The sequence below is a fragment of the Cibotium barometz genome, chromosome 39, assembly GCF_041138505.1.
Source record: "Cibotium barometz isolate CiBa-2024 chromosome 39, ASM4113850v1, whole genome shotgun sequence".
NCBI classification, from domain to species: domain Eukaryota; kingdom Viridiplantae; phylum Streptophyta; class Polypodiopsida; order Cyatheales; family Cibotiaceae; genus Cibotium; species Cibotium barometz.
The window spans coordinates 34,664,053-34,736,141 of NC_141084.1; the positions used below are offsets into that span (position 1 = coordinate 34,664,053).

Consider the following 72,089-nt stretch of genomic DNA (forward strand, 5'->3'; position numbering starts at 1 on the left):
TGACTATCTTGAATTTTGGAGGATTATGATCAGTAATACTATGATTTCATTGAAAGATTGTTTTAAAGACAGCTGAATCTGTTAAAATGGCAATTTCATATTGGATGTGTGAGTGGTATGACTACCTTGAATTTTGCTTGAAACGCTGGCTAGAGGGCTAGGAAACTCTTTTCCTCGGTACTTGGGCAAAATAGAACCAAACTTTTATAAAGGAATCCCACCAATACAGTGGTTGGTGGGCGGTTGGCTAACCCATGGGCCGGTTGGCTGGATTGGGTGATTTCTGCGATACAAATAGTTACAATTAAGTTACATTAGTTACAATAAGTCCTAGGAAGACCCTTGTTCTGTAGGAGGGAATCAACCTCGCTCAAGGAGGAAAAAAGCGGTGATTCTATGGGCCAAGTGTAAGTCTCTTCCTTGATCTGACCATGTGACTTTTGGGTTCGGTCAGATCAGTTTGGTTAGTTAAGACTGTGACTCGTTAGATCAATTCTCCCGTTAGATGATTTTTCTGGTGGAATCGCCCGTGCCTTCTGGGCGAGGGAGGTTTTTCTGGGTTCGGTTTTGGAGGAATCGCTGGGCTAGTCTCTTGTCCGGATATCCGCGGGCGAGGCCTTGAGTGTGGATCCTTGCCCTGCATGAGAGACTGACGCTGCTTCTGCTGCCAGTGCCTTCGGAGGGGGCATCGCGGAGGGGGTGGGAGTCTCACACCTCTTTGTCAATGGAGTCAACCATATCAAAATCACCTTTAAAGTTTGCTAAGGGCATATTTTGGTCAAAGAAATACCCTATCCATTATTCTTTTCTTGTTTGTTTGTGTATGTATACATGAGTTTGTTACATTGCAGATGGAGGTTGATCAGACGACACTTGCTATTAAAATAGACTTGTTGCTAGTGTATTTAGTAGGATTTGAAAGGACCCACATCATTGAACCCCTACTTTTGGTAAGACCCTAAATTCATAACTAGATGTTGCGATGTATTATTTATTTGAGTTGGCTTACCAATTCTTTGGCACATGCCATATCCTATACAAAATGTGTTTTGAGTCCTCCATTGGAGTAGGCCATCATAATTATGTTGTCAACTAGTGAACTCATCTTCGTTGTAGACGAGTAGTTTGATGTTGTATATTTTACACAAGCTTATTTTATTGGGCTTCCCTTTGAAGCTCCTTCCTTTGCTTAACCCTCTCTTGGGCCTCATGTATTCCTATGAGTTGTTCTTGAGTTAAGGTTGTGATAAGTGCCAACATTGTGCCAAGCCACTGAAGAAGGACACGATGTAACTGCATCCTCTCAAAGTCAACCAGCCTTTTGAAAAATGGGGCTTAGATTTCATTGGCCCTATTAGTCTTGCTGCACATGGCATACAAGCATGCTTCATTATTGTTATCATAGATTATGTAATCAAATGGGATGAAGCAAGGGCTTCATGAAAAGCAAACGCATTGGCGACTGCTAAGTTTCTCTATGAGAACATCATTATCTTCTTTGGATGTCCATTTGAGCTAGTGAGTGATCAAGGTGAGCATTTTATCAACGATGTTATAAAAAATCTCACTATAGCACATTCATGATTGCACACCGTAAGTCAACGTCATATTACCCACAAGAAAATGGCCAAGTAGAGAGCACTAACAAGGTTCTTATTTTGATATTGACAAGGACTGTTGAGACAACGCGCTGACTAGGAGTCTAAGCTCACTAGCTTTATGGGCCTATCGCACATCATATAAAGTTATAATTGATTGCATACCATTTAAGATGGTGCATAGACTTAAGGTAGTAATGCCTTGGGAGTTTATGATCCCTAGCTTAAGGGTAGCTGTGAATGAAAATCTTGATGGTAATAAATTGGTTGACCGGTTGTTTGTTTTAGCACAAATTACAGAGGAAAGACAAATTACAGTGCAAAAAATGCTGAGAGAAAAGGACTAAAGAAAGAAGTGGTTTGACCAAAATCTCAAGGGCAAGGAGATCAAGGTAGAAGATCTTGTACTTATGTATGGGGTCCATAGAGTGAAAAGAAAAGGCTCAAATATATTGGAAAGAGACCATTTAGGGTTTGTGAAGTTACTCCACAAGGTACTACTATACGTGTTGAGACTCTTGATAGAGTTGAAACTGTTGGTTTCGTTAATGGTAATAAGTTTAAAAAATACTATGGACCTCTTATCAAAGAATCCTTACGTGCTTCTCATGACAAGAAAGCCGCCATAGAAAGGGCTACTCAAAAGAAGATGGGTGTAAGCATGTTAACGTTTACTAAATAGCATGTCCATGGACATTGCTTGCTAGCATATGCTATTTGCCTTTCTATTTATTTAACAAGGTGCCTTTTGAAAAAGAGTTTTTTTTAACGAGACCTTTTTTAATACAATTTAAAAAAGAACCCTCAATAGTTACTCCCACGTCTTCCCTCCCACTCTCCCTCTCTGTAACAAACACCTGCAAGAAAGTCCTCTCTCTCTCTCTCTCTCTCTCCCCCAAACGTGGACATTACAAGCAAGATTATAGGGCTGATTGTTGAGGACAACAGAGGTGCATTCTCAGTAGTGAGATGGAAGAAGTAGTGGTGGAAGGGCTGATACAAACAAATGTTTTGGTGGACACACACACTCAGAACGCCCTATCTCATTCTTTCTCTCACTCTCACTCACTCACTCTCTCTCTCTCTCTCTCTCTCTCTCTCCCAAACGTGGACATTAGAGGCAAGATTATAGGATTGATTGTTGAGGACAACAGAGGTGCATTCCTTGTAGTGATGGAAGAAGATTATAGGATTGATTGTTGAGGACAACAGAGGTGCATTCCTTGTAGTGATGGAAGAAGGTAAATTTTTGTATTATGATTGCAATGTTCATGGAAGAAGATGGTAAATGCTACATTTTTGTATTGTTACCAAGTCACTTGACTGGATTGTAAAGCTCACTTTCACTAATTGTAGGATCTCAAAGACATGAAGATTCAATCAATCATACCCTTTAGGAGAAACAAATTGAATCACGTGCCATCATCAGGGAGTACGAGGCCAAAAAGAAGAGAGAACACCGAGAACGAAGCAAGCGCAAGGGCGAGACTAACTTGATGGAGATTGATGAATCAATAAAGCAACGAATCATCTCTTTGAGACATTAAAGTTCTTCAATTACAGGACCCAAAGCATGGAAAAGAAACTACGGTGTGAAATCTTCAATCGAATTCTACAACACCTTATAGTGCTAAGATTATGAGATCAAACATCTAGAGAGGAGCTACAAGTGCAAGCAGCTCTAGTAGCCAATGTGTGCATGACATTGGCGATTGTTAAGCAACCAACAAACAAATAAGAGTTGTTCTTATAAAGAAAAGTACTTTGACCATGCTGATGAACTCAACTGAAGACATGCCCATTCCTAAGGTGTCAAGGGTTTTGCAGGTTTCCAAGCCATCCTTGTACAAGGCAAGGTCTCGTGTCCAAGCCACTTCAGATGATGGTAATGGCTTATTCTCATTGGCGGCATGTTAGAAGAATCAACGTGGCAGTACCATAACTGAAGAATTGAAAGAACTAGTTTACTCATTTTGGGAATTTGAGTCACGTATTTCTCCCAATAAGAAGGATGTTTGTAGAAAAAGATTAGGAAAGAAAAGTTACATCAAACACCCAGTCCATCTACTCAATGAGCCTCAGGTATATTATGTTTAAATGTTCTAGTTTCAAGCGTTAACCAACTTACTAATTCATTTTATGGGCAAATTATTTGCCTAATTAGCATATTTATCATCTGCTGATGGTTAGCCTAAATGATACTAACTAACTGGCATAAAAAGTTCATATATGCTAGGTAGCATATTTCTCATGTTAGTTAGCATATCTATCATGTTAAGTAGTATATCTATCATGCTAAGTAATATATCTATCATGCTAAATAGTATATCTTTCATGCTATATGCAATGTATCCAAAGACTTTCAGATGAGACAAATCAGGTTTTCTGCCAGTAAACCTCTCCTCTGGATTTACATCATGTATGGCTGCAGTTGGAGTCCTGTTCATGATGTAAACTGCTGTAGAAACAGCCTCAGCCCAATAGCTATGCGGCATATTCTTCTCTCCCATCAATGCTCTTGCAATCTCAGCAATGTGCCTATTTTTCCGCTCAGCAACTCCATTTTGCTGCGGAGTGTATCTGCATGTAAACTGTCTCCGAATACCATTCTTCTTCAAAAATTCAGAGAACTCATTGGAGAAGTACTTTCCCCCTCCATCTGGCCTTAGGCACTTTACATATTTCTCTGTTTGCTTTTCAACCATAACTCTAAAATTCTGAAAATGAGTGAACACCTCACCCTTCTCCTTCATGAAGTATACCCACACTTTCCTTGTGTGGTCATCAATAAATGTCACATAATACCTACAGCCTCCCATAGACATGGTCTTCGTAGGACCCTATACATTTGAATGCACAACATCTAGTGTATTTCTGCTCACATTTCTGTCACGTGGAAATACATGCTTTGTTTGCTTTCCAAATTGGCATGCTTCACATATTTTCTGCATACCTTCAACTTTAAACTTTGGCAGCCCTGTCACAATTCCTTTAGTCTGCATAGACTTCATTCTCTACACATTCACATGTCCAATTCTTTTATGCCAGATGTCTGTGTCTGCAACAATTCCTGAACCATTTGCAGACATCGCAGCACTCACTTCAGGCATGTTTACATTCAATGTAAACATTTTGCCCACTCTATTGCCTTTTACAACCAACCTGCACTTGTCTTTAAAGTCTTCAAAATAATAACCATCAGGGTTAAACCGAACCTACAAACCCTGCTCAATCATCTGGCCAACTGAAACCAGATTCTTTGTTATGTTCGGAACATGAAGTACATCTACAAGGTACTTCACTTTGCCATCCTGTATGGACAATGGCACATCTCCAACATGGGCAATTGGATGAGCACTATTATCCCTTGTTTCCACAAAACCTGGTCTTTCAAGGTTTTTCATCTCCTTGATCCACTCCCCATGACTTGTCATGTGGTTCAAAGCACCTGAATCAACGTACCATACATCATCTTTATGTGCTGCTTGAACATTTTCAGACATGGCATTAACGACATGCTGCATAACAAACAACCTTTCATTATTCTCATTGTTTCTGCTCGAGGATGCATAGTTGTTTTGCTGCAATTTCCCATTTTGCATGTCAGCCTGCTTCTTATGACAATCTGCTTGCACATGTCCAGGCTTACCACAATAAAAGCATCCACGTGTATTATTATACTGCCTTTGCCAATTTCCACAACCTCTTTGACTCCCCTTGCCCTTTGAATTGGTCTCTTCCACCTGCGTGTTGTTGTTGTTGTTGTGAATTCTGGGACTGTTGTTGTTGCTGCTGTTGGCCATAATTCTGATTACCTGTTCAGCCACCTCCTTGGCCGTGTCCACGGCCTCCTCTACCTCGTCCTCTTCCTGAACTTGTGTAGAAGGCCTGTTGCTCTGAACTGTTTTTGTTTTGTGAAGGCTGTTGGTCTTCACCCAAGCTCTTCTCTTCTATAATCAACATAGACACCAAATCTGTGAAATTGGGAATGTTTTCCCGATCTGAAATAGACGTCTTGAACGCCTTGTATTGTGGCCCGAGACCACGTAGACAGACTTCCACCTTATCATCATCATCTACTGAAATGCCAATAGATGCAAGGGATTCCACAATACCCTTGATCTTCAATGCATAGTCATTCACAGACATACTCTTTTTCTCCACAGTATGAAGTTCATTCTTCAACTGTATCTTTTGTGCCTTGGTATTACCAAGGTGTCCCACACCTCCTTGGGGGACTTGGCATCCTATATGTGCCCAATCATGATGTCCTGTATACTAATAGAGAGCCAATACATAACTTTTCTGGCTCCTTGGTTCCAATCCTTGAACTCACATCTGCAGAGCAGTCGGATTGATCTCCGGTATCTCCGGTGCCTCTTTGTGCTCACCTTCTATGTAGTCCGAGTAACCCTTTCCCATCAGGAAATTTGTCAACTTGAACCTCCAAGCATGGAAGTTGTTCTTATCAAGCTTCTCAGTAACAATCTAGTTTATGCCATCATTTGACATCTTGCCAGACATACAAATTTACCAGAAACAGCACTCTGGTTTGTCCTGCACAAACTGCTGTATTTTCTGTAGAAGTGGTACTATACTACACTCAAATGTCACAACCAGTGACCTCAATGTGCATACATACACCCAATGGCAACTGTTGACCTCCTTGCAGCACACACAATGTCTACACAACCAATCTGTCTTCCTGCAGTTCTTAAAACAGAGTTTTGCATAGAATCGATGACTTACCTGCAGTGCTCGAAATCGCCTGCTTTTGAAAAAACGGAGGTCCTAACGCACCCAAAACATGGTTTTCGCTCGAAAAATATTGTCCGATAGGACAGTATAGTTGCCCTATAGCTTTACTCCTGCGAAGAAATCTCCTCAATCAGAGATCGTTTGTTTGCCGATGCCTCCCGTAGAGCTCCCGAGACAAGGGTGTTGTCGCCAACACAAATAGGGAAGAGTAGATGAAGCTCTTACCCTCATACGGCTTCTTGTGCTTCTCTTGCTTGTACCTCAGCCCTCTGAAAATCTTCTTCTACTTCACACAACACTCAACACACCATATACAAAGATGAGAGTACACCCAATATGAAAAGGTACTTAACCAAATACATACTAGGGTTCTCTATAGTGTGAACCCAACTAAATGAGTTGGCGCTATAACTATGCCAGTCTCTAGAATGGCTATCACACAGCATGTCATCCCATTGGCTGCATATCACCCATGATCTCACCAACCATGCCAGTGGTGTAAGTGTGGGGCCTATCCCCCAGGTGGGTCATCAGTGTCCACCGCCTCACTAGATGAGCTCGATATCTCAACAGGTAGGAAAATGGTGGTCAACCATTTTATTATCCCCTCTGTCATACATTTTTTGAGCTGCTGGTGTGGAGACCTCTAGATGAAGACCTAAGCAAATTCATTAAGCTTTACAGGAACTTTCTATTAGGGAGACCCTTGGCTAAAGAAAATACCCAAGGTCAAATGGGACTGGTGTTGTATTGGAACAGGGAAAGGGGGCCTAGGCATCCTTGATGTTACAAATCTGGCAGACAGGATGGCTGCCAAGTGGATCATGAGACACTTCATTAACCCATCAAAAGAGAGGGCTTGGTTGATAAGTAGAAACATTAATCAGCTTAAACTAAAAGCCCATCCCAAATAGAAGAACTTATCGCCACTCACAATTATGGTGAGTAATTACCCCTTCAAACCTGTTGACAACCCCTTAGTCAAAGCCCCTCTGGAATGCTCTGAAAGGGGGACATAATCCTCTCATCTAAACCCAGCAACACTTGGGGACTTAATGGCAAAGATTCAATATGGTGGCCTATGCTACCTATGCCCCCAGTGGATGAGATCAAAGCTGAACTTACTCTTAGGTTGCATAATCAGGGTATCTAGTGGGACCTATGGGACAAAGAGGACAACACATGGATTTCCAGGGCATAGTTGATCAGAGTGTATAATGTCTTAAATGTTGAACTAGAACTAATTGGTGATAGGATCAAGATTTGGTGTCCTAGTGACTACTGGCTTTTTTCCATTAGAGACCTGCCCCACCCTAAAGCTTTCCAATGGTGTTCTCAGCCCTACGTCATGCCCATCCCATCCAAGATCAGGACTCCCCCTGTCCACTGTAAACTTAATAAGAGGTGGGGGTTTTTGTGGGATAGAAACTACTGGTACCTACTATTTGACAAGTTGTGGAACAATTATGTAGGACCTGAGAAAGCTTGCCTAGCTTGGCTACTTATGCACAGAGTCATTTGGACCCAACAGAAAGCAATTGTTAAGACTCACCCTAACCCTCCTCGAAACACATCCAATAAGAGATTACCTAGTGAACCGCAACTGTCGTGAGGATCTTTCCAATGGGTGAGCTCATAACCCTTGAGGTCTCTAAGCTCTACAACTCCTTGAGAAGCAATTCCACCGCACCTCCCGTGAATGTTGTCACATCGCTGTGCGTTGCACTATGGGTACTCGTCCCTCCTCTCACCTCACTTCACTCACACACACTCACTAGCATGCATTAGGGAGAGAGATTAGCAAGAGCAAGACTCAATTGCACAATGGGAGAGTATAATATTGTATTATGAGAGATATTCACTTATATACATGGCCATTAAGTGTTCACACTCACTTAAACTGTGACCGACCGGGCACTTTAGGCTCATTAGAGTCCTATTGCTATTACAATGACTACTCTCATAATATATCCATGAAGTACATCACTTAGGACTTCATCCTAACTTGCTACACACACTCTTGAAGCGGGAATCACCATAAATACTCCATGACACCATTACTGGCACCCGTCCAAGTTGTAGCTTTGGACACTATTGCTTCATATCTTGAATGTATGACCCTTGAATTGGGTTAACATCCCCCCCTTCCTAATGGCGATCACGTCCCCCCTTCCTAATGGCGATCCTTGATGTAAGATATTGGTAGTAGCTCTTGTTAATCCTAGAATTGGGTTAACATCCCCCCCTTCCTAATGGCGATCACGTCCTTGTGATCGCGTTGAAGACCTTTGCGTGGGGAGAATGAACAAGCTTTGTCGATGGCTTTGATGTTGAGTGACGTTCAATGGTCTTTGTTTCGAAATACATCATTTCCACATCAAATCACATCCAATCGTATCATCCACACATCAATCCACGTCATCCATACATCCATCCACATCGATCCACATCATCCATACATCCATCCACATTATCCACACATCCATCCACATCTTCCATACATCCATCCACATCGATCCACACGTCAATCCACATCATCCAAACATCTATCCACATCATTCATACATCCATCCACATCAATCCATATGTCAATCCACATCATCCAAACATCCATCCACATCATCCACATCATTCACTCATCATACATACACCAATCCATATCATTCATACATCCATCCACATTAATCCATATTATCCGTGATTCTAGAATTTTCTAGATCAGTTTGGTCAATTTTTGACCATTTTTAGGTCAGTTTAGCTCACTTTTTGGATCTAGTTGAAGCAGGAGAGAGGAGAGATAAAAATATCTCATTATGTGTGAATTTAAAACTCAACCATACATGTGAAATAGGCGCCTCCTTCATGAGGGATACTGAGGTGTCAAAAATGCATCATTTCTCTAAATATCTCTTCTTTTTTAACTAATATCCTTGTCCTTAATCAACTCTTCATCTTATGTGAGTATTTACTCATTTTTGGGGGGATTTTCTTTATTTCTTCTATTTATCTCCTTCCTACATTTGGATTATTCTAATTGGCCCCTCAAAATCTTAATATAAAATTTTTTGAAAATCTGGACCCTCAGGATAAGGCCTTTTAAATAGATTATAATTTATTTCTAAAGCACCTTCTGAAAATCTTTTTGAACTTCTGTTTTGGGGGAATTTATTTTAATAAGAACAAATATTTTTTCATCCAAAAATATCTAAAAATTGAATAATCTCTCTCTAGAATATTTTCTCTCTCTAGGCCAAAACAGGGTAAAACAGGATCTTTCTTTTATTTCAGAGAGGGGAATAACTATGAGATCAGAAGGGGAGGTTCTTACACCTACACACCTCAAAAGCCAGAGACAGGAATCTTACACTACTGTATGTGAGACACATGATAGAGGGGTTGTGCTTGTTGTCATCTATATAGATGACCTGATCATTATGGGGGACCATGATACAGAGATCTTTAATGTAAAGATCTTGCTTAGACAAAAGTTTGAGATGAAGGATCTGGGGGAGCTCAGATATTTCTTGGGCATTGAGGTGATTAGGTCACCACATGGTATTAGATTACTGCAGAGACAGTATGGCTTGGACATGTTGTCCAAGTATGGTATGACAGGCTGTAAGCCTATCTCAGTGCCATTGGATCAGAATGGCAAGTTGAGTGCGAATTCAGGAGAGATTTTGGAGGATCCTACTATGTATAGGCACATAGTAGGAAGCTTGATCTACATGATGATCACTAGGCCAGATTTGAGCTATGCTGTTGGGTTGGTGAGTTAGTTTATGCAGGTTCCTCGGAAGCCGCATTTGGATGCATTGAGACACATACTGAGGTATGTGAGGTCTACTTTGCATTGTGGACTATTTTATGAAACTGGGACAGAGATATGTGTACATGGGTACACAGATGCTGATTGGGCTGGTAGTATCTCAGATAGAAGATCTACTAGTGGCTTCATGTTTTCTTTGGGGAGTGCTGCTGTGACTTGGAGCAGCAAGAAGCAGCCTACGGTTGCTCTATCTAGTACAGAGGCCCAGTACTACAGAGGTGCTGCTATGGCAGCATGTGAGGTAGCTTGGTTGAGAAAGCTTACAGATTTGGGTCTATTAGTGCATAGACAAGTTGTCATTTTCTATGACAACATTAGCACTATAAAGTTGGCCAGGAACCCAGTTTTTCATGCTCGCACGAAGCATATAGAGGTCCACTACCATTTTGTCAGAGAGAAGGTTTTGGCAGGAGACGTTGACCTTGTTTATGTCAGCACACAGGATCAGGTCGCTAACATCTTCACCAAAGCATTGGGTACAGAGAAGCTCCGTAGATTCAGGGTTAAGAAAAGCTAGTTTAGTGAATGAAGAGGTTAGTGGTTTATTGGGAATTCCTTACGCGGTGGGGGTGGGCCTTTTTTTGCAAATGATTGTATTTTTATATTTGTGTGGGCCTTTTTTTTTGGCTCAGTTTGTTTTTGGCAATCATCAGCAAGGTTACATGTGATTTTTGTTAGTGGGGACACTAAGAGATGTTAATAATGGGAGAGAAGAGAGGGAAGGATCCGAAAGAACGTAGACTTAATCATCAGAACGAGATGGTGATTCTTAGTTCCTCATTTGATTCATTGAAGTGACATTCATCATTTGAAGAAATTGGCCTTTGATGATGTCCCTTTGTGTGGCAGGATTCTTGTCAAATGTTGTTGAGTAGGAAATGTTCATGTCTTCTTCTGCCCATGTGCTTTTTATGTTTTTATGTATATTTAAGTGCTCTTATGAAGTAGAGATACATGGAGTACAAGACTTGAGTCATAGAGACTCTTATTGAACTGCTATGTGTTGAAGTAGCCACTTGTTGACGAGGATTGAAAGAATTATGTCCACTTGCGAGGCTTATATAGATACCTTCACTAAGGATTGAAGATCATTGATTTGTGAAGATGGTAACGTCATTTGGAGAGGTTTGTAATTTGAAGGAAAATTCCAGGTGATGGGTTGTACCATCAACCAGCCTTTCGCCCACCATGGCCCCCTCATCCAAAGATGTACCTGGAAGTTCGCAATGGTGAGGCTTTGGTGCAAATGTTTTCCTATGCATGAGTATGGATATGTCCTCATGGAGTAGCTGCTACATTAATTCACCCAAAAGAATAGTAAAGCAATAAGCATAAAAAATGTATAATGGCTATTGAAGATCATTGGGAAAGTGTTAATGCACGAGATGGCTTAATCTGTGATGAGGCTTAAATCGTGAAAGTGTAAGTTCTTAAGCCGTGAGACTGTAATTCATGAGAAACCTGAACTCGTGAGATTGCAGGTTTTTGGTTGTGAAGGGGTATTCCGTGAAACAGTCTAATCCCATGAGATTGCAGGTTTTTGGCCATGAAGTGATATTCCGTGAAATGGCCTAAACCCATGAAAGTGCAGGTCGTGAACTAGAATTCTGTGAGAGGTAATTCTGTGAAAAAGAATTCCGTGAAAGTGCAAGCCGTGAACTAGAATTCTGTAAGAGGTAATTCTGTGAAAAGGAGTTCCGTGTGAGATGTAATTCTATGAGATGGAATTCCGTGAAAGTGCAGGACATGAACTGGAATTCCATGAGATGTAATTCCATGAAAGTGTAGGTCGTGAACTGGAATTCCGTGAGAGGTAATTCTGTGAGATGGAATTCCGTGAAGGGTAATTGTGTGAGATGGAATTCCATGAAATTGCAGGTTTTGACCTTGTGAAGTTGCAGGTTTTGACCTTGTGAAGTTGCAGGTTTTGACCTCGATGGTTTTTTTGTTGTAATTGATTTTATGGGTCAACTAGGTCATGACTTGCGAGCAACAGGTTCTTGCACACTCATTTCTCACATCCAGAGGGGTGACAAGAGCATTGTTATTTTGTCCTTGATGCGCTCATAAGTCTCCGTTGTAGACATGGGTATTGATTCTTGAATTTGTTGCTCAATTGTTGTCGAGGCAGTAGGTAAGACTGTTGGTTGTTTGCTTGAACACACAATCTCTTGTGTATGTGCTGAATGCATGAGAGTGGTTGAGTGATTTGCTTGTTGTTGCTTGGGCTATAGAGGTTGAAGTCGGTGGTAAGGCTTTCTTCTCATTGTTCAATTTTGGCAACCATATGATGGGATTACTATCATAGTATCCTTGTTGTTGAAGCACATGCACAGGCACCCATCTTTAATGAACATTATAAACATGTGGCGGATGTGCTTGGTGTTGAGCCTTCCTTCTTTATGCAAGCTTAGGGGAATTTGTGACGCGCTTGGGGATCCAAGCTTTGGTATTTCTTTGATAGTACCCTTGTGCTTGCAGTAGTGTTTTTGGTACCCACATTTATTGACTTAGTGGAGTTCTTTGAGGAACTCGCATAGGATTTTGTGGACGGTGTTGTGGAGTACTTTTCTTTTTCCTTGGCCTCTGAGTGCTATGTTGAGGAAGAGGCTTTGACTGTCGAGGCACCCAAATTTGATTGGCACCTTCATAGTAGCCTTGAGCTGCAAGTAGTTGCTGCCACCCACATCTTGATACTATTAAGATACCTTGATTATGGTTGTCTTGGTGGAGTTTTCTTTTGGGTTGATGTGGAAGGTTTGGGACCCTCCTTGACTTTGGTTTTGGCACTGAAGCTACAGGTTTGAGACTCATGGGCATTTTTGATGATGAGGAAGCTAAAGTCTCTTATGGAGTGGCTATCGATGACGAGGCCTTGGAGCATGTGGTTGTCTCCTTTGGTGAGGTTTGTCGATGAAGATGCATAGGCTCCTGGGCTTTTCCTTTGAGTTCCTTGTTAGAGATAGATGGTTGAGCTGTGGGAACTTCTTCGGGACTAGATGTTGATTGTGAGGTTTTGGCATCAAACTTCGTTGGTGAGGATGGGGTTGAAGGAGTAGATGCTTTATTGGAGTTGGTCGTTGACACAGATGGTAGGTCATTGTGTAGAGGGGCTTGTGTGGAAGAGGCTTGTAACCTTTTGCGTTTAGCATCATAGAAATCCATTAAAGTTGGATACTCTTCCTTGCAGTATGGTATTGTTAACTTTTTATCGTTGACCATTATGATGACTCTATTGTCTCAGCAGCAAAGCACAGTGGTGCTTGGGCAGCAATAGTCTACTTATGCCCCAAGATCAAATTTTCTTCCAACACATACTCAACCACAAAAAACTTCCATGTAAGGGGGTTAGTTTCAATTTACATTGTATGTTCAAAGTACCCCAAACATGGCATGTTCAAGTCTGGGGTAAAGGGAATTCTTTCAGGATGTGCCGTGAGTGTTGGTTGACCTAACAAATCCCATAGCTCGAGGGTCATGAGATTGTGTTCTTGTGTTGGATAAAGCTGTGCTTGAGTTGTGTTGGTGATTTATTTGAAATTTCCAATCCAACTAGAATCCTAGGGATCTTTTCAGTAAGATATGTTGGAAGTTCTAGCTCCTCCAAGGTCTCTTCCTCTCGTAATAGCAATTGTACATTGCCTGCAGGAGTGTTCAAGGTGACTGTTTGCATGGATTCATCTATTGAAGACAACGATTCACCTATCCAAGTTCCACCAAGAACGACATCATATTCAAGGGAATCTAGGGTAACATGGAATGTAAATTCCATATCTCCACCGATTGTTTGAGTAGTGTAGTTAAAGTAACCTTGAACTTCAATGTTTTGTCCATTGGCTCCTCTTGCAAGACTATTGTCTGTAGGGATGAGCTTAGGTTGTCCCAATGACACTCAAGTGTTTATTGTCATGATGTTATGAATAGCGCGAGGAAAAGAATGTCAAGAATCAAATTTCATCTTTTATTACACCAACCAGTGTAATGTAATCATTAAAGGGTGCATTTATAATAACAAAAAAAAGGGTGAGCATCAATTGTATGGTCTCAAATCACATGATTGGCATAAGATGATGCAGGTACATACATAACTATATCTATTTTTTGGGCAATCCTCGGTTTATGTTGTGTGGACTCTATATTGATCTTTTATTGTTTTGAAAAATTAATTTCACTAGCTCATACTTCCAATATCCAATAGGTGGGTTCGGAGAAGAGAAAGCTCAGAATTCCATCTATAAATTAGGTGGACTAGAAAGGTCACGAGTTTCAATCAAAACTATAGATTTTTTCATTTGGTATTTCATATAGCTTTGAAATTATCTATTCTTCTTAAATTTATCATTTCTTCCTTTGTTGAATATGTGGATAGTGTCAAAGAAGATTCATCCAGATTCCATTGATTCTTTCTTTGTTGAATACGTGGATAGTGTCAAAGGAGATTCATCCAAATTCCATTGAGAAGGCTTTAGTTGAGTCAATTGAGGCATTGTGTGTGATTGAAGAAAGCTTTCCAAGAAGCATACTCACAACTTAATTGCACCTTATAGTACATTTATTGGATGAGGTGGCTATATGTGGCATTGTTCATAGTCGATGGATATTCTTTCTTGAACGCTTTGAAGGGATTTGTGAGGTAAAAGGCAATGCCAGCAGAAGGAAGCATGGACGAGGGATGATTGGTGCAAGAATACCTTGTATATATCTCTGAATATTTGACACAAATTGATCCATCTATGCCTAGATTCATGGATAACGATGAGGATGAATGAATGGTGTCACATGTGCCACATGGAAAAGGATGCATTCAAAATATGGATGAGTCCATGCGCAAAAAGGGGTCATTACATTTTGTCTTCTTAACACTTATGTGATGGAAAAGTGGATTGAGAAATATGAAGATACAAGAAAGATAAGGATAGAGAAGATAAGAGCATTTAAGAGATCAACACAAAGGCACATGGCATACCCACCCAACCTAAAGTCTCTTCTAAAGGATTGCAATATTGAATGGCTTAGAGAAGCCCTAGAGCAAGCCAAAAGGATGGGAGAGGAGATTACAAGAGAAGAATGGGAGTATGCAAGGGGATGAAACTACCATGTAAGTAAAGATATTTTACTAAGATATATAATGTTGAATACTAAATTGCGTACATATAAGCTATATTAAAGATTTTTGATTGGGTTGTAGTATAAAGTGCATAATGCAATGTGGTCAAAAGGTCAACTTTTTTGCACTGAACATGTGGACTCCAAGAGAATCACATATGATTATGGTGTAATGGCAAGTTTTGACCAAGAAAATTGAGCTAGTAGAAGAGATAATAATATTATAGCAGAGAAACTTGAATATTGTGGAATAATTCAAGACATCTTGGTGATTGGATTTAGATCTTTCAAAGTGTTCATCTTTGATGTTAAGTGGTTCAAAGTGATATATGGAGGTACTCAAGAAACCGTCAAGAAGCATCCAAGCGGAGCTTTTTGCAATCGACTCAACTAAATTATGGCAAGATACAAGAGACAAACACATGCTACCACAAGATTGTGAATAGGTTTACACTTGATTTTCAATTTTGATGAATCTATAGATAGAAGAAAGGCATTGTATATATTTTCTTGTAAATATTTTGTGGTTGTTTCTTTTAGGTTGTGTTTCATCTGGACCAAAGACATCTTAATTGGTGGTATGTAATACAAGTCGCTCCTCGATCTAAATGTATATTTCAAGATCAAGATGTTGAAGAAGAAATACATGGTAGAATAAAGAGAGGGGGAAACTAACAATCAATATGATGACCATGAGGACCATGAGGACCATGAGGACCATGATGATAATACCTCTACATCTTCTTCAAGTAGTGAAATAGGACTTTGTATTGATATAGGAGCCATCGAAATGATGGATTTAGAGATAGACCAATTAGCATGCATAGATTTTTTACAAGATGGATTTGATGATGGTACAAATTAAACATATATCATAATGACATATGTACACATTGATCGGTTTGTATAACAATTTGATGGATTTGATGATGGTACAAATTAAACATATATCATAATGACATATGTACACATTGATCGGTTTGTATAACAATTTGATGATTTTGTTGTTTTATTTCAAAAAAATTTAGATGTTTGTTAAGATTTTTGGGTTTTAATTTATTTTAAGTTTTTATTTCCACTCAATTTCAACATTCTATTTTTTTCCTGGCGTCGCTAAGTGACTCTTATAATGATGCTTATAGCGATGTTTTTACAGTGTCGCTGAGCAGCGCTTATAGCGGCATTTAACAAGCATATCTCAATGGTGCTAATAATGATGTTAATAGTGATGCTTATCCAACGGTGCTAATAACATCGCTTATAGCAGTGTAACGTAAAACGCTGCTACTAATGATGCCTTCTCTTATAGTGAACCCCACAATCTTGGGTATTTCTCTTTGTATCTATACATTGACTGCAAAAATGTCTTCCTTTGGACCACATGGCATTGTATACCTTATACTACCGCCAACACCAACTGAAATATATTTGTGATATTGAATAACTATATTAGGAGATTCTACTTGAATAAAAAAAGAGAAAGTAGAGACACACTTGAGGCTTGTTTCCTATTGCATGCTCCCACCCTTCTTCTACCACCGTCTCTCCATGTTCTTCAGCCTTTTCCATTTCTTTATAAAACCAATCAATAGTAAAATATTTTGGAAGTGATGCAAGCTCCGAAGAAGGAAATGGCAAGCCTCTCGAATGCATCCTAAATTCTCTTCTCTCCTCATATCGGTTTCTCCTCACCTCTTCATACCTTGCCACCCACCTCTTCATAACTTCATTATTGAGAATACAAAATGTATTCACCTTCTTCAACATTGATTGGACCATTCTTCTTGCTCTTCCTTTGCCTTATGGTACGTGGGACACCATGCGCTCATCTTTCTCATTTCTCCACAATTGTGGCATGATAAAGAGAGAGAGGGAGATAGACTCAGGGCTGTCCTATTGTATTTGCAATAGGAGAAGAGAGCTTGGAAAAAAGGGAGGGAGGGAGAGGGAGAGAGAGAGAGAGAGAGAGAGAGAGAGAGAGAGAGAGAGAGAGAGAGAGAGAGAGAGAGAGAGAGAGAGAGAGAGAGAGAGAGAGAGAGAGAGAGAGAATCTTATTGCAGAGGTTGGTAGGAAACGTGATCAATAATAGTAATGATTGAAAGAAACAGAATGTGGGGGGAATTTCAAATATGACTATTAAAATGGAGTAAATAAGAATGAAAGTGTGGGTATCAGTGATCTTAGTAGGGGGGTTTTAATAACTAGAAAGAGAATCCTAGTTCAAGATTTAGAGAGATCCCCTACTTTTAGGCCTAAAGGTAGGCATCATTATGAGCTTTGTCTCCTTAAACCTCAATAAAATTAGTCTTAATTCCCTAAAATTAGGGATCCTTACAGAGCCTTTTTTATGCTCAAATGCCCCCTAGTGACTTGACCTTTCACATGTTCATTTTCGAATGATTGTCACTTCGTCCACCATGAGCTCTTCAACATCCCTATCTTGTGAGAAGGGCTTTAACACGGTCAATCTTCTTTAGAGAAGAAACCCTAAACCTAGCCATAAAAAGAGTTAAGATAAGTGAAGTTTTTATTTATAAAAAATTATTAATATAAAAAAAGAGGGCATACAAGCATACAAGGGAGCAAGCAAGAGCTCTTGTGGATGAAGATTTTATCTCCCATCTTGATGGAAGGCTCAGTGATGATGATGTATACGACGATGTTGCTGATACAAGAGAAGAAAGCAAAAAAATATTAAAGAGAAGCAAGCATACAAGAGAAGAAAGCAACAAAAGGTAAGTCCCAAACTGTATATTAGTGCACTTTCAAAAAATAAAATATTAAAGAAAACAAAGAAGATAAGGATATGGTATTTATGGTGAGTGTATATATTCTCTATCACAAGCTCTTATGCATATGATTTAGGGATTCATAAGCTAGTCCATTCTTTTTAGGATGAGGACGAGGAGGAGACATGTTGTAGAATGAGGGAGTTTATGCCTCATTACTCCGTTTTTATTGGACAACTATAGAAAGGCTTTAGAGACCTCCATGATTCAATTGGGGTGAGCCCACATGCTTAACATGAGGAAGAAATGCCTCCATCACAATGGTAGATGAAGTTGAAGAAGATTTGGGCATGGACGAGATGATGGATGCCTATGCATCTCAAGAAGGTCATGCATGAAGACCATCAACAATTAGTTTGTTCCATCTACAAAAGGAGTCCCCACAAATCCTCTAAGAGTAGAAGATTGGAAAGTATTTTGGAAAGGATCATACCATACACCATCACCGAGAATGACAAGGTACTTAATCTTCTTTTGTCTCCTATATTGACAAAGCTAAGAATCAATCATCGTCTAGATCTGATGCACATAATTAAAAGTGTAGCATCAAATATTTGGGATCACATAATTGGCAAGAGAGATTCTTTAACATTCGGGAAGAGTTGAGATTGATTGAACGCCTCCCCAACACTTGGTCAATAGTTCAAGAGAATGGGAAGTTATTTTATCTAAAGCACATTAGATCTTGACAAAGAATTAGCAGAAGAGAGTGAAGGATAAAATTTCCTCCTTTCATACCCCTACGGGTGTCATGCATTCTTTAAAGGAGGAATTCACAGAAACAAAGAAGAAAGGAGCAACTCAATTGTATGGTCTAAAAATGCATAATTGGCACAAGATGTTTCGGGTATGTTTAATTAACTTACATAAGTGGCATGCTAGACTTTCATTGTAATTACATATCACTGATTGCAATGTTTTGTGTTACATAGTTCATTATTCCCATATGCATTAGTGGGTGTGGAGATCAAAAGTGCATGAGAGCACTGATAAGTGGCATGCTGGACTTTCATTGTATATCACTGATTGCAATGTTTTGTGTTACATAGTTCATTGTTCCCATATGCATTAGTGGGTGTGGAGATCAAAAGTGCATGAGGGCATCTACAAAATGGCGGAACAGGTAAGGTATGAAAAAATAGAATTCTAACATGTTGTGCTAGTTTATGAGACATATCATGCTAACTAAATGGATTCAAGTCCATCTTAGGTACATAAGTTCCAAGGAGATCCATCTATCCACTATTGATGCAGCCTGGTGAGTAATGGCAACGGAGGCAGTGTGCATGATAGAGAATAACCTCCCTAGACCTATCCTCACTAGTTAATTACATCTTGTGGTACACTTGATAGATGAAGTGTCGGTGTGCAGTGTTGTGCATGTTTGGTGGATGTTTTTTTTTGAGCGTTTCATGAAGACCTTGAAGGATTTTGTTGGGTAAAAAGCTAGGATAGAAGGAAGCATGGTAGAGGGTTGATTAGTGCAAGAAGCATGTGTCCACATTTCAGAGTATCTCTCTGGAGTGGTTATGACAGAAATTACCGATTCAACAAGAGTACGGAAGGTGGACTTGCATATTTGCATATTGAATGAATATGCACCAATCAAGAAAGAGCATCTAAATGCACATGAGAAGCATGCAAGAAGACAACAGGGTCATACTAATGTGGATCTTTGGATTGATGGATATTTATATCCTAATGATCCTTCTTCGCATTGTCCTCCACCCTTCACTGATCTCCCTTCATTTATTCAATTTGTTGGAGAGGGTGAGAATGGGCTGCTTGGATATTGTAGAAGGTTAAGCATGAGCGATGCATGGAGAGTCCAATTCCTTCACTCACAAACACAAATCTTACAAAGCACTTTGAGTAGTACACAACATGCACTACAAGATGCACAAAATAATATTGTAGAGCTAGAGAAAAGAGACAATGAGAAAGAGGCTCGCGTTATGAAGCTACAAGATACAATCTCTCGCATGAAGAGCACCCCCGTGGGAGCAAGAGAGCGAAAGAGGACAATCAATAACATTCAAAAACTCGTAGTTAGTGGTGGTGCTCGCAAGCGAAGAATCCATGTAGCAAGGTTTGTTTTTTAATTTTTTGATTAAGGAATTTTTGGTTGTTGTGGTTGTTATAAGCAATAGATTAAGCTTTTTTGGTAATCTTTATTGGTTTGTGATAGGAAATTTTTGAAAGAAGCATGTGGTGATAATGGTCCTCAAGATTTTGGAGAATTATTACATAGTTGTGTAAGGAGGCGTAACATTCTTTCCATTATTCGAGACCCATGCCACAAGAAGATATGACAAGTACTCGCAAATGAGGTAATGGATGACATTCCTGAAAAGATGCAGGGGAGAAGAGAGCTTGAGCTCTTGCAAGCACACACACTCACAAAACCCTAAAAGAGAACACACAAGGTGAGAGGCTGAAAATCTTCTTCTTCTTCACACAACACTCAACACACCATATACAAAGATAAGAGTACACCCAATATGAAAAGGTACTCAACCAAATACATACTAGGGTTCTCTATAGTGTGAACCCAACTAAATAAGCTGGCGCTATAACTATGCCAATCTCTAGAATGGCTGTCACATAGCCTGTCATACCACTGGCCGCATATCACCCATGATCTCACCAACCATGCCAGTGGTGCAAGTGTGGGGCCTATCCCCCAGGCGGGTCATCAGTGTCCACTATTTGTTAAAGTTGCAACTGCTGAGACAGAGTCATCGGAGGACGTCTCGCATAGCAAGGTCGGCCGAGGTCTTGACCAGCCTCGGTTTGATTTAAATGGTGAGCTTCCGGTACAGTGAATGAGGAACCAAGGAAGTGGCCTATGAGTGAAGCGCTAGGTGACCTGTGAAGAAGGATCCTAGAGAGTGCTGACCATATGGTGCTCGAGCTCTGGGTCGTCGAAGATACCCACAAGTATGTTGGGGAAGATATTGGAACAAGGAGTAAGAGTTGTTTTCTGAATTCGGGCATGGATCTGGTTGATTGACCTTGCTGGTCCTCAACGGATGAGTCCATGGCTCTTTTATATGGATCTGTTGGTTGATCTTACTGATCTTCAACAGAGATTCCATCTGGATATTCTTATGTGATTATATTGTCGGGTACTATGAGCTAGGAACTATTGAAAAGGCCCCTGAGTGAACAGGTGGTGAGCGTTCTGGTTGCCAATGATGCCATAGGTACACCAATGAAGGAATAAATTGGAAATTAGGATTCAACTGGATAATTAGAGGATTATGATCAGTAACACTATGGTTTCATTAAATGATTGTTTTAAAGATTGCTGAATCTGTGAAAAAGGCAAGTTCATATTGGGTGTGTAAGTGGTATGACTAGTTTTATGTTTGCATGAATATCCAGCTAGGGGCCGGGGAACTCTTTTCACTGGTACCTGGGATAAAACCTAACAAAATTCCTGATTGGATCCCATCACTACAGTGGTTGGGCGGTTGGCTAACCCATGGGACTATAGGCTGGACTGATGGATCCGTAAAACGAGACTCAATTTCTGTACAATATGATAGATGAGGTAAATCGTGGATAAAAATTATTCTATGAAAAAGAATCAACGGCTGTGCCTCTCAATGAGAAAAAAAGCGTTGGTATCTATGATCCAAGTACAATCTTTTCCCTGATTTGCTAACTATGGGACCTACGGGTTCAGTCAGATCAAATCAGTTAGTTAAGGCTGTTGACTACGTTAGTGAAAAGTTATCATGGAGGAATCGCTCGTGCTTTCCAGGCAAGGGAAGTTTTTTCGGGTTCGATTTTGGAAGAACCGATGGATTAGTCTCTTGTCCGGGTATCCGTGGGCGAGGCCCCAAGTGTGGGACCCTGCCCTGCACAAGAAGTGCTACTTTCGCTGCTAGCACCCCTGAATTCATTGCGTGGTGGGGGACAGGGATCCCACAGCTGGTATCAGAGCAAATTGGCTAATGAAGATCAACCAAGAAGCCAAAAATATCGAAAATTTATGAAGAAGCAGTAAAGGGTTGTAATTGTGTGATAAAATTCATACAAATTGATATTCAAATTGAAATTTGTAAATTGGTAATTGGGTCTTCAGATGGAAGTACCGCAATTGTATGGAATCCCTGACTTGCTTGAGGCCTAGACATGATGGTATTTACCTTATAATTCCAAGGACAGTGACTACCCGTATATACCGAGGGTATAACTGTAGCTCTTTACTGGCAGTATATATGAGTAAATCTAAGACTTTAAAATATAAGCATTAATACTATCCAGATGATGAATTCGAATGTGGTTGATATGATTTTAAATTTTGGTTGAGAACTGATGAGTTGATTGGGATTCTGATTGAAAAAAAATGAAGATTCTTGAAATTTGGTTGAAATGTAATAAACTAAGCAAAACCGCAATGAAGATGAATGGGACGAATGTAATAAACTGAGCAAAACCGCAATGAAGATGAATGGGACGAGTCCCTGTGATGAATGGGACGAGTCCCTGTGATGATGTTCGTAGCTAGAATGACGTTAATGACTTCAGCAAATCACTATGAGATTAGTGGATTGTGCTAGTAGATTGCTGCTGTTAACACTTGACCCAGTGGATCAAGTTAAGGGATGTCAAATTAAAAATCTGTATAATTGAAAATTTCCATGTCAGACTGTTCAGATAGAAAATTTGGTCTAATGGACCATAATTGTGATAAGGATTTGAATGTTACAATCTGAGTGAATCATTGTTTGATGATGAGTTTTATATAAGGGATCTTTATCCCAAGATTCTATTGGGTTCTCCAGACTATAGGAAACCCTAGAATTAGTTGGATCTTAAGGAAATGAATTGTCCTCTAATATTGCGAGATGAGGACATCTCGCGTTTTTTAAGTGGGGTAGGATGTAAGATTCCTCTCTCTGGCTTTTGAAGAACCTCCCCTTCTGATCTTATAATTATTCCCCTCTCTGAAATAAAAGAAAGATCCTGTTTTATCCTGTTTTGGCCTAGAGAGAGAAAATATTATAGAGAGAGATTATTCAATTTTTAGATATTTTTGGATGAAAAAATATATCTTCTTATTAAAATAAATTTCTCCAAAACAGAAGTTCAAAAAGATTTTCAGAAGGTGCATTAGAAATAAATTATAATATGTTCAAAAGACCTTATCCTGAGGGTCCAGATTTTCAAAAAAAAATTAGATTAAGGTTCTGAGGGGCCAGTTAGATCAATCCAAATATAGGAAGGAGATAAATAGAAGAAATAAGAAAAATCCTCCCAAAAATGAGTAAATACTCACATAAGATGAAGAGTTGACTAAGGACAAGGATATTAGTTTAAAAAAAAGAGATATTTAGAGAAATGATGCATTTTTGACACCTCAGTGTGGGGAATTTTCCCTCATGAAGGAGGTGCCTATTTCACATGTGTGGTTGAGTTTTAAATTCACAAATAATGAGATATTTTCATCTCTCCTCTCTCCTGCTTCAACTAGATCCAAAAAGTGAACTAAACTGACCTAAAAATGGTAAAAAAATTGACCAAACTGATCTGGAAAATTCTAGAATCAGTTTGCTTGGTTAGAGGCTCACTTTTTCCTATAAATGAAGCCTCCCCTTTGTAAATGGTTAATAGTGTTTTATGCACTGTTACTCTACTCCACCCCAGAGTCAAGAACTATGAATTTCTTAATAATTCATTAAGTTTTGACCATTCCCTCTTCTAAAGAATTGGTGGCCACTCTTGTTGCAAACAAGAGTAGATCCCTCAAACCATCAAGCCAAAGGAAAGCTCCCAGAATCTCATGTAAGTTAGAAATCTTACTTTTTCTTTATTCTTTTAATGGTTTTCTAAATTTTTGTTATCTTAAAATGATAAACAGATGCTATGCCTTGTTGGAAAGGCTTTCTCCCTCTCTTCTTTCTTAAATTCTGCCCTCCTTTATCCTAGTTAAGTAATCTAATTGTTGGAATTAAACTTTTCATATTGTTTCTCTTTTAAAAGTAAAATTTGATTAGTTTAGAGTGCTTAAAATCATTTGGGGATAATTTTTAAAAGTAATTTTAAGTTAAAAAATTTTAAAAAATAATCAGCCATACAAAGGAGGTTATGGTAAAAAATTTTAAAATTTGGTGAAATAAGTTTTATCTTTTATTATCCAAAAAGAGTAATCCCCACCAATTGTGTATTCTAAAAGTGTAATTTTGATTTTATGCATAGAAGATGCATAAAGAAATTTATTTTTATTTCAAAAGAGTTATTCTCATCAATTTTGATTTTATGCATAGAAATATGCATAAAGAAATTGATTTTTATTTCAAAAGAGTTATTTTCATCAAATTTGATTTTATGCATAGAAAGACACATAAAGAAATTTATTTTTACTTCAAAAGAGTTATTTTCATCAATTTTGATTTTATGTTACTTCTTGTTGATTGTCCCTTTGACATCCTCTTTTCCTTCCGATTGACCTCCCCTACACGATGCTATAGCTGACTTATGTGGAGAGACTTGCTCTGATACCAAGTGTTATGCCTCAAATTACCAAACATGTCATCGTCAAAAACTTAAAAACAATAAAAAACATCAAACTTACTAAGAAAAACTGAAAAGCAAAACATCAAATTTTAAAACAATAAAAATGTGAAACTTGACAAGAAAAACCAAAAACGGGACATGGGACCGATTGAGAATGAAAACACCATCTTGTATTAATCATGAGATAATATCTACAATTGATGGGTCGGACTCATGAGAATCTATGGCTCGGGATACCTTGCTCACAAGCCCTATGCATCGAAACGTGATTGAGGTGGAAGAGGTCGAGCAAGCAACATTACTCCCACTCCAAGGGTCTCCCATATAGATGCATAATACTTGGCATGGGCTGGCATACATAATTGAGGTGGAAGAGATCGGGCAAGCCACATTTCTCCCACTCTCCCATATAGATGCATAATACTCGGTACGAGCTAGCATCCGTGATTACTCAAAGGGTCTCCCATATACATGCATCATACTTGGTATAGGCTGGCATGCCCCCGTGGGTGTGACGGCCTGGTCCCCACGGGACCCCAACGGGGCTCAATTCACCTTGCCGACGTGCCAAACGGCACCCGAAACGATGGGACCGCGGCCGACATTCCCCGCGGCTCGCGTAGAGCCAACGGCAACGAGGAACCCACGTTTTGCTTGCCAAGAACGAGAGAGAGAGAGAGAGAGAGAGAGAGAGAGAGAGAGAGAGAGAGAGAGAGAGAGAGAGAGAGAAGATCTCAAAGAAAAGACTCACGGAGGAGTTGTGATTGCTATTAACCAAGAAATATTTACATGAGAGAGGGGCGTGAGCCACGGCCATTACGAGGGGGGGGGACCCGAACCGTGACTCGGAGGTAGAGAGGGAGTTGGGCGCTTGAGGTTGCTTGAGTGCGTGGTTGCTTGGGTGTTGGCTTGTCCCCCATATAGATGCAACAAATACAGGGCAGTCAAGCACACCCCCAAAGCACCAAGGTGGCCCGGATAGAAATCCCAAACGGGAGGGCCACCACATACACCCCTCCTTTAAAGGGCTTGAAGCCCCTTTCGAGCTACAAAAAGGCTATGTACACCATGTACAGGGAGGCAATACATGACCCTCAACGCGAAAGGCATCACATGCTGCTGGCATCATCTTGCAATGTTTCAGGGAATTTGTAAAACTGCATGACTTGCTGCTTGTGTGCATCTAACAACTTTGCCTCAGGCACCCAAACCGAATCTGTCATGGGTCGCCCTTTCCACTTGACATAAAACTCTGGTTGATTTTGGCGCACCCTTGCCTTTAAAATGATCTCTGGTTCAAAGGGGTTGGAGTTGTTGTCGACGAGTGGCACATGGCAACTGAATCTCTCATCAACATAGAACCTCTTAAGTAAACTGATGTGAAATGCATTGTGTATTCTAACAGTTTCTGGTAAGTCTAACTTGTGACTCCATTGTAACTCTGCAGGACACGGTAAGGACCATAATACCTGTGGTTGAATTTTGGGGTGAGGTTATTTTGGCAACGCAATGTTTGGGGGCTGACCAAGACCAAGTCCCCCGGGTGGAATTCATCGTGTCTTCTATGGCGATTGGCATACTTTTGCTTACTTTGTACTGAATTTTGCCTAGCTATCTGCATGTGTGTTTGCCATTGTCTCAAAAACTATTCTGCATCCTGATCCTCTGCATGAATAGCTCCAGTGGCGATTGCCAAGGGGGTTATCACCTCTTTACCCATTGCGAGTTCAAAAGGCAAGAACCCCGTAGCATTATGAATGGAGCTATTATAGTGGAATTCTAAAATCTCCAAGTAATCTGCCCAGTCTTTCTGATCTGCTCTGACGTAGCTGTGAATGTAATCTTCGATTCCTTGGTTGATCCGCTCCGTTTGTCCATCCGTCTGCGGGTGGTAGGCGGATGAGAATCGAAGCTGGGTGTCTAGTAACTTGAAGAGCTCTCTCCACATGGAGCTCATGAACCTTCCATCCCGATCGGATACTATGGCCATCGGTAACCCATGGTACTTGAAAACATGTTTGAAGAATAGTTTCGCCGTCTGATACGCAGTAAGGGGCGGCTTGGCGGGAATGAAATGAACCTGTTTTGAAAAATAGTCGACCACAACGAAGATGGTGTACCCGTGTGACTCGGGCAACTCGACTATGAAATCCATGCTTACCACGTCGTCCCATGGTCGAGACGGTATTGGCATGGTTTGCAACAAACCTGCCGGTTTCACCCGTTGCGCTTTCACCAATTGTCACGTGGGGCATGATCTTACATATTCGACCACGTCATCTTGCATCTTAGGCCAATAGAAGAATCTACTCAATTTCTCAAACGACCGTTTTTTGCCACCATGGCCTGCCAATTTGCAATCATGGGCTTCCCACATCAATCTAGCTTTCAAGCTAGGCACCTCTGGCACATAGACTTTCCCATGGGCATAGAAGAGTCCATCCTTAAAGTCATATAACCCTACAGCAACGAGAGAGAGAGAGAGAGAGAGAGAGAGAGAGAGAGAGAGAAGATCTCAAAGAAAAGACCCACGGAGGAGTCGTGATTGCTATTAACCAAGAAATATATACATGAGGGACGTGAGCCACGGCCGTTACGGGGGCGGGGGGGGGGAGGGCCCGAACCGTGACTCAGAGGTAGAGAGGGAGAGGGAGTTGGGCGCTTGAGGTTGCTTGAGTGCGTGGTTGCTTGGGTGTTGGCTTGTCCCCCATATAGATGCAACAAATACGGGGCGGTCAAGCACACCCCCAAAGCACCAAGGTGGCCCGGATAGAAATCCCAAACGGGAGGGCTACCACAGTGGGGAGGATGGGATAGTTTTCCCAAGACCTAGCCAATGTAGGCCTCTTCCAATGACTGTTTGCTCTTGGAATGGCACTCCCAATTGTGCAGGCATCCTGCTCATGGCAAATCTACCGAGATAGGAAGAACTCGTCTCTCGGTCCATCCGTGTCGAGTCACCGTTTTTGGTTGGTCCCTTCATTGTCTTCGCAAATCTTGCTTGCCCAAGTAAATGGAAGGGTGTTTCAGAGTGCCTAATATCAAAAGGGTTTTGGAGCTAGTTGGAAACGCATGTACAGACTAAAACATTATGTGAATAACTCAACGCCACCTTCAACTTGCTATCTGAGGTGATGAGGAGTTGGACACCCACGTACCATATTTTGAAAAGCCATGCAATGCGTGTTGAGAGAGTACCCTTGAGTGTGAGAGAGAGACGTTTCATCCTTCATGAGAGAGCTATTGCTCATCACCATCAAGAGCGGCATATGTGTTTGAACGAGGCATTTACTAAGTGCTTGAGAGCAAGAGAAAAGTGCAAAAAGAGGGGACACTTGTCTGTAATGCTTCCCTTCTTTCTACCCACATTGCCATGCTTCCACAACAAGCACACATATTTCGTCATGTTTGGCAAGCCACCCATCATTCACGGTTTTTAAGTAAATGCTCTATATATAAAGCCTTCCAAACAACTCCAAGCTAATATCTGACGCTTGTTCTAGTGGTTAAAGGGAGTGGCTTGTATGTAACCTGGAGGTACTCGTGCTCTCCCACCTCTCACACGAGCTACCATCCATCCCCAACGAGACACTCGATTGTTACCTTGCCTTCACTTTGTAGAGGATATGAGAGGTCCTCATGGAGTATGTTGCTCCCTTCTGATAGTCACCAAAAAATAAATAAATAAATAAACAACTCCAAGCTAAAAATTGACGAGAAAACCTAGCTTCTACTCAAAAATATAATTCTCCCTAACAAGTTACATGCAAACCTCTATGTAATCTCCAAGCAAATTGTGGCTAAAGATGGAAGAGGAAACTTGCTACTACAATTTGGGAATGAATACATGTCCTAGCTACTCCAAAAGACTAGGAGAAGGTTGGCTGAGGTGGAGTGGACTATTCATAAATGTTTAATATTTTTGGTGGACAAACCGAAGCCTCTCCCTTTAGGTCATTTTCAAGGTTCACGGCGCACGCTTGGCCCAACGATGCATTACTTTACCATCACCTTTATGACCCATTTGCACCACGTTTCAAAGCCCACCCTGCCAAACCTGTACCAGCCTGCCACGTCCACATTTAGGCAACTGCCCATTGGTTGGTTCACACATGGGCGCTCGCCCACTTGCCGTGTCAGGCAGTGATGGTATATGTATAGCCAGAAGCCCGTGCCTCTCACTCTCAGTAGTAACTCTTTCCGTTTCTATTCCAGTCCTTTTCCCACCTCTGGATCACTTCAATGTGTGGTAGATTGGTTAGCTAATGGAGTTGTTATTCAACATGTCGTGTTCGAATCTCACTCCCGTCGGATAGATCATATTTGGTCTCTTGAGATTGTTCCTACGATGTTAAAAGAGCTTCTTCTTCTTCTTCTTCTTCAAATTGACTTGCGAACAGCTCCATATGAAGAGCATCAGCTCTTGACCTTCTCTGCTCAAACCAATGTTGGAACCTATGGCATGAGCAATTATGATCATGTGTTTGTCTGTGCAGTGTGAATGCTCTCCTGTTCAAAATTGATGCCATTGCTTTTCCTGGAAATGACTCTGCGAAATTACACATATGTAAGAAGACCTCATAGAACTCTATAGCATCTCTACTTCCATCCATCACCTGTATACAACTGCAGCTACAACTCCTTTAGACGGAAAATTACACATATGTAAGACTCATGGAACTCTAAAGCATCTACTTCCATCCATCACCTGTATACAACTGCCGCTACAGCAAAAGAATCCTAAGACTCTAGTCATGCGAGACACACCTTTGCAGTGGCAATAGTGAACTCTCATGTATCATTTGAACACTATGAGAATACTAATCCCTAGGTAGTAAGTACTACTAATCTTTATGCAGCAATAGATCAAACATGCCACAGCATCCCAACCATTCCGTCCTGCGTGCAAGGGTTGCTCCTCCATTGTTCGAAGGCTCTGTAATGTTCCGATTCACGTGTTCTACAGCCCTCTGATTCACCTGCATACAAGGGATCAGTAAGGTGTGGCAGAACTCATGTTTAATGACACATAAGCAACTGTACTTAGATGAGTTCGAAGGTTTACATCTTTGTGGACAGGAACCACCACAGGCAGGCTAGCTTCCTGGGTATTCTCATTGTGAAAAGCTTGAACACCTTCCATACTCTCTGTTGCTATTGCTGCAGCAGCAGCAGCCTGCTCAATGGAGGCTTCTGCAGTGCCATTACTGGACTCCATTACCAATAAATTTTCTTCTGAGTCTCCTTCACCGTGTGCGGAAACCCCATTCTCTTGCACTGATAACTCTGCGGTGCTTAGCGGCAAGGGATCATCAGTGGGGTTTCGATCATCAACCTGAGGGGCTACTCCTTTTTCATCCCCAGCACTTACTAGCTTGGCCATCTCTTGAGGCAATGCAACCGTCTCTTTCCATTTATCAGCATAGATATCTGCCTCATTCCCTTCCTTTGCTTCAACAGCATAGGTCTCTGCTTCACTCACCTCATTTGCTTCGCCAACACGGATATCTGGTTCATCTTTACTCTCTGTTATGTCATAGGTACAAGCTTCTGGCGTTGACAAAGTTTGCTGTCCGCCTTCATCAGCAGTTGTGGCCTTGGACACCAGCCCAATTTCTACCAACACAGGATCAGAAGTCTCCAGCTCCCTAGCACTCCCAATTACATTCTCAATGCCATCTCTACTCTCACTATCCAGCTCTGGCTCGACAGGATCTTCAGATGCTACTGATGATTCAATGACATGATCTAAATTGCCATCAGCAGTGCCTTCGAGTTGACGAGAGGGGAGTGCACTATTTAAATCCTGTTCATCCTGCACTATTTCAGCAGGGTTTTCAGTAGGGGGGAGCTCACTACCCAAATTCTCATCATCCTGAAGTGCTTCAATAAAATCATCAGTAAGGGGGGCTGCACTTCCCAAATCCTGTTCATGCTGCACTCTCTCAAGAGAATCGTCTTCAGCCTTTGGTGACGAATATTCTGGATTTGCAGTAGAGGGATGGATTAGCTGCCACTTCTCCACCTTCTCACTTAAATCTATTCCGCTTGAAATTCCAACTACTAGGGATGGATTAGCTGCCACTTCTCCATCTTCACAAGCAGCTTTCTCTTCTTCTGTGAAATTTAGCTCCTGCTCATCTGGCATATCTTCAGCTACCCCTGCAGATAAATGGACATCATCTTCTCCATTGTCTTGAACAACTTCCTCTTGCTGGAGAGAAGAAAGTTTTGCATCCGGCTTCTCATCATCTGGTGCTTCTTCAACAAGACCTGCTGGCGCTTTACCCACTGATTCAGCTACTTCTTCTACATTCCCAGTAACAATCTCCTCTTGTTCAGAAGGATTATACAACTCCTGCTCAACAGAAGCCTTTCCAACAGAAACATAAACCTCCTCTTCAGCTGCTGGTGATAAACCAGCTTCACCTTCAGTTGCCAGTAATAAACCAACTTCATCTTCACCGCTCTGATTGATTGATCTGTCTTGCTCAGCAGATAGGGGCTCACCATCCAACTGTTCTTCTTTTAGAACCAGTCCAACCAGATCGGATGCTTCTGCTGATAAGGTGTCATCGAATTCCCTTCTGTCAGAGGTGCCTATCTCTTGCTCAGCAGAAGGAAGCTCACTGTCCAGTTCTTGTTCAACTGGCACATTTTCAATCAAAGCTTCATCTAAATCATTAACCACGCTACCAACTTCTACCACCATTGATGAGGCGGTTTCATCTTCTTCAATGTCTCTCTCTTGCTCACTCGATGGGTGCTCAACATCTAACCCTTGCTCAATTGTAGCACCTTCATCTGCTACCAATGACACAGCCTCATCTTCTGGCTTGTGAGTTTCTGCAACCATCTCTGGCTCAAAAGAGGGGGAGTTGGTGTCCAAACCTTGCTCAACCAACTCCTGTTCAACAGCAGAAGGTAGCTCAATGCCAAGCTCTTGTTCATCGACAGCACATAGCTCCATATTTAGCTCTTGTTGATCGACAGAAGATTGCTCAGTGCCCAATTCTCCGTCATTGGCAGAAGATAGCCCAGTGCCCAACTCTTCTTCATCAGTGCCCAATTCTCGGTCATTAGCAGAAGGTAGCCCAGTGCCCAACTCAGTGGTAGCACCTTCATCTGCTGCTAATAACACAGCCTCATCTTCTGGCTTGTGAGTTTCTGCAACCATCTCTGGCTCAAAAGAGGGGGAGTAGGTGTCCAAACCTTGCTCAAACTCCTGTTCAACAGCAGAAGGTAGCTCAATGCCAAGCTCTTGTTCATCGACAGCACATAGCTCCATGCTTAGCTCTTGTTGATCGATAGGAGATTGCTCAGTGCCCAATTCTCGGTCATTAGCAGAAGGTAGCCCAGTGCCCAACTCAATGGTAGCACCTTCATCTGCTACCAATGACACAGCCTCATCTTCTGGCTTGTGAGTTTCTGCAACCATCTCTGGCTCAAAAGAGGGGGAGTTGGTGTCCAAGCCTTGCTCAACTAACTCCTGTTCTACAGCAGAAGGTAGCTCAATGCCAATCTCTTGTTCATCGACAGCACATAGCTCCATGCTTAGCTCTTGTTGATCGACAGGAGATTGCTCAGTGCCCAATTCTCCGTCATTGGCAGAAGGTAGCCCAGTGCCCAACTGTTCTTCACCAGGCTCAGTGACTACCCCTTGTTCATTAACAGAAGGCAGATCAGTGCCCAACTCTTGCTCACTTGGTACTACCACTTCACTGCCATCTTCAGCTGATGCTGAGACAGCTTCATTGTCGCCATAATCAGTGCCCAACTCTTGCTCACTTGGTACTACCACTTCACTGCCATCTTCAGCTGATGCTGAGACAGCTTCATTGTCGCCATACTCACCATCTGCTGCTCTCTCCTTCTCAATAGCATCCACATTTAGCTCATTTGAAACCATGTCAACAGCACCTTGGCCATCATGATCTGCAGTTCCTCTCTCTAGTTCATCAATATCCAACTCTCGCTTATCAGAAACACCTTCCGCAGTACCTTCTTCGGCTACTGCTATTGCTGGTGATAAAAGGTTCTCACCTTCCTCTGTGATTTCCAGATTCTCTTGGTCATGTGAAGGCCTCTCACCATCAGCATCAATGGAAGCCTCCGGAACTGGTATAGAAGGAGAAGACTCTTCGATCAAACTGGCTTCATCAGAAACAGAAACAGCAGGCGGCTCATGAAGGAGATCTTGAATATGGGTTTTGTCATCTGCCTGCTCACCAAGCTCCCCCTCAATCACAGGAGGCTCAGCTATAACATCTGTGATTTCCTCCTGGGGTTCTGACGCTTGATCGACTTCAGAAATAGATGTGTTTAGTTCATCTGACTCTGCTCCTCCGTCTTGCTGCCATACAGCATCACCAACATCGCCCATATGCAAATCCCCCCCACTGTTAGAGGCTTCCACCTCATCTGCAACCTGCTGACCAGCTGCAATCTCAACAAGGGCTGGCTGATCTGGTTCGATCTCAACCAGATCCTGTTGATTTGGTTCAGATTCAACCGGAACCTTTTCATCTGGTTTGGCTTCAGCTAGAGCCTCTACCTCTGGCTCTGGTTCGCTCACAACCAAAGCCTCCACCTCTGGATTGATTTCAACCACAGCCTTTACCTCAGGTTCGATCTCAACCAGAGCCTCTACCTCTTGTTCGATCTCAACGGGGGCTGCATCTACCTCTAGTTCGATCTCAACCGGAGGCTCTCCTTCTCGTTCGATCTCAACCGGAGCCTCAGCTACCCTTGGTTCGGTTTCAACCGGAGCTGCATCTGCATCTGCCTCTGGTTCGATTCCAACTGGAGTCTCTTTCTCTGCTGGTTCAGCTTGCACTGGATTCGCTTCACCATCTTCTTGTTGATCGGGCGAAAATACAGTAGTCTCCAAATCGCCAACAACAAGTGTAGAAGTATCTTCTGACTGGATATCGTTGTCTACTTCCGTGTCCTGCGCATGCGTCTTTGGAGAGAACAACCCTTCTTCCATCTCCCTTTCCTGTACATTCTCCCCGTTTATCTCCTCCTCTACCACCCGTCCTTCTGCCATGGCTTCTGCATTTCTCACTGGTGTCTTAGGTGATAGAGAGCCTTCGCCCATTTTCTCCCCATCATTCATACCCTCTTCTGCAAAACAAGGCAACACAGATTACACTATTACTGCTGTATTTGCACTAATCCAGCAATGATTAAGCTGTATTTGAACCGATCCAGCTCATTTTCAGGCTGTATTGGAAGTAATCCAGCCCACTATTGAGCTCCAACTAAGCTGCTTGCTCACAAAAGACACTAAATGGGCCCACTATAATGGGACTGTATTTGACCTAATCCAAGCCACTACTAAGTTAATTAGACCACTGTTTAGCTAAAATTGACTTGATCTGGTCCATTCTTAAGCGTACGGCCCGCTGTTCGAGCTGTATTTGACCTAATCAAGCCCATTTTTTAACTCCTTGATCAAGCAAGACAGCAGGAAAAAGCCATACCTAGGCCAGTGTCAAGCTCGCTCTTTGTTGCTGGAGACTCACCAGGCTTCGGCTTTTTAGCTGCCTTGCGCTTCTTGGAGCCGGGAGGCATTGTTATCTTGTGAAGTTATCAGCCTAAGACAAGGCCGTTTAAGAGGAGGCCAGGCAGGCTGCAGCCTACGCAGGTAAGGGGCCAGGGCAGCGAAAAGACAATTTGCAGCAGAGAGGAAGAATTGCAGGGCTTAGAAGCTGCCCAGTGCAGGATTTAGCAAACGGAGTCAAAACAGCCCACGCGGTAATAATGGGCGCGCAATGAATGGCTGCGATTTGAGGGGATGTTAAATGTTTATGTGAAAATTTTGTCTCAGGAGGGATTCTGAGGACAAAAAGAGGGGCAAATTTGGCTTTCACTGTCAGAATGGTTTATTTTGAGCCTAGAAGGGACGGTTGCCCCCGCCATCGCTGCCGCTTGTATTGCCTGCCCGCGCCTGTCCTCTCGGGAGACGGTGTGTATATAATAATAATTCGCTCTATTCTTCGATGATGTGATCTGTATAATAATTGACCGATATGCTTTTGGGAAAATTCACCAAAGAAAAGAAGAAGACCCACATCTCTCAAAGGCTTCTTGGAGCCAGAAAACGAAATGGGCACCTGCTTAAATTGCGCAAACGAGCGAGCTCTACGAAATGGGCGCCTGCTTAAATTGCACGAACAAGCAAGCTCTGATAGACATTCTATGGACCAAACCCCCACATAAGCTAGCCAGAAAGCCTGTGAGTCTGCAGACACAGGTAACTCCAACACTATTTCAGAAACAGGTAAATCCACACCATTATGTACACTATTTTCAGGTAAATTCACACTATTATGTACACTATTTTGGGAATTAGAGGGTTGATATTCAACTAGATAATCATGGTTGATTCAACTTCATTACATAAGGCAGAGATAATTATGGTTGATTCAACTTCATTATATAAGGGAGGGCTCGTTTCCACACGTTTGCCTTGCCACTTTGGGGATCAGCCCTAATTAAAGGGTAATAGTTCACTGTATAAAAAGCAGCCCTAATTAATTAGGGCAATGGTTCATTCAACTTTACTGTATATATTAGTGGCATCTTTGTGCAATAGATAGTGGTCAATTATATATTAACTCGGTAATTGGACAATGGAAGGTACATGCCCCCCCAACGTTCAGAAAAAACATTACTGTAATAAACACATTTGCAAGCTTTAAATTTCATCTATTTTTTTACACAAAATTTGCCAAGTCATAACTAAAACGTTCATGAATTTGAAGGTCTTGAAATTGATAACTGAAAATTTAAAGTAAAAAACACAACCTTTGCAATTAGTCTACAACAAACCATACATTCAAAATAGTTGACAATGAAATAATAAAGCCAACCTTGATTCCACATTTTATGCACTCTTCTAGCTGAACAATGAAGTCTGCCCAACTAAAATTATAGCTTAGATCTTGCATATTCTCAGGTAGTAGCCTATATGGTTGCCTATTTGAAATTTACTCAACAATGGTGGGATTTTCAAGTTTGTGTTGTTGTCACCGATATTGTCCGATGGGACATGGCTCTTAGGCATTATGTACCCAAGGTGGTGAGACTATCCACCCTCAAATGGGATGATCACTTGATTGCTTTTCTTTTAAGGGCCTCTTCACATGTTTTGCCCAGTTTCCAGCTAGTATCAATCATCTCCACCATTGTCCAAAGGTTGGAAATTGGTACTGACCTTACTTGTTGTTTATGTAGCAAGTTTATATTTGTTCGCATGCATGGAACCTCCCTTGAAAGAGCAATAATAGTAGTGACCTTCTTGGGTCCAATCCCTTTCTATTAATGGTTGGATCTTGTTATATTAAAGGCTAGCGGGTGTGCTTAAAGGCACTACTCTAAGTCCTTTCATAAGAAAGACTCAAATGTAAGCTAAGGCTCTAGAAGATTCAAATGTAAGCTAAGGCTTTAGATCTTTTCAAATGTTGATTGAACCCACTCTACCACCATAGATGTTCAAGAAACAAAACAAAGGAGGTAGGAGGAGGATGGGGAAGAGATGAGAATGTGAGAAACCTCTTAGGCCCTTTACACACCGCCCAAAGAAATGTAGCATGGGTAGTGAAAATTCATCATGGATGGCCTACACATCCTGGCTATGGAAGAACATCCTCTTTTGTGTGTGGAGAGTGTGAGAAACCTCTTAGGCCTTTTATAACCCACCCAAAGAAATGTAGCATGGATAGTGGAAGTTCATCATGGATGGCCTACACAACTTGGTGGATATGGAAGAAACATCCTCTTTGTGAGTGGGACCGAAGCAAGCATGAGGATGTGTAAAGGTCCTTATATTTAAAATTGGTAGGTGTCAAAAATGTGTAAAGGTCCTTATATTTAAAATTGGTAGGTGTCAACAATGTGTGCTTCTTATATATTATTGCCCTTAAATTATTATGAGTGGGTGTGTGTGTGGGGGGATGACAAAAAAGCTTAATTCAAACTTGCACGTATGTCAAAACACAACCAAGAATCTATCACATATAAAGCCCCAAGCTATGAACTCTCAAGTATCATGCACCACAAGCCCAAGCCTCTCAAGGTTACCTCTCAAGATTACATTATTATCACCACCACACAAAAGAAATCCGAAAATGCCGTGCATGAGTAGACCACCCCATTAAATGATTCACAAAATTTAACTTAAAATATTAGATTTCATATTATCAATTGTCCATCTTGAAAACATAACAATTATGTGAAACACCACACCCTCCCCATGCAAACTACACCTTCAACCAAGAATAAGAGAGGTACACTCCCACCACTGGGACCCATCAATCACTTCTTCAAAAGTGAGCATTTCTTCCTCCTTTTTTAAGAGAAGAACTTTATGCATCTCTTCTCTACAAAAAGGAAATAAAACTATGTGCATACTCTATAAGATTATAAAAATATTTTATTTTCAAACAATGTGATTATTTATTATGCTTAATTGCCTTCGCTTTTTGACAAAAATTTGAGCACATTTCTTATCTCATATAAATACAATAAGGTTGGTACTATTCAAATCCTTGTTTTTTAGATTGTAGCTATTAGGGTCAAGTTTTTTAGCTCTTAGGCGATTGTAGTTCTTGGACGACGATCATAGCTATTAGGGTCAAGTTTTTGTGGCCACAAATATTAATACAAGTCCTAGCTTCCATTAGTAAGCACATATGAGACTATCATTGCATAGGTGGTTATTTTAAACATCATTTTCCAATGGTTTGATGTGGTGCAAGAGTCCCTATACTTATTTCACTATTTCAATGGGAGTACCATGACAAAATTATGATAGTAGATTGTTTACATTGGATTTTGTAATGATATGTGACTGTACATGGGGTTATAAAAACATGGTTTGGAGTGACAAGCATGAACTTTATCTCTTCTACGGTAAGAGTTTGTAAGGTTTCTATGATAGTTATTTGACATTTCTTTTTGGTGGTAAAAGTGTTGCCAAATAAGAATTGTCAATCATGTCCATCAACTCCATAGGAGGAAAATCATATTGCACTGCTAAGAAAAATATTGCTCTTTGTTACAAACCAGAAAGAAAGGTTTATTTGATGATGGGTCTCAAATGTAAGAGGTTATTAAAAGGATGCTTCCTCCTCTTATGAAAACCATTTTAGCCACACAATTTATCAACAAGATACAATCTTAATTTATATAAAGAGATCTTTGATTCCATATACGCTTGCACAAAGAAGTTCTCTCTCAAAATCTATAGAAGCAAGAAACAAGAATTTACAAAGAAGATTCATTCTAAATGTGCAAAAGACTTAAATACCTGCATATATCTTGGTATAGCTAAAGTTAGTGGTTTTTTGTAACTATAACATGTGTCCAATCTTGTCGTGTAAGGGTGGTAGGGTGGTTCAACTCTACATTTAAAAATATTCAAAACTCATGTGCTTTGTGTGTTTTGTGAAAGAGTGAATTAACAATAAGATTTTGGCCCAATAAATTCAAGCAAATATCTAGTGCATCAAATTTGGTGAGGGATGGAATAAAGATTAAGGAGGATAAAGCATAAACTTATCTTTTTGGGGAATATCAAGCCACTTTTAGACAAAATTACCATAAAAAGGAAATAGTTTAAGGCTCAAAAGATTTCGCTATTTAAGCATATTATTAGACGTAATCAAACTAAAGAATAGTAAAATTGTATATTTTAAATCTCTTTTTCACAAGCAATTAATAATCTCTTCACCTTATTCATACTACTTTATTAGCACTGAACGAAAGTTATTATTTTGTATCACTTATTTTGAATCTCTTTTTTACAAGTAATTAATAATCTCTTCACCTTATTCATACTACTTTATTAGCACTGAACGAAAGGTATTATTTTGTATCACTTATTTAGTGAGAGCATAAAGCAATTTGAGTTTGGCATGTTATGATTACAAGGCTAGCTAGGTAAAGTCATGTTTAGCATGTGAATGTTTATGTAGATAGATGCTCACCTGCAATCCATGCACCTCTTGTTTATGAGATAGAGCATCTTTATTAACCTAACATGTATAATAGTAAAACTTTAGTACCTAATACACAATCTAAGCTTAAATACAAGTCACTTGACTAGATAAAAAACATGTAACTAAATAAATGATATGCATTGTTACTCTATGCACGTATGCATAACTCTACCAATTTATTTGATTTGCATAGACTTATAAAGAGATTATGCTTTCTCTTAGAGCATTATGTTAGATATTTAGTAGTACTACACTATGAGGATATGTACTCATTCCATGGGCACTTTTATCCCACTGGGCTTTTCGTACTACACTATGAGGACATGTATGGGCACTTTCATTCCACTGGGTTTTTCATACTACACTGTGGGGACATGTATTCATGCCATGGGCACTTTTAACTCACTTGGTTTTCCCCATGGCCATCCAAGTGTGAACGAGTACCTTAGGGTAACGCTTGCATATAAGTAACCTTAGGATTAGCTAGCATATAAGCAACCTTAGGATTAGCTAGCATATAAGCAACCTCATCCATTATCTAGGGTTACTTGCTCATTTATACTTTCTCATTGTACTAGTTGAGAGCTTTCATCTCTCACCTTTGAGCTTGCCATTCTTCCTCATACTCTACACCCTTATGTTCTTCTCTTTGAGCATTTGTACTTTCTCATTGTACTAGTTGAGAGCTTTTATCTCTCTCCTTTGAGCTTGCCATTCTCTCTCACACTCTACACCCTTATGTTCTTCTCTTTGAGCTTTTATCTCTCTCCTTTGAGCTTGCCATTCTCTCTCACACTTTACACCCTTATGCTCTTCTCTTTGAGCATTTATTCTTCCTCATACTCTACACCCTTGTGTTCCTCTCTTTGAGCATTTGTACGTCCTCATTGTTCTAGTTGAGAGCTTTTATCTCTCTCCTTTGAGCTTGCCATTCTCCCTCATACTCTACACCCTTATGTTCTTCTTTTTTAGCATTGTATGTGTGTGAGTTTGGATCTCCATTCTGCGCAAGATCCAACAGTGGTATCGGAGCAAGCTTTTTCATAACTTGGTTTTTGATTTTCTTCATACTATGTTTAAGCTTTCCATAGCTTACTATTAATCTTTCCATAGCTTACTATTAATCTTTCAATAGCTTGCTTTCTTTGGTTCTCATCAATCGGATACAACTCTAGTTGAAGCTCTTTAGTGGTGGTGCAACTTCAAGTTTTCCATTGAAGCTTACTTTCTTTGTGGACAAAGAAGAAGGCTTTCTTACCTTGAATTATTTTTTGTTTGTGCTCTTCTACTTCAAGAATCATTTCCAATACAGTTGACTTATACAAGGGATTCAAGCTACAACCAAGCAATTCAACATAGCTACAATTTTTAGATTTTAACGGTTGGATCGTTTTGCTCATAGTCAAATCGTTTTGTTAAAATGATCCGATTCCACTTTTTCATCGCTTCTTCTACAGGCAACACGTGGCGGATAGAATTACTCGATTCTTGCACAGCTTTTATCTCGGATTCTTTTCAAGTATAATCGCTCAATTCTTGGATCATTTACAAGTTTAACAATTGATTGATTCAACTCTTGGATTGTCAACTTCTCTTATTGATCTATTTCACTCTTTGATCGTTGATCCCTGATTCAGCGATCCTACTTTTCAGCAATCCTACTTCAACGATCTTACTCTAGCGATCCTCCTTTTCAGCGATCCTACTTTTCGGTGACCCTACTTTTGGGTGATCCTATCTTAGCAACCCCCTTTTCAGCCATCCTAATTTTCAGTGATCCGTCCTCAACAATTCCACTTCATCGATTCTAGTTTCTGTGATCATTCGGTTCTACTTTTTTAGGATCGATCGATTTAACTTTTTCGACAATTCCACTTTTACATCGATTTCACTTTTTGGTAATTCCACTCCTCGGATTGTCCGATTCTACTTTTTTGAATCGTTTGATTCTATCTTCTTGGATTGTCTGATTTTATTGCTAATTTTTAGTAGTTTGCAAATTGTTCACTAGTATATGCCAATTTTAATTTAATATTAATTTTCGCATCTTCCCATCTCAAATTTACGACCAATAGTATGGCTAATAACTCTACCAATGATTTGCTTGGTATTCTTTCTAAAGAGGATAAATTGGATGGGTCAAATTACTCCTTATGGATTTTTATGGTAAAAAATGTCCTTGTTGTTGCAAAGGGCTTATGGGGGCATGTTAGTAGTGACAAGCCCCACCTTAGTGTAATTGCTTTGCTATTCCTCAAAAGTATCAAGGCTAATAGATCCAACAAGTTCCTCAAATTACTATTGACCAAAGAAGATGGGATTCTCATGATGCCCATTCTTTGGCATTAGTTGCCTTGCAGTAAATGTGTCTATTGTTACGCACATTCTCTCTTGTAGAACTTACATGCTTGCTTGAAACTCTCTAGATATTGTCTATCAGGATAAAAATGATGCAAGGATTACCTATCTCAAAAAGCAACTTGATAATGAAAATATATAAGAAAAGAGATACATGAATGAACATTCAACAAAGTTACAGCACTTGAGAGAACAACTTTTCAATATTGATGAAGCCATTCCTGAAAAGAATATGATTAACATCACCCTTAACTCATTACCTAAATCTTATCTAGGTTTTAATACTTCCCTCTGACTTCTTTTGAGAGTCAACACAACACGTCCTATCTTACCTATCGAGATCTTGTAACCTTACTATTGTAGGAGGAACAATCCAGAAAGAATGTTTCTAAGAGGTAGCACTGATCAGGCTCTAGCAACCAAGGATAAGGGTAAGAAATTTCAATATAAGACCAATTCCAATAAAACTTTTGAGGCTAAGGGTGATTCTAAACAACCAAAGAAGGTGACTTGCTGGTATTGCAAAAAGCCTAGCCATGCAATTGAAAATTTCTTAAAACTTCAAAATAAAGAAAAGAAAAAGAAGGATCCAAAAAGAGTTCTAGCAATTTTTCCAATAATCAGAGTTCAAAGAAAGATGATTCTGCTAATGTCATTATTTATCAAGAGTTCTCACTTATGGCTATTTGCAATTATAATCCTGAAAAGGATGCATGTCTTAGTTCAACTGTTGCTGATAGTTAGTTTCTTAATAGTGGTGCTTCTAAGCACATAACTTCTCAAAAAAGTTTGACAAAACATTTGGAGAATGCACAAAGTGGTCTCACTGTTACGTATGTCAATAATGTCTCTTACCTTGTCAAAGGTATTGGTGGGATAGTTCTGACTACTACTAGTGGTGAGGATCTGTCTTGAAAATGTACTTTTTTGTTCTAAGAATTCACAAAAATTTGCTTTCTATGCCTACTCTAGCAAGGGGGGCTTAATGTTGAATTTGCAGATGATAAATGCATTATTCGTGATAGAGAACATGACAAATAGAGATTGTGCTTATTGGATCGTTATCCGCAGAGCAGGTGGTTTGTACAAATTGGATATATATGACAGATGTGATGTTGCTTGTCTGCTGGCAGACACTTCTAATATAATGAAAGATGCCATGTTGTGGCATGCTAAGTTTGGTTACACTTCTATTGGTGGTTTGATGCTTTTACAACAACATGGGATGTTAGAGGATTTTCCTTATCTTCATCCACCACCAAGATATGTTTATGAAGGATGCATCCTTCAGAGATAAGATATGTTTGTGAAGAATGCATCCACCACCAAGCTATAACTCTTCGTTCCCACAGAGGAGGGGGAGTATATGTCCAATGCATTCAAAGATTTTTTAGTGCAAAAAGGCATTAAGAATCAGTGTATAACTCCTTATAAACCATAATAAAATGGTGTTACTGAGAGATGAAACCGGACTCTCATGGAGATGTTTAGATGCATGATTAAAGATCAATAGCTTACACACAAGTTTTGAATCGAAACAATTCTTTGTGCTACCTATGTGCTGAACAAGTGCCCCACTCAAGCTTTGAAGACTATCACTCTTTGTACCTTGGTTCAATCGGCAACATAAGGTTGAAGACATACATGTTTTTGGTTGTTTATCATATGTATGTGTACCTATACAAAGCAAAACTAAACTCGATAACAAGGTAGTGAAAGGTATTTTTATTGGTTATAGTGTTGAAAGCAAAGGTTATTATCTCTACAATCCTCTCAAAAAGAAGATTATCAATATTAGGGGTGTCATTTTTGTAGAGTCGTGTCTATCCAATGATTATCTATGCTAATTCACATGACATGTTAGTAGGGATATCATTTTAATAGAGAATTTTGTCTATCCAATGATGAAATTTAATAAGTATGCCTATGCTAATTCACCCAACATGTTTGATGGGTTATTACCTGTGCTAGTTTCTCTTGATTCTCAGTATATTTTTTCTACTAATCCTTGTTTGTTACAAAGGGGAATGCTCAAGGAATCGAGCACTCTCCCTTGTTTGTTGCAAGGGGGGAATGCTTAAGGAATTATGCACCAACTTTAGATCAGCCTGCAAGATGCAATAAATGATGAAAGATCAGCAATTAATGGATCTAGGGTTATGCCTAAATGGGCTAGAAGCACCTTGTAGGATAGCAAGGTGGTGTTTTCTCCTTTCTAGAGTAGAACTAGATTCGGTGCTCAAACCACTTCTGTTGGAATTAGGGTTAGGGTTGCAACAATGCACACACAAGATAGAGAAGCTTGAGAGCACACAAACTCACTAGATTAGAATGAACAAATGTGCGCCAGATACAAAAGATAAGTACACACCCCAAAATGAGTAGATAAGAGGGTGTACATACGCATAGGGAAAAAAACCTCCGAGTGAGGGAAAAAGTGCCCCGGCGGTCCTAAGTGTGTTCACACATATCACTACCATATAATGTTACAAATCCCTCCTGGAGTGATGATGTGAACATGTACAGGGTATGGCTGATCAATCCTGAAAAGGTAGTAAGCCCAAAGCTTTACGAGAAGCTTCAAAACTTTCACAAGGAAGAGCCTTCATGAATAATTCTACCATGTTGTCATGTGTAGGCACATAGACCAAGCTGATCTCTACTGCAAAGAGTCGTTCCGTGTGACATAGTGGTAATGCACCTCAATGTGCTTAGTGTGAGCATGAAACACTGGGTTCCTCACAACTGCTAATGCGCTCTGGTTGTGTCAGTGAAAATTGTAGTGCTAGACGACTGTCCAACACCTAAATCAGCGATAAGACGTCTAAGCCACACACACTCAACTGTAGCTATAAAAAAAGTTACCCTTTACTTAGCTTCATAGCTGGAAGTGGCCACTGTAGGTTGCTTCTTGGTGAGCCATGATATACATGAATCACCAAGGTGAAAGCAAAACCCACTAGTGGACACTCATGTGTCATAACATCCAGCCCAATCTGAATCACTAAAAGCATGCAGTTGTGACTCACCCCCTTTTGGATAAAACAATCCAAAATACTGAGTACCCTGTAAATAGCGAAAAACCCGCTTAACAGCTTGCCAATGCTTCGTACCTAGGCTATGCATAAATCTACTCAACTGTGGGATCGCATACTGTATATCTCTCATGTTGCATACATAAAGAAGGGATCCAATAGCCTGATACAAACTAGCATCAAAAGAGTCTCCTACATCTTGAAGACTAAGTCGAGTACCTATCTCCATAGGTGTAGCCACAAGCTTACAATCTTCAAGATTAAACCTCTTCAATAGCTTCTGTATATATTTAGACTGCAGCATAACAATGCCATCATTGCGCTGCATAAACTGAATCCCCAAATAGTAATGCAACTGTCCCAAATCTGAGATCTCAAACGATGACTCAGCCTTAAAGGCTGAAATCTAATCTATATTGGGTCCCATGAGCAGCATGTCATCAACGTATAGAACGATGACCAAAAATGTGTCCTTACTCCTCTTCACACAGAGGATACTCTCTGTTGGACTATTACAAAAATCATTTGCAACAACCAAGTGTGTATGAATCTTCTCATACCATGCTCTAGGAGCCTGCTTAAGACCATAAAGAGCCTTTTTCAACAACCTGCATACTTTAGACTCTTCTCCTTTCACAACAAAACCAAAAGGCTACGATACATACACCACCTCATGTAAATCACCATTCAAGAATGCAGTCTTAATGTCCAATTGATGTACATTCCACCCATGATGTGCTGCCAAAGCAATGAGACACCTAATGGTAGTCATACGAGATGTGGGTGCAAAGGTCTCATCATAATCAATGCCCTTTTGATGGGCATACCCCTTTGCAACAAGTCTGGCCTTGTAGCGATCAATGCTACCATTTGATTTACGTTTTAACTTATAAACCCACTTAGTACCAATGGCCTTCTTGCCATGAGGTAGATCTATCAAATACCAGGTGTGTCATTCTTGAGTATAGAGTTATACTCATCCTGCATAGCATTCATCCAATGATCATCATCTTGTGCTTCCTCAAGGAAACAGGTTCCTCCGCATTACATAAAGTAGAAATGAGAACATGATCCACATGAGAATAATCTACATGATGAGAACCTGCATGAGTTCTGCTAGGTAAAGGAGCTACCAACTTGCTATCCCTCAATGTCTGCACAATGTCTGCATAAGCCATTTTGGCATACGCCTAGATTCTTCTATGGCTGTTCTCTCGTGATCCACTACATCCTCAATAATTACCTCATCAAAAGGCTGATTTACAGGCTGTTTTTGCCCTTGCAAAGGCTGAATTTCAGCACTTGGTTGAGCATTCAATTGCTCTACATATGGCTACCCTCCATTAAACAAAGGGAGGAGCGAATCAAACATGTCCTGTGAGCATACATTCTATTTTTTTTTGCATGAAAGCATGGGCTAAACTGAGTTTTCAACAAAAACAACATCTCTACTTACCAAAATCCGCTTTTAGGTCGGATGGTAGAGTCTATATCCCTTGCTTTCTGAACTGTATCCCACGAATATGCATTTAATTGCCTTATCATCATCAAGCTTACTACGTTGTTGCTCAGGCACAAGAGCATAAGCAAGATAACCAAAAACATGAAAATGAGCCACATAAGGCTTCCTGTCATGCCAAGCTTCATAAGGTGTTTTAGACTGCAAGGACTTGGTAGGGCATTTGTTCAACACATAGTTTGCGTACATAGTTGCCTCTAACCAAAAACCATGAGGTAAATCTTGGGCTTTCACCATACATCGTGCCATCTCAACCACCACACCATTTTGCTGAGGTGTGTATGGCACTGTACATTGATGCCTTATGCCTTTTCCAGCATATATGCATGAAATTCCTTGGACATATACCCCCCCCCCTCGATCTGAACGAAGGGTACCAACTTTACATTCACATGCATTTTCAGCCATGGATAGGAAGTGCCTAAAGCACATAAAAACCTTTGACTTCTTCTTTAATTGATACACCCAGCTATATCTGGAGTAATCATCAATAAAAGTGATAAAGCAGAGATATCCCCCAATAGATGGTGTCCTCATAGGACCACATACATCACTATGTATATGCTATAATTTCTTAATAGCTCTCACATATCCATCCTTTGAAAATGATGTCAATGCATTTTACCAAGAATACACCCCTCACATATATGTCTAGTAGGGGTCTCAAGAGTTAGCAACTCAGACACCATATCATGCCTTTGAAGGTGTAACAAACTGCCATAATTCAGATGGCCAAATCATGCATGCCATAATTTTGCATCACTCATAACACGAGTAATAGAGACTAAGCAAGCATCATACTGCAACTTCTCAAATATATCCATCTTATATAGGCCATGAAACAAGGTACCTAAGGCAATGCTAGAATAACCATCATTTCTATCCAGAACTGTACATCTGTCATCCACAAATTTCATCGTCAACCTTGACAAGGCTAAGGCTGAAACTAACAACAAGTTCTTCTTAATGCCTGGCACATATAAAACTTTAGAAAGAGTAAATGCGCCCCCACTTGCAGCAATGAGCACAACTCTACCAACTCCTTTGACATGAAATGAGGAACCATTTGCACATGTGACGATTCCTACACTTGGGACAGATTCCAGAGATGAGAACAAATTTTTTTGTGAGGAATGTGCTTACTAGCACCACTGTCAAAGTACCAAGCATCTGATTCTGCCCACTAACATGTATACATCATGAACAGAAGGGTCATAACTGCAATGTACTGTCCAAGCCCAATCATCTTGAGCAAAACTTGCAAATTCCTTCTTCTCTGCACTTGGTGTAGATGCATCAGCCACAACCATGCCCGATTCTTTCTTTTTCTCCTTCTCTAGCCTTTTCTTGCACTCATTTATATAGTGCCCTGGTTTCCTGCACAATAGTGACACTTGCCATTCTTTTTAGGCTTATCACCTTCTTTCTCTGCATCCTTACTTGAGAATTCAGATTTTGGCTTATAGCCACCATGCGAAGAAGCTTTACCTTTGCCTTTCTGATTGGCAACAAAAGCTTGGTCACCAACTCGCATAACAGATCTGTTTTGCCTAGACTGCTCTTCTTGAAAGAGTACTGAAACCAGCTCATCAAATGTAAGGGCATTTGGATTTCCCTTCATCATGAATCTAAGGGTAGGAGGCAAAACTCTAATAAGAATTTGGCAATGCATTGAGAACTGTGGGCACAAATGTACTATCAGGATATATCTCATGCATACTAGCAAGTTGCTCCTTAAAATCTTTGATCTTGGTCAAGAAGCTGTCCATTGAGTCTCCCTCATTCATGTGTTCAAACTCCAACTGTTTGCGTAGATATGCAACATGTGCTTCATTGCGCACTTGGTATAATGCAGCAAGTGCATCCCATGCCTGTTTTGAAGTCTTACATGACCAAGTATGAGGAATAATGCTTTGCTTCACAGAAAGTGCAAGCAATGCATGTGCCTGTGCCTGTGCATCTCTTCCATCCCATCTCGTTTGAGATGCAGTGGGAGGTACTGGTGGTGCATGTGGAGGAGCCACATGTATTAGATTCTACTTCAGATGTACTTGCAGCACCTGGTTGCCCTGGTAGTTGTGAAATAGGACAAGTTTCACTACCACTGACCACATTTTAAAGGCCTTTAGCAACCAGTACATGCCTCATCATATAGGACCACAATGGGTAGTTAGTCCTATCAAGTTTATCCTCAGCAGACAACATGTTGAATACATCACTACTACCAGCCATGACAACATGTTGAATACATCACTACTACCAATAGACAACATGTTGAATACATCACTACTACCAGCCATGACTTTCTACCAAATGCAAAATCTTTCAACACACTGCAAATACTTAGTATTTACTGAATGCAACCCTGGATGGCTGCCAACTGACTGAATCACCTGCAAAGTGTATGAAAATAACACAGAGTAGATAATAGAGTGTTACTGGCAAAAGTATGATGGTCGATGTTGTTGAAGACACTGTAGATATATTGTTGCACACCAAATCTTTGCCGCTACAAAGCCCAAACACCCAAAATCGAGCAGAACCAATCCAAAATGATGCCTCTCCCAGAACATCTACAGAAACCTTGCGGTGCCCAAAACATGCTCGAAACGCGCCCGAATCACACCACTGTTGAGATATCGAGCTCGTCTAGTGAGGCGGTGGACACTGATGACCCGCCTGGGGGATAGGCCCCACACTTACACCACTGGCATGATTGGTGAGATCGTGGGTGATATGCGGCCAGTGGGATGACAGGCTGTGTGACATCCATTCTAGAGACTGGCATAGTTATAGCGCCAGCTCATTTAGTCGGGTTCACACTATAGAGAACCCGTGTATGTATTTGGTTGAGTACCTTTCATATTGTGTGTACTCTTATCTTGTATATGGTGTGTTGAGTGTTGAGTGTTGAGTGAAGAAGAAGAAGATTTTCAGCCTCTCACTTTGTGTGTTCTCTATTAGGGTTTTGTGAGTGTGTGTGTGTGCTTGCAAGAGCTCAAGCTCTCTTCCCCCCTGCATCTTTTCATGGTATCAGAGCCTGGTTCGTGCTAAGGGCTGAGCTGCAAGCAAGAGAACCACAGGAAGCGGTACGAGGGTAAGAGCTGCAACTACTCTTCCCTATTTGTGTTGGTGACTACACCCTTATTGGGAGCTCTACGGGAGGCACCGGCAACGATCTCTGATTGAGGAGCTTTCTTCGCGGGAGTAAAGCTATAGGGCAACTATACTGTCTGGACCTCCGTTTTTCAGAAAGCAGGCGATTTCGAGCACTGTGGGTAAGTCAACGATTCTCTGCAAAACTCTATTTTAAGAACTGCAGGAAGACAGATTGACTATGCAGACACTGTGGGTGCTGCAAAGACGTCTACAGTTGCCATTGGGTGTATGTATGCACATTGAAGTCACTGGTTGTTGTGACATTTGAGAGTACTACAATACCACTGTGCAGAAAATACAGCAGTTTGTGCAGAAAAACCAGAGTGCAGTTTCTGGTAAAATTGTGTGTTTGGCAAGATGTCAAATGATGGGATAACTCAGATTGTGGTGGCTGAGAAGCTTGATAAGAATAACTTCCATGCTTGGAGGTTCAGGTTGACGAATTTCCTGATGGGAAAAGGCTATTGGGACTACATAGAAGGTGAGCATGAAGAGGCACCGGAGATACCGACAGATATAAATCCGACTGCTGCAAATGTGAAAGAGTTTAAAGACTGGAACCAAGGAGCCAGGAAGGTTATGTATTGGCTATCCATTAGTATACAGGACACCATGATTGGGCACATTCAGGATGCCAAGTCCCCCAAGGAGGCATGGGACACCTTGGTAAAGCTTTATGAAACAAATACCAAGGCACGCAAGATACAATTGAAGAATGAACTTCATACTGTGGAGAAAAAGAGCATATCTGTGAATGACTATGCGCTGAAGATAAAGGGTATTGTAGAATCCCTTGCATCTATTGGTGTGTTAGTAGATGATGATGACAAGGTGGAAGTCTGTCTACGTGGTCTCGGGCCACAATACAAGGCGTTCAAGACGTCTATTCAGACTCGGGAAAACATTCCCAACTTTACAGATTTGGTGTCTATGCTGATTATCGAAGAGAAGAGCTTGGGTGAAGACCAACAGTCTTCACAAAGCAAAAACAGTTCAGAGCAACAGGCCTTCTACACGAGTTCAGGAAGAGGACAAGGTAGAGGAGGCCGTGGACGCGGTCAAGGAGGTGGCCGAACAGGTAATCAAAATTATGGCCAGCAACAACAGTCTCAGAATCAACAACAACAACAACAACATGCAGGTGGAAGAGGCAAATTCAGAGGCAGGGAGAGTCAAAGAGGCCGTGGAAATTGGCAGAGGCAATATAACGATGCACGTGAATGCTATTACGTGTGCAGGCAGAATGTTATAAGAAGCAGGCTGACATGCAAAATGGGAAAGTGCAGCAAAACAACTATGCATCCTCAAGCAGAAATAATGAGGATAATGAAAGGTTGTTTGTTATGCAGCATGTCGTGAATGCCATGTCTGAAAATGTTGATGCAACACAAAAAGATAATGTATAGTATGTGGATTCAGGCGCTTCGAACCACATGACGAGTCATGGGGAATGGTTCAAGGAGATGAAAAACCCGGAAAGACCAGGTTTTGTGGAAACAGGGGATGACACTGCTCATCCAATTGCCCATGTTGGGGATGTGCCATTGTCTATGCAGGATGGCAAAGTGAAGTACCTTGTAGATGTACTTCATGTACCGAACATAACAAAGAATCTGGTTTCAGTTGGCCAGATGATTGAGCAGGGTTTGCAGGTTCGCTTTAATCCTGATGGATGTTATGTTGAAGATTTTAAAGACAAGTGCAGGTTGGTTGCAAAAGGCAACAGAGTGGGCAGAATGTTTACATTAAATGTAGACATGCCTGAAATGAGTGCTGCGATGTTTGCAAATGGTTCAGGAATTGTTGCAGACACAGACATTTGGCATAAAAGGATTGGACATGTGAATGTGCAGAGATTGAAGTCTATGCAGACTAAAGGAATTGTGATAGGGCTGCCAAAATTTAAAGTGGAAGGTATGCAGAAAATATGTGAAGCATGCCAATTTGGGAAGCAAACAAAGCATGTGTTTCCACGTAACCGATATGTGAGCAAAAATGCACTAGATATTGTGCATTCAGATGTATGGGGTCCTACAAAGACCATATCTATGGGAGGCTGCAGGTATTATGTGACGTTTATTGATGACCACACAAGGAAAGTGTGGGTATATTTCATGAAGGAGAAGAGTGAGGTGTTCACTCACTTTCAGAATTTCAGAGTTTTGGTTGAAAAGCAAACAGGGAAATATGTAAAGTGCCTAAGGTCAGATGGAGGGGGAGAGTACTTCTCCAATGAGTTCTCTGAATTTTTGAAGAAGAATGGTATTCGGAGACAGTTTACATGCAGATACACTCCGCAGCAGCAAAATGGAGTTGCTGAGCGGAAAAACAGGCACATTACTGAGATTGCGCGAGCATTGATGGAAGAGAAGAATATGCCGCATAGCTATTGGGCTGAGGCTGTTTCTACAGCAGTATACATCATGAACAGGACTCCAACTGCAACCATACATGATATAACTCCAGAGGAGAGGTTTACTGGCAGAAAACCAGATTTGTCTCATCTGAAAGTCTTTGGATGCATTGCATATGTGCATGTGCCAGATGAGCTGAGAACTAAGCTGGATTCGAAAGCTGAAAAATGTGTGTTTATTGGATATTCCCTTGAGCAAAAGGGATACAGGTGTTATAACCCTGCTACACGTGAGTTGAGAGTAAGCAGGGATGTTGTCTTTGATGAGATGAGCAGCTCGTATGCTGCTGAAAAAGAAGCTGTTGGGGCTGATTTGAGTGGAAGTGTGGTTGCACAGAATGCAGGTCAGCAATCACAATCTTTGAGTGGACCAGGAGAGTCCTCATCTAGTGGGTCTATTGATAGACCATGGAGTGGCAGGCTGCGTCATAATACCAGTCCTGCAAATGTGATTAGTACATCACGTAAAGGAAAAGAGAAAGTGGTTGAGCCCCTTGGTATGCCTGACATTTCTGCAGGGCATTCTCATGTTGATGGAGAGTCTAGTGGCTCAGATATGAGCCTTGATGAGGAGCTTGGGATCCTAGCTATGAGAACACCTGGTGTAAAGAAGACTATGGAAGCCATGAATGAAAAGCTGCGAAGATCAGGGAGAGTGAAGAACCCTGTGCAGAGATTTACATATGATGGTTATGTGGCACATCACTATGCATATATGGCAAAAGTCTTTTTGTGGCCAAGATTTCGTGCAATAGTCTATGGCCACGATCACATATTAGGCTTGTGATGGATACGCAACTCGACTAATAGGTCCAACAAAATCAATACCCCATTTCTCAAAAGGTTGTCTTACAATAACAGGGGTAAGTGGCATCATGTCCCTTTGTTGTGCGAGATAGCAAATCGCTGACACTCTTCACATCTTTTAACAAACTCTATGGCATCCTGAACAATGTAGGCCACCATAATCCTGCTTGAAGCACCTTGTGAGCTTGAAGCACCTTGTGAGCTGTAATCTCTCCTCCTGCAAAATGTCCTCCACTACCCTTGAATGTGCTTCATCCAATATTGTGACGAATTCGTCTTCCCTCACGCATCTCCTTAAGAAATTTTCCTTACCCAACTTGTATAGTTCTCCAGCAATTAATTGATAAGGTGTAGCCAGCTTAACAAGCCACCGCATTTTATCTTTGTTCAAGCGTCATTCTTTCGAGAAACCATAAGCTAGATAATCTGATATTTCTTCGCTCCATTCAAGTACCATCTCCAGTTTTTGAACAAACAAGCATCAGGGAGGTCATCAACACCCGTTGTTGGTTTCCCATTTGGAATCCTTGACATATGATCGTCCAACACATGTTGTGTTCCCTTTCTCACCGTAACCGTGAAGTTAAATTCCAATAGTAATAACAACCAGCATGTGATTCTTCATGTGGTGCAAGGCTTGTTCACCAAGTATAATAAAGCCTGATGGTCCATAAATTCCTTCCATGTGTGTGTCTCGTATCCATCCCTAGGGAATGAATGGACGGACTCTTCCTGCGCATCTTTCTCAAACATTCTTGACATAATCTTTCCTTGAATCTTCTGACTCTTCCAGAATTGGAGTAGGTACGTCCATTTCCCTTTCCCTTGTTGGTTCATTTCTTGGATACATTGTATTTAACCCAGTTAGCCCGTAATTTGTCTTCGTGAAGTTGTTGACTTTCTTCTACTAGGGCCATGGCTTCTTCGAGCTTCCTTATCTCCTCTTTAGCATTTGGGTATTCGCCGACTCCTTTAGGAGTTAATGGTCTTTCTCCTTACATTTCTTGGTCAGGCTCATTTGGTTTAAGCGCTTGATCCCTTTCTTCTCTTGATTGAGTGGATCCGGTTGTGTCAATTGTATCTTCTTCAGATCTATCTTAAATTGTGACTGGTGTCACCCTTACCCACTTTTTTCAACCTCCTTCTTTTGCCAGTTCTAGAAGTGGTTACATCTGCTGGGTTCTTCCCTTTGTCCCCTAATTGGGCTTGGGCTCATGTCAGGACATTGAGTGGCGTGATGGTTCCAAGTTACACACTTATGGTTTGGACAGTGGCCTGGTTAGAAGTGGAAGTCAAACCACTTGCACAGTGGCCTGGTTAGAAGTGGAAGTCAAACCACTTGCACAGTATGGACAATCTTTGATCAAATGATCAATCTCACATTTAGTATAAGTAAGTACTAGCATGTCATTGGGTGGTGCAGTCAATTGTTGAGGTTGATGCGTATGAACCACATTCTTGTTCGGACATTCAGCAATTCAATGCAGTGCATGACAGCCAAAACATTGTAGCGGTCCTCTCCTCATATTTGTGTTTATGTCCTTACCCTTCCACTGTACCGTGGTTTGAAACATAGGTACTAGTGTGTTATTCTGTAAGACATAAAATTTTGGTGCAATCTCCGCAACTTCATCATAGTTCTCACCACTGATTTCTACTTCATGCACCATATCCATATCCTCTGATGGCTCTTTGATCAATACTTGGTTGATTTTAGCCTGTGGTGGTTGTGGTGGTAGAACAGGTGGTGGCAGAGGTGAAGTGTCATGTACCCGAAACATCTCCCTAGGTAAATAGGAAGGGTTTGGCTATCCTACAACTGCAATGACTTGTACGGGATGGTGTTGGTAAGGCTAGTGGGGCTCTAGGTGTTGGCAACTGTGCTACGGTTTGGAACCTTGGATATCTGCACATGGAGGTGTCATGATTCCCTAATTTTACATAGTGCGCACAATAGAGTAATGGCCTTACTCTTAACTATGGGCATTCAGTGGTAGTGTGATTCAATCTACACATATAACTCCACACCAATTCTCTACGAGGATAAAGAAGGGTATGCCCATGCCCATATGTTTCTCTTCCATCCTTCACCTTCAATTTTTCCAGTATGGCATTAATGATTTCATCCACAGTCATGTTCCCGACTTGCTTGCTCCCAATTCCAATCTCTTGGTGACTCGAAACTCGTGAAGTCATTGCTACCAAAGATATTTTAACATCTTCTGGTTGTGGCAATTCCACCATATTGCCTTCATATTCAATTGCCAGCTTACAACATGCATCCAGAGTAGCTGGTCGGGCTAATAATCATGCATCTTGTGGTCTCGGACTCCTCTTCGGAAGCAAGGCAATAACTACATCGTTAGCCTCTCCCATAGTTTGCACCTTGAATTCAAGTGCTTTACCCAAGACACATAGTCTCGCATCGACTCCATTTCTTTTTGTTTGATGTTGTGCAGTAGTGCCACAGGACTCCATCTATCGCCACTTCTAGCAAAGGGCTCACCACCCGCCATAGAGGAAGAATGAGGATTGCCCGTCAATCATCCCCCAGGCTATATAGTGTGTGGTCTGTCGTCCACACTAGCCTGGCCACCCATGACTCCGCACAGGCGTCCTCTCCCACTGAACCCCGGCGGATGGCCACGTCCTTGGCCATCCGGTCTGCCGCCGCCGTCGGTCTCACATACGTTACAACCTACGTGACATTACCCCCCCTTAAGAAGAGTTTTCGTCCTCGAAAACAAACTGGGAAAACCTCTTGAAAATTGCACTACGGCGTTCCCAGGTAGCTACCTCCAAGATATCTACATGTTGAATTGGATCCCCATCCCCAAAGAGTTTTTTTATGAGCTTTGAAATGATGCGTAGCTTCATTTGGGATGGTATGGATTCTAGAGCAGTGTCTAGTTCCTTGACCATTCCTCAGCCCATTTCTGCGTAATATTCAACAAATCTATCTTTGTGGCCGTATTAAGATCTATGGTTGGATCCTCCCTTGGTCTTTGAGGAGCTACTCCCCCCCCCCCCCTACCTAGACCTCATCCTCTTTCCAACATTGGCTCTTCTTCTAGGCATTTTTGGTCTACGATCCGGCCACTTCATTCAAGATTGGCTCATCATTAGTTACCTCCGTACAACTTTGTAGAATTAAGAGCTCCATGTCTTGTAAGAACGTTGGATGATTGATCATTTGCTCGATGTCCTTCTTGGTGTACATGCGGTCTTCTACTTCACCCATTTCCCTTGGTAAATTATCCCTTTCATCTTGGGTTACAAACCCTTCCTCCGCTCTTGGCTCTTCATCATTAATGGGCTTTAAGTTTAGAATTTCTCCCTCACTCCTGCCCATGACTATTTCTGGATCTTTGCCACATAATTGAAATAGGTTCACACTTCCCATCTCCTTTTGTTCGGACCTAGCTCTTCGAGTATCGAGCTCTTGTTTCCTTAAGCTCAATTCTCGAGCTGTTGTTCTACTTCAATTCTTTTCAGATCTAATTCTACTTCCTCTGAGGTTGGGAAGACTACTTGACTTGTCTCGGCTATGCTTTCCACGTCTCTTCTCCAACTCTCACTATTGCCATCTTGGCAACTGGGCTAAAAGTTTCCTCATAATCAATGCCATATATCTGCGCATACCCTTTGGCTACCAATCTAGCCTTGTACCTTCTTATGCTTCCATCATTGTTATGTTTTACTTTGTATACCCACTTGCATCAATGGCTTTCTTGCCTTCAGGCTTGCCAATTGCACTAAATCCCAAGTTTCATTTCCATATAGTGTATCCATCTCCTCATCCATAGCTTTCTCCCAACCCACATTTCCAATAGCCTCATCAATGCATGTGGGCTCTACAACCTGCACAATCTTTGCCATGTATGCATAGTGATGTGCCACATAACCATCATAGGTAAACCTCTGCACAGGATTCTTCACTCTTCTAGATCTTCGCAGCTTTGCATTCATGGCTTCCATAGCCTTCTTTACACCAGGTGTTCTCATAGCTGGTATCCTAAGCTCCTCATCAAGGCTCATCTCTGAGCCACTAGACTCTCCATCAACATGAGAATGCCCTGCAGAAATGTCAGGCATACTAAGGGGCTCATCACTTTTTCTTTGCCTTTATGTGATGTACTAATCACATTTGCAGGACTAGTATTATGACGCAGCCTGCCACTCCATGGTCTATCAACTGAACCACTAGATGAGGACTCTCCTGGTCCACTCAAAGACTGTGATTGCTGACTTGCATTCTGTGCAACCACATTTCCACTCACAACAGAACCAACAGCTTCTTTTTCAACAGCATACCAGCTGCTCATCTCATAAAAAACAACATCCCTGCTTACCCTCAACTCACGTGTAGCAGGGTTATAACACCTGTATCCCTTTTGCTCAAGGGAATATCCAATAAACACACATTTTTCAGCTTTTGGATCCAGCTTAGTTCTCAGCTCATCTGGAACATGCACATATGCAATGCATCCAAAAACTTTTAGATGAGACAAATCAAGTTTTCTGCCAGTAAACCTCTCCTCTGGAGTTACATCATGTATGGCTATAGTTGGAGTCCTGTTCATGACGTAAATTGCTATAGAAACAGCCTCAGCCCAATAGCTATGCGGCATATTCTTCTCTTCCATCTCAATGCTCGCGCAATCTTAGCAATGTGCCTGTTTTTTTGCTCATCAGCAACTCCATTTTGCTGCGGAGTGTATCTGCATGTAAACTGTCTCTGAATATCATTTTTCTTCAAAAATTCAGAGAACTCATTAGAGAAGTACTCTCCCCCTCCATCTGACCTTAGGCACTTTACATATTTCCCTGTTTGCTTTTCAACCATAACTCTGAAATTCTGAGAGTGAGTGAACACCACACCCTTCTCCTTCATGAAGTATACCCACACTTTCCTTGTGTGGTCATCAATAAATGTCACATAATACCTGCAGCCTCCCATAGACATGGTCTTCGTAGGACCCCATACATCTGAATGCACAACATCTAGTACATTTGTGGTCACATTTCTGTTACGTGGAAATACATGCTTTGTTTGCTTTCAAAATTGGCATGCTTCACATATTCTCTGCATACCTTCAACTTTAAATTTTGGCAGACCTGTCACAATTCCTTTAGTCTGCATAGACTTCATTCTCTGCACATTCACATGTCCAATTCTTTTATGCCAAATGTCTGTGTCTGCTTCGGGGTAGATTCGTAACTTCAATGCTCAGAAATCAACAATCGTTCACGACAAGAATAACGCACAAAATTGAAAGTAGATGTGTAGAAAATAGAGAGAGAGAGAGAGAGAGAGAGAGAGAGAGAGAGAGAGAGAGAGAGAGAGAGAGAGAGAGAGAGAGAGAGAGAGAGAGAGAAGAGGACAATATTGGGTCCCGAATACCCTCTGTAGGGCCCCCACCACGAATGGTGTATTTGCCTTTATTAGAATGATACAAAATCTGAAAATAAAAGACTGACTTGACCTGTTTTGGCTGAGATGAATCTCTGCACTTGACCTTCACCCTTGCGTTAGCTTCTCCCTTGGTTGTCCGGGCCCTTGAGTAGCTGTAGCACTTTGTTAAATATGAGATGATAGAGACGCTTGGTAGGGCTGTGTATTTATACCCCCTCACATATCCAGTCAGCAGTTTTCTTTTCCACGACTAGATAAAGTAGCAACTTATGCTAGTAAAACTCAGCGTTTTCACACCTACTATGCTATCCAGCCTGTGCTTATGCCCTGGCTGGGTGTCCAAGTTGCTGGGCAACCATATGCAACTAGTGTGGGGCTGCCCCACACACAACGGATTGGTTGGACAGGGCCTGGAACCCTATCGGCGCTTTGCCAGAGCTCCTCTAAGGGCTGGCCGATAGCCTGCCCAGCCCACACTAGGGCTTGTGGGCTCAGCATGGGGCCATCTTGGCCCCTTGGGGGAGGTTTTACACCTCCCCCATGCCCACATAAATGATCTTGGGGTAGCCCTATGGGCTGGCCCCATCTCGACATGCAAATCCTACATGCCTACACAAAGGTCTAGCATCCAGTACCATACCAGATACATAGAACCACTGACATCATTCTAGAGGGAGACTCATAGCGCAGACAAGCACTGCTTCATGTGCAGGACAATGCACACCTGACCTCGGACGCATGGAATGGAACCTTGGTTGACTTGTCCCGAACTAGGCTCACATGGGACCAGTTTTCCACTCCAGGTCCTGCACCTTCTTGTTCAGATATGTCTACGTGGCATCCAAGTGCGGGATGCACGTGACAGTCCAAACCCTACAGGGTTTTGGCCATGCTTCCTTGGTTATCCTCTTGCAAAGCAACAGGTGGAGGATAGGGTCCAAACAATCCCAGCGACTTAGTTGACTGCTCGCCATGGACTTCAAGTAAAAAGCTTGTCTAATATGGGGTGAAAAAGCACACTGACAAAGCTGCCACTAAACTTGCTGCATATACAAGGATAATCCTTTGGTCCACCCAGAGTGTCCAGAGCAAAAGCCGCCCCACTCTGTGTCCAATTGTTGGATTGTTTCGATAAGGAAAATAGCTTTTTCTACCGCTCAAAAGTTAGGGAAAAAGCCAAAAAAGCAACACTTAGGCATGCTTCTTTTTGTATCCATGAAATTAGGGAAAAAGCAATGGGCATACAATGCACGCACATATGCTTTTTCTGTATCCAAAATTTGGGAAACAAAAGCAATATGCCAAAATGACTTAGAAAAAAAAGAAGAAAAAACCCATTCTGGGTAGTCTCTGCATGATGATTTAGTGAGGTTCCTAGTACCTCTAAAGACATGGTCATGGAATCCATATGATCAGCCTAGGTTCAACTCTGAAAATAAAGAGCGTAAAAGTAGACAACAATGGTGAGAGAGAGCACTAAAGGCAAGGGTTGTGTGAGGAGATGATGCATAAACAAAAGGAGCATGCTATGCTAAGAGCCTTTTGTTTTTCTCTTGTCGACCCACAGAAAAAACAACGTGCTCCACATGGCAATCACCCAAAAAGTAACTTTTCTCCAAAAAAAGGCGTTAAGTAAATGCGTCCTCCTACACATGCCCACATGTGCTTTTTCCCTCATCCATATACTTTTTTGCTATTTAAAGAGAGGTTTGACTCCTCTTGTAGATCTGGCCACATCAGCCCTAACGCATGACGCCGCCACATGATACGTCCAGAGGTATGGCTCCTCTTGTGTTTTGTTTGTAAAGTACCACAGCGCCCCACATACGGGTATCCACTTGGGTATATCTGTTGCACGTCCGCTATGTAAATTGTTTCCATTATTTAGTGTTTTTGAATATGTTGCACATATTTTGTTGTTGAAGATATCTATGTTCAGCCTGTATACTTTTTTATGTTTTTGCTGATTGTATTTTGCAAATATCTACATTTTGGTGCACTCTTACGTGTTATAGTGAATCTATTCCAGCCACACAAGTTTATTTTCAAAAGGTGCGAAAGAAAAGTCAAAAGGCCCTTTTGCAAATTAGGTGATTTAAGAAAAAACTTGGAAATTCTTAACAAATTCTATTACTTTTGTTGATTCTATGAAGATGAAGCATCCAAGGAACTTTGTAGATGCCTGCGTTTTACACAATATCGAAGATGAAGAAGGCAAGTGAAAGAGGGCCCATTGTGTGAGGAAGGAATGCCATAATGATACAAAAGACCACGGGAAAGAACGCATAGTAGACTTGAAAATGAGTGGCAAGGGAATGTCTACCTATGAAGTTAAAGTGCAACATGTTTACAATCTTAACACCAATAAAAAACACTTTAAATTTCCTTCTCATTGTGACTGTGCTTCATATTTTTCTTCCATTCAGCTTTATATTGAAGACTTCATACTTCTTTACATTAAACTTTATAACATCGGATATGTGTTTCTTTTGTAGACCTGTTTCTATCCAACTTCTATGAATGGGAGCCAATTGAAGGCATCACTGTTTTATTCACTGGTTTATTCAAGGTCTTGAATGTTGACATAGGAGAGGAGTTGTGCAAGGGAAGGGATATAATAGGAAAGAATATATTCTTCTACAAATTCATGTACATTAATTCATATAATTTTCAAGATCAAGATAATTCAGTTGATTGTGCTTGAAGATGGGGATATATATCATGAGCTTTAAGTTGAACAAACTTGGTCTATCCATGTTGTACGAGTTGGAATGGGTATGAATGGCAAATTTCCAGAGACCCTAAGGTTTATCGTGGATGGACAAATAGTGAGGCAAAGAGAAGAGAAAACAATCTTGATTATTGAATTGAGAGACTCCAATTTTGCATATATTAAGATGAAAAGGAAGACATCTATCTTTATATTTTTTGGAATAGAAAATCTACCTCTTGTTCTTTTACCCATGGTTTACTAACATACAATTTTATGATGGTTTAAAGGCATTTAACTTTTTTAGTTCATGGAAAATTTAAGAAAACTTTGAGATTTGAGCATATAGGTGGTTTTAGTTATATTTTTATGAAAAATGGAAATTTCAAGTCGAATTTTTTTGTCCATCATTGGGGGGAGATTCCTAGAGAGTCCTGATAAAGTGCCACCCACACAATTGGAGGGAAACCTTCTTGCAAGCCTGGCAAGAATCTGATTTTGATTATGACTAATTGGAATCTCATCATCGTAGTGGTCTGGACAAAAACCGTTCACTATTTGGCAATATGTACCCTAAAAAGTTTGATGATCTCTCTGAATTTTATTTTTCTTGTTGATGTCGAGACCATAAGTAAGTTCATTTTTGTGTACTCAAGTCTTCCCAGCCACTCAAAACCTACATCCTAAATGTAATCACCGAACAAAGAAGTGACATTTTTGAGCTTAGCCTCAATTTAATATCGGATCACCTCATACGCTAGGTGTGTCCCCTCCCATCTAAAGCAAGTGCATTGGGCTTTGAAGTTGATCTAAAATTGAGTGGTGCACACTAAGCACATAGGCCCATCTATGAATATCAAACAACCTTTGCACTTGGTGTGTACCCTCCCTCTGAATGTTTCATTTTCATGGTGGCATTCATGTCGCTTAATCCAATCTTCTACAAAATTGTAGTAGATGAAGAAATTGGAGCGAGCCTTGAAGGTGATTTCAAGCTTGGTAGCTACACCCTTGCCAAGTGGCAAGAAAGATTGCCACCACGAGGTGGCAATGGTCTACCAGCTAGACTTCCGTGTGGGCTATATAACCCTAGAATGAAGCACCTTTGCTAAGATAAGTGGGGCTAGGATTCTTTGCTTCATTCTAGGAGTGCCACCATGCAAGAAAGACAATCAGAGGGGGGGGGACACACCAAGCGCATAGGCCTATCCAATGTTGATGGATCGGCCTACGCATTTGGTGTGTACCACTGAGTTTTAGGTCACTTGCTCCATTTTCTTTGTCTTTCTATAAAAAGCCATCCATATAACACCATTCAGAGGGAGGGAACACACCAAGCGCATAGGCCGATCCGATATTCACAGATCAGCCTATGCGCTTGGTGTGTCCCTCCCTTTGAGAATGGTGCTATGTGGATGGCTCGGAGGAAGATGTGATTTCAAGCTCTAAACAATGGAGGAAGAGAGGAAGGGCTTGGTAGCTACCCTTTGCCACGTGGAAACATAGAAAGCAAAACATTTAGAGGGGACACACCAAGTGCATAGGCCGATCTGATATTGACGTATCGGCCTATGCACTTAGGGTGTACCATTGATCTTTAGATCACCTAGTCATTTTCTTCATCTTTCGACACAAAAACATCCATATTACACCATTCAAAGGGATGGGACACACCAATTGCATAGGCCAATCTGATATTCACGAATCAACCTATGCGCTTAGTGTGTCCACTCCCTCTGAATGGTGTTATATGGATGGTAGCTTTGGAGGAAGATAAGATTTCAAGCTCTAAAACTTGGAGGAAGAGACGAAGGGCTTGGTAGCTATCCTTTGCCACATGGCACCATAGGAAGAAAAACATTTAGAGGGGACACTAAGCACATAGGCTGATCCTATATTGAAGGATCGACCTATCTATGCGCTTGGTGTGTACCACTGAGCTTTATATAAATTGGTCCATTTTCTTTGTCCTTCGACACAAAAATATCCATATAGCATCATTAAGAGGGAAGGGACACACCAAGCACATAGGCCAATCTAATATTCACAAATTGGCCTATGCTGTTCATGTGTCCCCTCCCTTTGAATGGTGTTATATGGATGGCTTGGAGGAAGATATGCTTAGAGGAAGAGAAGAAGAGCTTGGTAGCTACCCTTTGCCATGTGGCAGCATAGGAAAAGAAAACATAATGCAGATTGTCACTGTCACTTTTGCTATCACTTTCAACTTGGAAGAGCACTCTAACGGCTACAAGCATGGTCGTCAAGCTTGCGCACCCGCGTATGCATCTTTGAGCTTGCCCTCCCACATTGCTGAGCTTGGGTATGCCAAACGAATCTTGTCGAGGGTTTCATGTATTTGGTCTTATGTTTTTTCTCTACAATATCTACCTGGCCGATTCGAGAGGATTCCGCTGATTCAAGATGGTTGCATGTATTATTTTTCTATCTACCCAGAGTATGTCAATGTGGGTGATTTGTCAAGTAGTAGGCAATCATTTGGGCATATGAATCGGTTTGTCAATTCATTCTATCCATTCCATGAATGAGATTATTGCAGCTTACCACACGAATGAGAAGATCTTAAATCTTACCATAGAGTATTGCAACCTACCAAGATGCACTTAGCCACAGAAGTACCTTTTTTGGACTCTCATGAGTGACCTTCCTTTGGACGATTGTGAGGGCTCTTTTTGCCAATCTGTTCGTGAGCGATCTTTCTTTGGACTGTACTTTAGTAATCTTAGATGATGGTCATTTTCCTTATCTAGCTCACTACAACACGTTAGGGACACAACATCGTTTTCTAGCAGCATTTCAGAAACACTTTTTTTGTCGAGATGTCAGGGATTTCGTTCGTTGCTCTACAACAAAATTTTGCTACTCAATAGCGCTCTTAGCAGCGAAATTTCAATCCCCCACAGCGTTTATAGTAGCGCAATTTCGTTGCTGAGTAGCGCTTTTAGAAGTAAAATTTCGCTACTATACTATGATTTTGTTGCGCTGATGAACAGAGAAGATAGCAGCAAAATTACGCTGCTATTTCACTGCATGAAATTCCAGAGAGTTGGATGCTGAATTCTAAAAATACATGTCACATGCACACAAAAAATGATACATAGTTTTAAAAAATCATCCATTAAAACCCTTGAAGCCATGTTTCGAGCAAAAACTTTTGAGAAGTGATCCAATGTTAAGATCATGAATCTATCCCATCTTGTATAATAAATCTATATGTGTTGTTTCATCAATGTCTATATCTAATGGAAGCTTAATAAAAATATGGGGTTCTATATTAATATTAATATCACTATAATGATCCAATGAAGCATTATCATGATTGATAGGTGACTCATCGTCTTCTTTCGATTGATGTTCCTCATGCTCTTCATCGGCCCCGTCCAAAATGTTTTCTTCATCATCTTCTTCCAATGAGCTGATTTGAGGTAGTACTTGCACCTCATCTAGAGATTCGGCCTCCACATCTTGATCTTAAAAGATATGTTTTAAACGAGAGGAAACTTGTATAACGTACCACCACTTTGGATCAATTCGATCAGCGTGAAACACAACCTAATATCACAAAGCAAAGGGGTTACACTTTTATTATACTACATCAAGATTTAATTTGGGATTGGTTGGGTTACTAACCTGTTGATAGTCTTGAGGTAGTACGAAGGTATCTTTCTCATCATTCCAAAACTTGGTGGAATCAATTTGAAAGAACCCATTTGGATGTTTCTTCACGGTTGCTTGAGCACCTCTATATATCACCTTGAACCATTTGACATCAAAGATGAATAGAATAAATGCTCTAAATCCAACCTCAAGAATATCCTGAATAGCTCCACAATACTCAAGATTGTCCTCTATGACACTGGTATCATGTCTACTAGCTTGACTTTCTTGCTCAAAAGTTGCCATCACACCACAATCAAATGTGTTTATTTTAGATTCCACACGCTTCGTGAGAAAGTGCCTTTCCTCTGACCATATTGCATTATATAGTTTGTACTAACATTAAACAAAAGCATGACATTTAGTCTATATAGTGCATTAAACAAGGTATATACGTGAGATAGAGATGAAGAATGTACTTGAGGGTCACATCCTTTTGCATACTCATGCTCTTCTCTTGTGATTGTCTCTCCATTTTGCGATGCCATCGATATTGCCGTACGAAGCCATTCTATATTGATCACATTTGGTAGAGGTTCCAAGCTAGGACACGCTTAAGATATAAAATTCATGAGGATAAATGAAAACTTATTGATGCATAAGAAAGAAGAAACTTACAAAGCATGCATACTAAGTTGCCTTTCCTCACAACCATACTTTGTCTGTTAAGGATATTAAATATCCTTCCTAGATTCTTTCTTTTCCTTCTTCCACTCCTTAACCAAGCAATTGGTGGACTTTATTTTTTCACTTCTCTAACACACCTACTTGTGTGAGACCTCATATTGTTGATGATGCAGTTGTAGCCCATTAGTCGAAAAACGCATGCTCTTCTGAAAGTTCTTCTCTCATCCTTTCATCTATTGATTGCATCCTTGTATCCCAATCCACTTCTCCATGATGGGACTATTTAGAATGCATAATGTATTCACCTTGTGGCATAATGCTTCATCCAGTCTTTGTTTCCTTCCTTTTCCCTGAGGCACATTAGTGATTAGTCGATCATCCTCATTGCTCCATAATCGTGGCATGGAAGGATCTATGTGAGATAGATGTTTTGAGATATACACAAGGGACTCTTGCATCAACCATCCCTCCGCCATGCTTGCTTCTGGCCTTGCTGTGTCTCACAAAGTCCTTCAAGGTTTTTATGAACCTTTCAAGGAAAAACATCCATCGAATATGAACAACGCCAAACAACACCACTTCATCAACCAAATGCACTACAAGATGCAATTAGCTAGTGAGAATTGTTCTAGGAAAGTTATCCTTGATCATGCACACTGCCTCAATAGCATTGAGACAAGCCATCTCAATGGATGTAGGATCTATCTCCTTTAAGGATATGCATCTACATCCATTGAGACAAGCCATCTCAATGGATGTAGGATCTATCTCCCGTAAGGATATGCACCTACATACATAGCAATTATGTGTACTATTTACCACTATAGAACTTGTGAGCGCATGAGAATTCCAAATAAGCAATATAACTTAGTGAATTGAAGAGAAGATTCATACCTCACCAAGCTTCCCATTTTGTAAACAGCCTCTCTCACCTTCTTGTCTCCACAACTAACTATAGCAATTGCTCAGTCGGGGTAGACCATGCCTTTGATAGGCGCGGGGTCGAGTGGTACAGGCCCATCATGATATGGTTGTGATGAGTCTACACCACCTTCCTCTACTAGACCCACCCCCGCTCCCTTATGTCCGTCTTTACCACCACTACCACGATGCAATAGGGAGTCTGGGGGGATAGGAGACATGCTAGCGGGGGGGGGAGCTAGCTGCTTTTGCTTTAGCAAAAGCAGCACTAGGTCTCTCGATGCAGCTCCCCAACAGGGGGGACACATTATGAGCCAGCCCCCAGGAAAACCATTCCACCGTTTGATCCACGCCTCCTACCATACACCGTGGATGTGGATGGTGCCCTCGTGATGGATGCACGAGGAAAGTAAGTCATGAATCGTATGCATGTACTTGTTGTGAACCTAGAGTTCATGAACTCCTTCAAAAAGTGAAAAGCACAAGATGAACTTTCTAAGCAATATGTTATTGATGTGCTTAAATCGGAGTTCCTCGTGCCACATGCGAGTCTGTGCTTCTCCGAGGAGTGGATGGAGTGGTGCATCAAGCTTTTGCTCTCTAATAGGAGAGAAAATATCAAGAGATTAGCGAAAAATAATTTGGAGAAGCCTAGCGTGTGTACGGCTGAGGAGTGGAGGCACGCACGCAGTTTTGTGAGAAAGCACCCAGGTGCTTTTTAACAACAAGCGGCGGCGAGTGCTTCTCGACTACGGAAGCGAGGGGCTTCGCACGTTGGCTCCGGCAGAAAATCCTCCTTTCTTGCTCGTTTCGTAAGTATCATTTCTTCTCTCCTTTCATTTCGTTTTGTACTATATTGTTTTCTTGAAATAATTATATATTTTATTAATTGTTTTTTGTAAAGGGAGGTTGTTGGGCGTGACTCAACAAAGGTATAGAGCCCCCCATCCGTAATTGTGGGCGTGGATGCATATGCGAGGTGTATGCGTGGATGATTCTATTTTGGGGACTCAAGCTGATGAGGTAATGTGTTGCCCAAACCATTCTTTTTTTAACGTCTAATTGTATTTTAATACTCTTGCTTACCTTACGCTTGATGGCATGTATGCAGGATGAAGGCGAAGAAGAAGAGGAGGATCTAGATTATTAACGTCCATGAAGCAAGTGAAGAGGAAAAGGAATCGGATGATGAAGATCACTCAGAATTCGATGAGGATTCCAGTTAGACACCCACCTCTTCATTGTAAAAACTTTATGTATATATGGCCAAAGGCCCAACAATTTCTGAAACATAATAACTTTTTGGCCTCAATTTGTATTACAAATCTGAAACTGTGACTCTATTTTAATTTTTTTTTAAAGACCTGAGGCAGACTGGAGAGTCCTGTGCAGACTCCCCCAATCTGCCCCAGCTCTTTTTTTGCTATGTAGAGCGTTTGCTGCGCTCACAGCAGCGAAAATAGCAGCAAACCCACTGCAGTGAAAGTAATAGTGTTTCTAGCAGAGCAAAAATGGCATGACACCCAGCTGCCCTTCTAGTTATAAAAACGCTGCTATTTTCGCTGCTAGACTCTCATTTTGCTGTAGTGTCTCAAAGCTGGAAAGCATCTTTTCTTCTTTCCAGGTTTATATAGCCCTACTTTGCCACATGGCAGTCTAGTCAGTAGACCTTTCCCACAACATGGCAAAGGTTTAGCTAGCAAGCTCTTCCTCCAAGCTTCAAATCTTTCACTATAGATCAAACCATAGATTTAGATCACCTTTTGAGCCCCCAATTTAGAGGGAGAGGACACACCAAGCGCATAGGCCGATCCAATTTTGACAGATCGGCCTATGAGGCGCTAGTGTATAACACGCATCTTTAGATGTCCTTCAAGACCTGCTTGGTGTGTACAACTCAGCTGTAAATCATCTTCAACCACTTGGATAATTGTGATTGTCAAGTATTGGTTGGTTAATGTTTATTGAAACTACTTGAGCCTAAAAAAATCACCATGTGCATGAAAAATGCAAAGATAGATGAATTTATGTAGCAGCTTGCATTAAGCGGCTTCAGTGCCACCATGCAAGCAATGTTGGAATTAGGGTTGCAGGAATGCACACACAACTTCAAGAAGATGAGGAAGCTTGAGCACAACACAGTAGTGTATTATGAGTGCCAAAAATGAAAGATAACAAGCCCTAGAAGATAATGGGCGTATATACAATGCACGGGGGAAAAAACCTCCTAGTGAGGGAAAAAGTGCCCCGGCGGTCCTAAGTGTGTTCACACACATCACTACTATAATATGGTAACAAATCCCCCCTGGAGTGATGCGGTGAACAAGAGCTAGCACTCATGTATAGGGAAGTGTCTAGCTATGTGGACGAATCCACAAAAGGGAGTAAGCCCAAAGCTTTGCGAAAAGCTTCGAACTTCTCACGAGGCAGAGCCTTTGTGAAAAGGTCTGCAAGGTTATCCTGTGTTGGCACATAAGCCAAACTGATCTCTCCTGCAGAGAGTCTCTCCCTGACATAATGGTAGTGCACCTCAATGTGCTTCGTACGAGCATGGAACACTGGGTTCCGCGCAACTGCCAATGCGCTCTGACTGTCAGTGAAGATGGTGGTGGCAGATGGCTGCCCAACACCCAAATCAGCCATAAGGCGTCTGAGCCACACACACTCAACCGTAGCTGTGAAAGCTGCCCTGTACTCAGCTTCACAACTAGAAGTGGCCACAGTAGGCTGCTTCTTGCTCAACCATGATATGCATGAGCTTCCAAGCATGAAGCAAAAACCACTCGTGGACACGCGTGTGTCATAACAACCAGCCCAGTCAGAATCTGAAAAAACATGTAAATCTGGCGGCAATGATCCCCCCTTGGGATAAAACAACCCAAGATGCCGAGTACCACTCAAATAGCGAAAGATACGCTTCACTGCCTGCCAATGCTTAATGCCTGGGCTATGCATAAATCTGCTCACCTGTGAGACTGCAAACTGAATGTCTGGCCTCGTAATGCATACATAAATGAGGCAACCAACAGCTGTCTGATAGAGTGTGACATCAAAGTGATCTCCAGCATCATGAAGACTCAACTTCAAACCTGTCTCCATTGGAGTAGCAATAGGCTTGCAGTCTTCAAGGCCAAATCTCCGCAACAATGTTTCAATATACTTTGTCTGACACAAAGCAATACCTCCATCACACTGCTTAAATTGTATCCCCAAATAATGATGCAAATGCCCCAAATCTGACATCTCAAAAGAGGCATTCAAATCAGCCTTAAAATCAGCAATATGACTCTCATTTGGTCCTGTGAGCAGCATGTCATCGACATAGAGAGCAATGATTAGATGTACACCATCCACACGTTTAACATACAAAGTGCTTTCTATTGGACTATTCTGAAACCCATGTGCAGTCAAATATGCATGTATTTTTTCATACCAAGCTCGTGGAGCTTGCTTTAAACCATATAAAGCCTTTTTTAACCTGCACACTTTGTTTTCCTGCCCTCTTTGAACAAAACCACGAGGCTGCGATACATACACCTCCTCATGCAAATCTCCATTTAAGAACGCAGTCTTTATGTCCAGCTGATGTACATTCCAACCATTATGAGCTGCTAATGCACAGATGCTACGAACAGTGGTCATACGACATGTGGGAGCAAAAGTCTCATCAAAATCAATGCCCTTCTCTTGAGCATAACCTTTTGCAACAAGCCTAGCCTTATGGCGATCCACTGTGCCATCAGGCTTACGCTTCAATTTGTATACCCACTTAGTGCCAATGGCCTTCTTGCCAGGGGGCAAGTCACATAAAGACCATGTACTATTCTTCATAATAGCATCGTATTCTGCTTGCATAGCAGCCATCCAATTTTCTGAACTTTGTGCCTCATCAAATGAAACAGGCTCACTTTCATCGCACATACTAGAAACAGCCAATGCATAACAATCTGACGCATAAGAGGCACCATGAGAGCCAGAACGAGTGCGACTAGACAAAGGGGCATCCAACTTGCTGTCACGCAAAGTCTGCACCAGCCATCTAGGCATGTTCCTAGAGCCCTCAATCTCTTGTCTCTCATCCTCAAGTGCATCATGCACATCTGCATCAGATATAGGCTGATCTGTGCCATCATTTAAAACCTGCATAGGCTGAAAAACTGCCTCATGAGGTATTGCACTTGACTGTGCACCACTGAAAAGAGGCAACAATGTATCATAGACATCACGTGAGCTGATATCTGTCTCCTTAGTACATGAAACCAAGGGCTGAACTGCATCTTCCACAAATACAACATCACGGCTAACCAAAATGCGCTTTGTCTGTGGATGATACAAACGATAGCCTTTGCTCTCAGCACTATATCCAACAAAAATACATTTGACAGCTTTGTCATCCAATTTTCTGCGATGTTGCACAGGCACTAATGCATATGCCAGGCAACCAAAAACACGTAAATGGCCAACAGATGGCTTGCGGCTATGCCAAGCCTCATATGGAGTGACAACCTGTAATGCTTTGGTGGGACACCTGTTTAGTACATAAGTGGCACACATGATAGCCTCAAGCCAAAAACCATGTGGTAGACTTTGACTCTTAACCATACATCTTGCCATTTCCATGAGAGACCTGTTTTTTCTCTCAGCCACACCATTTTGCTGTGGTGTATACGGCACTGTACATTGGTGTTTTATCCCACGCTCAGCCAGAAATGCATTAAATTCTGAAGACATATACTCCCCCCCTCGATCTGAACGGAGGGTGCCCATCTTACTTTCTGACACATTTTCAGCCATAACCAAAAACTGTTTGAAGCACAAAAACACTTCGGACTTTGCCTTCAAAGGATATACCCATGCATGCCTGGTAAAATCATCAATGAAAGTCACGAAGTAAAGGTAGTTTCCAAATGATGGAGTTTGCATGGGACCACAAACATCACTGTGAACAAGCTGCAATCTGCGTTCAGCTCTCACTGATCCATCTTTGGGAAAGGAAGCACGCTGCATTTTACCCAATATGCAGCCCTCACAAACATGCTTGACAGGTGCCTCAAGCTTAGGCAAAGAAGACACCATTTCAGATTTCTGCAGGCGCAGCAAACTTGCAAAATTCAGATGACCAAAACGTGCATGCCACAGTTTTGCATTTGAAATAGCCTGCGTATCCATAATAGCACATGTTGAATCCTCTACACATTTGCCATCCATATTGAGCTTATACAGCCCTCGACATAGTGAACCAGATGCTACAATGATGTCACCACAAGAGAGATCATGAACAGTACATCTGTCATCCACAAATTTTACAACCAAACCTGTTTTGGCAAATGCGGAGACTGACAGCAGATTCTTTTTGATCCCTGGCACATACAATGCATCAAAAAGTGTAAAGGTGTTGCAATTTGCAACATTCAGCACAATCTGTCCAACTCCTTTAACGGGATAAGAGGAGTTATTGGCACAAGTGACAGTATTCCCTGTGGGAGCAGACTCAAGGAAAGTGAATAAACTGCGCTGCGAGGTGATATGCTTAGTGGCACCACTGTCAAAGTACCATACATCTGAATCTACTGCAGACATACAAGTGTCATGCAAAGATGGGTCATAACTGCACTGCGCATTGAATGCCCATTCTGTATCTTGAACAACATTAGCAGATTCATTGTTAGAAGGAGAGGCATCTGCAACAGCCATACCAGCCTCTTTCTTCTTAGCCTCTTTCGCAGCCAGCTTAGGACACGCTTTGATGACATGATCATTTCCCTTACAGTACTTGCAAAATGTCTTCTGTTTGTCACCCTTCTTCTCATCTTTGTCTTCCTTCTTTGGTTGCGCAGCATTTGCAGATTTCTGCTTACTAGAAGAAAAGCCAGCTTTACCTTTCCCGCTTCTCTGACTAGCAACGAAAGCTTGATCTGCGACACGCATAATATTCCTGTTTTGCCTTGACTGGTCTTCTTGCAGCAAAACAGAAACTAACTCCTCAAATGATAAGGCATTGGGATTGCCTTTCATCATCAAGCGAAGAGTGGAAGCAAAACCCTGATAAGAATCTGGTAGACCATTCAAAACAGTCTGCACAAGTGAACTGTCTGACAGGATTTCATCTGCAGAAATGAGCTGCTCTTTGAAATCCTTGATCTTTGTCAAAAAGCTATCCATAGAATCACCTTCGTTCATATGCTCACTCTCCAACTGTTTTCGGAGGTAAGCAACACGAGCCTCATTTCTTGCCTGATACAATGTGGCAAGTACATCCCAAGCATCCTTAGAAGTCCTGCAGGAGCGAATATGTGGCATAATGGTACGTTTGACAAACAGCGCAATCAAGGCATGAGCCTGCGCATATCTACCATCCCAACGAATCTGCTCTGCTGAAAGTGGTGGTTCTCGAACAGCTGCTACAGCACTTGTGACTGCAACATCATCAACAGTACCTGTTTCTGATGTGTTTGCAGCATTCCCAGCCACAATAGGACGTGCATCAATACCCTGCACAATGTTCCATAACCCCTTTGCTACCAATACATGTCGCATCATATATGCCCACAATGGATAGTTGGTGCCATCCAACTTATCCTCAGCAGCCAACATGCGGAATACATCATTGTTGTCAGCCATGGCCAATGACTGTACTACTAGATGTAAATGCTGTCTGTAAGAGGTAAACCTGTATAAAATCGACCTGTGCTATGTAGCACAGCCCAAAACAGACGAATGGGCACCTGTCCTGCAGATTTTAATCTTGACAGAAAATCTGCACAGTAGGACGATTTTGCCTGCGCTGTACTTGGAATGCAAAAACGGAGGGCGAAATGACTTCAGATCAAAA

General features: G+C 41.3%; 1 protein-coding gene across 3 annotated transcripts; it reads right to left on the minus strand.

The window, feature by feature from the left end:
* Positions 1 to 29,118: 29,118 nt before the first annotated feature.
* LOC147616018 (uncharacterized) lies at positions 29,119 to 35,079 on the minus strand. 3 transcript variants are annotated; one of them, XM_086778653.1, is made up of 3 exons: positions 34,094 to 35,079; positions 29,674 to 33,734; positions 29,119 to 29,578 (listed from the first exon to the last, which is right to left on the minus strand). In XM_086778653.1, exons 1-3 carry the CDS (start codon positions 34,182 to 34,184, stop codon positions 29,453 to 29,455), a joined length of 4,278 nt encoding a protein of 1,425 aa, XP_086634779.1. In that variant the 5' UTR covers positions 34,185 to 35,079; the 3' UTR covers positions 29,119 to 29,452. The 3 variants fall into 3 exon arrangements, with proteins under 3 accessions (XP_086634779.1, XP_086634777.1, XP_086634778.1); XM_086778651.1 differs by having other exon boundaries at positions 29,119 to 29,587; XM_086778652.1 differs by having other exon boundaries at positions 29,119 to 29,587; positions 29,674 to 33,731; positions 34,094 to 34,577.
* Positions 35,080 to 72,089: the final 37,010 nt, after the last annotated feature.

Excerpts from the sequence above, each read along its gene's own strand:
- LOC147616018 (XM_086778651.1), bottom strand. The coding sequence starts at position 34,184 with ATGCCTCCCGGCTCCAAGAAGCGCAAGGCAGCTAAAAAGCCGAAGCCT. Across the intron at positions 33,735-34,093 it reads CGAGCTTGACACTGGCCTAG|AAGAGGGTATGAATGATGGG; the intron begins GTATGGCTTTTT and ends CTTGTTTTGCAG. Across the intron at positions 29,588-29,673 it reads TGGTTCCTGTCCACAAAGAT|GTGAATCAGAGGGCTGTAGA; the intron begins GTAAACCTTCGA and ends CCTTGTATGCAG.